Source organism: Vicugna pacos, chromosome 35 (assembly GCF_048564905.1).
Source record: "Vicugna pacos chromosome 35, VicPac4, whole genome shotgun sequence".
Taxonomy (NCBI): Eukaryota; Metazoa; Chordata; class Mammalia; order Artiodactyla; family Camelidae; genus Vicugna; species Vicugna pacos.
The window spans coordinates 5,514,742-5,586,830 of record NC_133021.1 but is presented as its reverse complement, the minus strand read 5'-3'; the positions used below and the strand labels follow the sequence as shown (position 1 = coordinate 5,586,830).

The following is a 72,089-nucleotide window of genomic DNA, read 5'->3' as shown; positions in this document are numbered from 1 at the left end:
CTCTTTCCCTACTTCTTAAGGTGACTAAATCTAACTGAAGAAGAAATACCGTTTATTTTTAAAGAACAGAGCTGATGTTTGGGAGAGGTCAGTTCTTTTCTGTGGAAAACTGCTGAAAATCCAAATTCACATCTCACTTCACCTAGAGTCAGAATGTCTCCTCCATAAAAACCCAGACTGTAAAGAATCCAAGTGAAAGTCGGCTTAGAACCAGGAAAAATGTTGCAAATCTGCCAGAGAAGCCACTGTGAGCACGATTCAAATGAGTCATGAAACCAGAGAACAATAATAGAACTTTCTCTCGGTAGAACTCTGTTTGTCACGGTCGTTTTCTACGTTTCCACCTTGTTTGCAGGTCTGTTATTCAAGGGCAGGAAGGCAGATACGGGGATATTAAATCGCCAAGCCGGGAAACCGAGATGACTTGCATAAAATCCAATCTCCAGCTGGTAGCAGGACCAGGACTGTTTTTCTTGCAGGCGATATCTCTGTGGGTTTTTCCCCCCTTTTCTGCTTAGACCATTGGAGCCAGGAAGCCGACATCTTATACCAAACTGCTATCCCTCTTGGTAACTCTACAAAGTGGTTTTGGCTTTTTTCCCCCAAACTCTTTAACAAAAATGTCTACTCTTTTCTACTTCAAACAGTGTAATTACCAGCAAGTAATTCAAAATATATTTTAAAACCCAGATAAACAGACTGATTTTTATACTGAATTCTTACACTTGTCAGTTGTACAATTACTCTCTCAGTGGGAAGAGCTGCCACGCCTGGATTCCTGGAGTCATATGATACACTTAGACGCTGCGCTGACCTTGCACCACTGGAATGTGTGAATGGTCCATAAATTTAATTTTGAAAGAACTCAACACAGGAAAATAGGTTGCTTATAAAGGCATTTCCCCCTTGTTAAAATATATAAAATAACGTTTCTATCATTCCCGTTGGTATTTGACATCACGGTTTTCATTTTTATTGTGAGAACAAATGAGCAAATAAAATCTATTTCCAAGGACAGAGGGAGCTCAAGGGGCACATCTTCATTGGGTGATTGAGGCAGTTTAAAAAAATTAAGTCTGATGCAAAATGATGACATTTCTTTCATTAAAGAACCATTTCTTTTCTTTTTCCTTTGGGGGGAAGGTAATTAGGTTGCATTTATTTACTGTAATGGAGGCACTGGGGGTTGAACCCAGGACCTCTTGCTTGCTGGGCATGTGCTCTGCCCCTGAGCTACGCCCTCCCCAACAAAAGCCATTTCTTTTAAAGTGAACATGAAGCTCTTTCCTTGGCTCTCTCGTTGCCAACCTCTACCCCACTTCCCTACCCAATTTTCCTTGATAATCTAAAAGGAGTAGGATCACTAAGGACTTCTCCGAAAATATAACCAGCACGACCTCTGTGCTCTCGGGCTGACTTCTGACTCTCCTTGGCGGAAACGCCATTCCTCTCTTTCTTTGTGCCTCAGCAGAGACCTACGGGGTCTGGTTCGTCCAAACCATCAAGGCCTGGTGGCCTTGCATCTTCACCTGGGATACAAATTCTCATGGAGTGTGTTTGTCCACTTCCTTTTCCCTCCTGTAAGCAGTTCTTCTTCCCACGCCTTTTTGAAAAAACTACTCAAAGTGATGGAAGGGGTGTGTGTGTCAGTGTGTGTGTGTCGGTGTGTGTGTCAGTGTGTGTGTGTCAGTGTGTGTCCCTGTGTGTGTGTCTGTGTGTGTCAGTGTGTGTGTCTGTGTGTGTGTCTGTATGTGTGTGTGTGTCTCTGTGTATCTGTGTGTGTGTGTCTGTGTGTGTGTGTCTCTGTGTGTGTCTGTGTGTGTCTGTGTGTCTGTCTGTGTGTCTGTGTGTGTCTGTGTGTGTGTCTCTGTGTGTGTCTGTGTGTGTGTGTCTGTGTGTCTGTGTGTGTGTGTCTGTGTGTGTGTGTGTGTCGGTGTGTGTGTCAGTGTGTGCATGTGTCAGTGTGTGTCCCTGTGTGTGTGTCTGTCAGTGTGTGTGTCTGTGTGTGTGTCTGTATTTGTGTATCTGTGTGTGTGTCTGTGTGTGTGTGTCTCTGTGTGTGTCTGTGTGTCTGTGTGTCTGTGTCTGTGTATCTGTGTGTGTGTGTCTCTGTGTGTGTGTCTCTGTGTGTGTCTGTGTGTCTGTGTCTGTGTGTCTGTGTGTGTCTCTGTGTGTGTGTGTCTGTGTGTGTGTCGGTGTGTGTCAGTGTGTGTGTCTGTGTGTGTGTCGGTGTGTGTGTCTGTGTGTGTGTGTGTGTGTCTGTGTGTGTCTGTGTGTGTGTCTGTATGTGTGTGTGTCTCTGTGTATCTGTGTGTGTGTCTCTGTGTGTGTCTGTGTGTCTGTGTGTCTGTGTGTGTCTCTGTGTGTGTGTCTGTGTGTGTGTCTGTATGTGTGTGTGTGTCTCTGTGTGTGTCTGTGTGTCTGTGTCTGTGTGTCTGTGTGTGTCTCTGTGTGTGTGTCTCTGTCTGTCTCTGTGTGTGTGTCCCTGTGTGTGTGTCAGTGTGTGTGTCTGTGTGTGTGTCTGTATGTGTGTATCTGTGTGTGTGTGTCTGTGTGTCTGTGTGTCTGTGTCTGTGTATCTGTGTGTGTGTGTCTGTGTGTGTGTGTCTCTGTGTGTCTGTGTCTGTGTGTCTGTGTCTGTGTGTCTGTGTGTGTCTCTGTGTGTGTGTCTGTGTGTGTGTCTGTATGTGTGTGTGTGTGTCTCTGTGTATCTGTGTGTGTGTCTGTGTGTGTGTGTCTCTGTGTGTCTCTGTGTGTCTGTGTCTGTGTGTCTGTGTCTGTGTGTCTGTGTGTGTCTCTGTGTGTGTGTCTCTGTGTGTGTCTCTGTGTGTGTGTGTCTGTGTGTGTGTCTGTGTCTGTGTGTCTGTGTGTGTGTGGGTGGGTGTCGGTGTGTCTTCCCCATCCTTGATGTGGCCGTGGATGAAGAGAAGAGGACCTGAGACCGGTGAGCACGGCTGGCATCCAGGTGGACGCGGTGAGAAAGGCCAGGCAGCGGCTGTAAGAAGCACCTGAAGACGCCCGCCCCCGCCAGGCATCTGCTATGTGGAGTACCTGTTGCAGCCCCGCCTCGTAAGAGACTGAGAGATCATCACTGCGATTTTTGAATAGTTCGTCTTAGAGAACGGAAATAATAGGTCTCTGCAAGCAAATTACTTTGAATTTTACTATTTATTGCTTTCAGTTAATGGGTTACCAAACTCTAGTTGCTCCTTGCCTCCAAATGACCGTCAAGGGAACTTGTGTTGGCTGCACTGTCCGTCTACCCTTTATATTCTCATTGTTTGAGTTGCTTGTGTTCAGAACTCATTTTTGTTGTAAAAATCAACATCGCTGCTTCCTCGGCTCTCGCCCGTCCCGTTCTGCCAGGGCCCACCGTGTCCCGCCAGCCTCACGCCGCCTGGGGGAGCGCCACCCCAGCCCCGCCCCAGCCCCGCCCCAGCCCCGCCCCGTCTTCACGCTGTTGCCGGGCGGCGGCGGCTTTGGCCGCTTGCGTGCGGTTTGCTTCGTAACGTAAGTTCCACAATTTGGTGTAAGTGCACTGAGATATATTAACCTATTTTCCTACAGAAGGATGTAATTTGATACCCACAATGCTCTCCAGGGAATAAAGAAAATGTCTTCATTTTGAGGAGAAAGGGACTAAAGCTGAGATAATTCAGGACAGGCTTGACCTAGCCTTCACACTCGCAGTCCAGCTGTTTGTCACGCAATCACATGGGTTTTACGAAATATTTGTGTCACAACGAGAAAACTGCAGTTTGTTTGAGTTGCCTTTCCTCACGGACGATAGGACGGAGGTGAGAGGTAGACTAAGACATAGGAAACGGAGGGACACGTTGACCCTCTAACATCTCTTCGCTGTCATCAGTGAAACACGGAAACTGCAGGATTTTCTTCAGGGAGAGACTGTCATCCAATGTCACGTGGCTGCACTTTGCTCCTCAGTGGGTGTGATGGAGGAGACAACTGATGCTTATTTCCAGCGAGTGTCGGGTTAGTCTCTGGCACATGATCTCATGTTCTTCCTGCCGTAAATTTGTGAGCAGATTGTTAGCCCCGTGTTTAATAGATGTTTGGGCCGATGCCCTGTGAGGTACTTACCGTGCACACAAATAATAATTCAGACCCCGGTTTTGACCCTAACCTTTTTGACTCCAAAGTCAACACAAAGTCAACTTTTGAACAAAGTCAACATGGATTCTCTCATCTCATTAGAGAGAAATCTAGCTGTAAAGAGCAGATTGTAGAAGAGAAATGGCCCGGGAAGAGCAGTCCAAGGCAGCCAAACAAAGCATGTGGATGACAGAGATCTGCCACCCGCTTAGGGCCAGAGACAGTCCCAGTTCCATGCTCCTCTTCTTGGGTTTGTCACCTCTGATTGCCGCCTGCCTGCCCGTGCACATATGGGTAAGGGGAGAAATCTGCAACTAATAAAGGTTTCCTTTGACATTTATATCCTGTAAGTATATATGTTTTATCTCTATGGTTAAGGACTCTCTTAGACTATCTTGGGCTCCTCTCAGTATTTGACCAAGGAAGCAACAATTTCGCCATATCTTTGGTTCTCTATTTATCTCTCGAGTCCAGCTCTTGGATACTTTTTCCTGTATGCTGGGAGAAAGGTAAAAATCAAACATTGATTAGGATAGAAATGCTCTGAAAGCAATACTATTTATAGTATAATCTGAAGCATCATAATGAAGTTAGAAAAAGGAAGCATTTGATAAAATGAACAAAAAAATTGAGAAAAACTCGGTGAGATTTTCAGTGTATGCTGGTAGAAAGGCTACACAGAAGGCGTGGGAGGTCTTGGCATCTGATTTCTGTGAGGCCAGTGTAGCTTTCACTAAACTATCTAATGGAAGCAAGAAAGTCTCCCAACTCCACTAAAAGCCATCTTTTTTAGGAGCGTTGTTCCAGCAACTTGAGAGACTGAAATATTTTCCAACAATTTCTCCTGTGAAATTCCAAGAGCTTCTCGGGTAATCACGAGCGCTGTACCCACCCAGAAATAATAACAGAAAAGGATCCAAAACTCATGCCACTGAAGGAAGAAGAAATGGAACCCCCTTTCCATCAAAGTCCTCTCGCCAACTTACGTCTCTGTGGAAAACATTTATCCGAGGTTAACCGTCTCCGATACTTCCCGAAACATATTTTATACCCTCGGTTGTAATGTCAAGCATTTCAATCTCAAAAATACCATTGATTGATTTCCTAAATATTTACTGTATGTGATCTGCTAGCAGAATTATTTTACCAAATCGTACATCTTAACATTCAGTCATGGGAAGGCTTTTAGAAACAGCCCAGGATTATGTTTGTGGAGCCCTCTGCTTCCCTGGCCTTCGACTATGCCATTCAAATAATCTGTCACAAGTAAGTTTTTGAAGAACATATTGTGCTGAGTATATCCAGACTTCTAAGAAGCTAGGTTCTAAGGTTTTGATTTTAAGTTGAATTTCTTAATATTGAAGTCAGTGTATTCTAAAGCATTCTATAGCTGCATAATGAAGGATGCTTCAAAATTTTAGATAAAGTTAGTAGTCGATATTAATTGCCCATGGTCAGTGTGCCCAGAACCATGCGAAACACTTCATGTGTATGCTTTTATTTAATCCTTGCTACAAACTCTGTGCAGCAGGGATCAGTCATTACTCCTCAAGGAGACTAAGAGGCCAGGAGTTTAAGGAAGTTTAACAAAGTTACCAAAGGTACAGAGTAGAACCAGGATTTGGGCTTGTACTATTCTGACTTCAGGGGCTAGGTCTTTGCACACTGCAACATATCATCCGAAAATTATGCTGTAGTTTCTGAATAAGGACCAGGTCCCAGAAGCATCAAGGGACAGCTACATACAGAATGTCATCACCAACTGAGTGCTCTGTTGAGTGGGGCTTTCCATGTAGCTTATCTGCCATCTCCTGTGGAGTTTCTCCAGAAGCACAGCTTGAGGTGAGTTTTTGGAGGTTTAGGAAGATATTCTGACAACGACGTACAGGGTAGCCCAGAGGAGCAAAGGGGGTGATCTGGAAGTCCGTGCACGCGGCTGTGCTGCTTCAGCAATGAGAGCAGCTTGGGGAGAGCCGTGACTGAGCACTTTTCCTCCTGGTACATGATGTGAGAAGTCCTCTCTTCTGCTAAGAGATGGTCCTAAGTCACAGGCACGTTGAGTGTAGAGTGAGGATGGGTTATCCAGGCAGGAAGGGGTTAGTGGTGACTAGGGGGAAGTAAGTATGAGCTGCAGGCACACAGTTAGAGGTCACGTGGGAATGAGCTGTGAAGCTGAAACTATAGATGAGTTTCGAGGAGGAGGATATAGAAAGGAGTCACCTTGGAGCAGAGACTCAGGGTCTAATTTTCAGGAAGTACTGGTAAATTGGAAGCTGAGGAGAGAATCCAGGAAAAGGCAAGGAAGAATCCGGACAAAGTAATCACCCAGTCATCAGCTGAAATCGGTTTCAAGAAATACGAGATGGGTCTACAAAGTGTTGCACTTTCTATGATTTAAATTATTAGCAAAACATTTGTAAGTTCGACAAAGTAAACATAAAGACACAGAATTCTGTTTCAGGTCTGTTGCCAACACACATGTCAACGCATCCGGCTGTGTTTCGGGGCATCCACGGCTCTTCCACCTGCCTCCTCTTCCGTACACTTGAGTTCCAGCACATTTTTTCTCTGCTGGGAAATCTAAAGCCTTCTGGGTAGAAATCCTGTTCACTCCTTTGACTCCCACGGCAGCTGTGTCTGCCGAAGTCCATTCTGTTTGTCTTTTTCCTGACACATTTTTTATTGAAGTATAGTTGACTTACAGTATTATATTAGTTTCAGGTGTACAACAGAGTAATTCAATATTTTGTAGGTTATGCTCCACACAAAGTTATTATAAAATGTTGACTATATTCCCTGTGCTGCACATTACATCCTTGTAACTTTTTTTATGTGAAATTGTTTTATTTTATTTTTTAAATTGAAGTACGGTCAGTTATAATGTGCCAATTTCTGGTGTAGAGCATAATGTCTCAGTCATGCATATACATACACATTTGTTTTCATATTCTTTTTCATTAAAGTTATTATAAGTTATTGAATATAGTTCCCTGTGCTATACAGAAGAAATTTGTTTTTTATCTATTTTTATATATAGTGGCTAACATTTGCAAATCTCAAACTCCCAAATTTATCCCCTCCCATCCCTTACCCCGGTAACCGCAAGTTTGTTTACTAGGCCTGTGAGTCTGTTTCAGTTTTGTAGATGAGTTCACTAGTGTCCTCTTTTTTCTTTTTCTTTTTGTTTTTTTTTAGATTCCACATATAAGTGATATCATATGGTATTTTTCTTTCTCTTTCTGGCTTACTTCACTTAGAATGACGATCTCCAAGTCCATCCATGTTGCTACAAATGTCATTATTTTATTCTTTTTATGGCTGAGTAGTATTCCATTATATAAATATACCACAGCTTCTTTATCCAGTCATCTACTGATGGACATTTAGGTTGCTTCTATGTCTTGGCTATCGTAAATAATGCTGCTGTGAACATTGGGGTGCATGTAGCTTTTCGAATTAGAATTCCCTCCAGATATATGCCCAGGAGTGGGATTGCTGGATCAGATGATAAGTCTATTTTTAGTTTTTTGAGGAATCTCCATACTGTTTTCCATAAGGTATGCACCAAACTGCATTCCCACCAGCAGTGTAGGAGGGTCCCCTTTTCTCCACAGCCTCTCCAGCATATATCGTTTGTGGACTTTTGAAGGATGGCCATTCTGATTGGTGTGAGGTGACACCTCATTGTAGTTTTGATTTTCATTCTCCTGATAATTAGCAATACTGAGCATTTTCTTATGTGCCTGTTGGCCATTTGCATGTCTTCACTGGAAAATTGCTTGTTTAGGTCTTCTGCCCATTTTTAGATGGGGTTGTTTGCTTTTTTGTTGTTAAGTTGCATGAGACCTAAACAAGCAACTCTCCAATGGGCAGAATAGAAAAGTTTTTTTTTTTAACAGGGAGTGAAGAGAACCACTGGGCAGTGCCGCTCCCTTCTCTGTTGCCTGAATTCCCTGCAGAAGCAGACACCAGGGAAGAAGGAAAATGGCTGAGGATATGAGGTTAAGCAAATCATTAAAAACAAATCCATTTTGTTTTATTCTTCCAGACTGACATGCACAGACCTTGGGGTATTAGGCCCCATGCTGCACAATTGGAAAGTGAGTTTTATAAAACCAATTGCACTATAAAAATTATAAAAATCTGAAGTCTGACATTTGTAGAGCCATTGAAACATGTCCAGGAATTACACTGAGAAGCAACCCTTGAGATCCACTGCCCCAGCGGATTTTATCATTGTGACCACTTGCCCTACCTTGAACTGTACTGTTCTGTGCTATTTATCAGAATATTTAATACCATATAAATCAATTTTAAGTTAAGCTTAAGCAGCAATGAACGTAAGCAATATATCTCTGATAATGGAATTTCAAGCACTGCTATGAACTGGGGAGGAGATATTTGCTGACTTCAGGGGATTTTCTGTTACCATAAAATTACACAGATGGATGGATGGCCATGTAATCCTGCTCTGTTCCATCTATGTAAGTAAAATAAGTGCCTCATGGGCAGGGAAGGTCGCATAATTACTGATAAATAAGAAATTATTTTGGAGAAAATCAAGAGATGACAAATTTGAAAGGATAAACTATCCACGCACACTGGGATTATTGCTGAAGCACCTCATGCCAAGAAAAGCAATTAACCACTGCTTAAATCGTGCGTTAAATCCCTCTCAAACCACCCAAGAAAAGGTAATTCCACAGGAAGTTTCTGATACCACAGAAACAAGGATATAATCTGCTGAGTGGTTCCCAGAAACACGCACCGATATTGACTTCTCTGGTTTCATGTGGTTCTTTTTTTTTTTTTTTTACAACCAGTACCACCAATCTTGGTACAGTATGTCCTCAGCTTATTAATGAGTTAGCTTCTGAAAATTTACTTATAAAATCATGTAATTTGAACTTTTAATCAATTTTTCAATAGAAGCAACATTAAATGGTAGAGAGATCCTCAGACTGACTCACTAAAGAACAGCCCATCACACGCCTGCCGTCAAGTGCAGACAACGGTGCTTTGTGAACACGCCCAGCGTCCAGACAGGTGCTCTCCAGATCTGTCTGCGCTTCCTGGGGCAGCGAGACTGGGGCCTCTTATATTTTGACCTAGGAATGAACAAACCCAAGCTTTGCTGGGGAAAATAAAATTTGTACAGTTACAAAAACTGACGACTCAACATCACGCAGTAGGTTTGTCTTTGTGGGCAGAGAGGTTTCTTCATGGCACAGTTTTCAGCCATAATGAAAATGCACAGCTCTTCTCTCTGCCTTTGCCCCTGACAGCCACCAAAAGCGCAAACCAGGAATACAGCCTCTTTCACGGTCCTACTCGACTTTGCCGGAGTCGTCTCCCCCAGACTCATCCTTCCTCTGCTTAAGTCCCACCAAGACTTTCACCTGAATACCTTTCCCACTGCAGCCATTTGCTCTCTATTCTTACTTTTTATTACATCCTCTCTCTCCTTCTAGTCTTGGCAGAAACCCGGTTATTCCAAGGGAACATGTTCTTCCCTGCAGCCCTGGCCAGTGTAAGTTGCCTACCATCTTCCTCTCCAAACAACGAGACCAAGGATAAGACACAGAGCTGTCAGTTTTCTTGCTTGTATTTGCCCCCACTCAGTCATTTACTAGTAAGCTTGGACAAAATACAGGGAGAAGAAAAGAACAAATGAAACAAGCGCCTGCATTTTTGTCTGGCGCAGCAGGCACTTTCCTTGCCTTCCCCCTACTTTGGGGCCTTTTCTTCCTCATCCCTGGCTCAGGGCCGTCCCTTCAGCCTGACACTGCTGTCCTCCAGCTCCCTGGGACAGCCACCCCAGCCCTCCGTGGACAGCCCACCTACCACCGCATGACGTCCACCTGCTCCCCACACTTCATGCGATCCGGAGCCTCTCCACACTGACAGCTCACACTTGCAGGCTCACCGTGGTTCCCCTCCGACAGCCCATTCACTTCCTTCCTGCCTGCCTTCCTCCCTTCCTTTCATGAAGCACAGCCGGTTACATGTTGTGTCAGTTTCAGTGCACAGCACCGTGGTTCAGTTCACTCACGTTATTATTCCCAACAAGCTACTGTTCAGTTGCTCCAAAACCTTCTCTAACACACAGAACAGGGAAGTACAGCTCCCAGACAACCACGAGCTCCATTTTGCCACAGACCGCGGGGCTCACACTGTCTCTGCTGCCTCCTCACTCTCCCAGCTCCCCAGGTCCCCACTCACTGTCTCCCCATTGATCTGACATCGTGAATTTTTATGCACAAAATCTCAGCAAACTCTAAGAAGGTTAATTCTCTTTTCCACTCACAACTCAAGGCTGCTAAGAAAAATCCAGTAATCATGGAGACCGAGATCCTCCATGTGGGGTTTTCGCTGGGATGCTGGCTTGGAAGCTCCTTCTGGCATTTCTAAATTTCAACTTAAATGAGTCCCTTTTCTGTCCACAAAGCATCTCATTCTCCGCAGTCGGTAGAGTTTGCTACCTCACTGAGAAAACTGAACCAACTGAGCAAGGATCGTATCGGGTTCCTCCGCTACAAATAGGGCCGGCTTCCCTATGCGGTGCTGTGACCAGAAGCCCTCAACTCAACATGTTGAGAAACCCACTAAAATGTTTCAATTTCTTTTAAAATCAGAAGGAAAAAAGAGAACTTGTAGGTTGCAGAAGATGTTTCAGTGTATAATATTAGTACATTCACCTTTATATCAAAGATAATTTTTGAACATCTTTCATGGAGCCCAGGGGGACAAAATCCCAGGGCCTGTGGAGGTCCCAAGGTGACAGTGCCTTCACTGCCCTGGCAGCTGGCTGTGGCTGCAGCCTCTGTCTCGTGCAGATGGTGGGCAGCCTCGCGGCCAAATCTGCATCCTCCAGCGGCGCTCCGGCCCTGCTGGCTTCCCCTCTGACGACCCTCCAGAGCCCTGAGACCTCCACTCTCCCGCGCTGTCAGCAGCTCCCCGCAGCGGCCACGTTGGGCTTGTGTGCCGCAGTTACAGTGGTTCCAGGAAATCGCCACCAACACGGTGATGGTGAACTGGGAGGTGCCGAGCTGGGCATCTGGAGCCTCTGGCCATGACACTCCGTCAACTGACCACTGCAGAATCTTGTTCTATTCTGTTTTCATTTGAAGACACCCCACTTAATATACATTGTTGATTTACTAATGTTGAGATGATGGCCAAGCGCACTGTAACTCAGGGCTCGCGTGCTTCGTCTAAGGCACATCTTTTCTCTGGGAGGCGCGTCGCAGCCTCGCGCTCGGGAGCACAGCTGGCGCCCTCGGCACTTCAGGCGGGGCCGCTTTAAGCAGCAAAATCACCCGCAAGACGCACGAACGCAGTGGCACTGCAGAGACCCAGGAAAGGATGCTTGTTTCCAGTGTGAAAGCTGAGACAGGAAGGCCACGTCACCTTGCTGGAACCAGCAGGGCGCACAAACCTCGGGAGAGCCGAGTTTTCCCTGCTCTGCGCTTGGACACGAATGGCCAGGACGGCGCAGTGACGATTGGCTTTGGGGTTAGGTGCAGACTTTTGCAAGTTGATGAGTTAATGAACATGGAATCTGAATACTGAGAATCGATGATGTAGGTGTTACGGACTGAATTGTGTTCCCCTAAAATCTGTGTGCTGAAGCACTAAACCCCAGCATCTTCGACATGAGTGTATTTGGAGCAAGGGCCAAGGTAAAGAGGTCAGTGAGTCACAATGAGGCTGATAAGATGGACTCTAACCCCGTCTTCCTGTGTCCCTCTAAGAAAAGGAGATCAGGACATGTGGAGAGACAGGGGAGTGCGGGGGCCCAGAGAAGAGGCCAGGCATGGACACCGGGAGAAACCAGCCCAGCCCACACCTCCCCTTGGACTTTCGGCCTCTAGACCTGTGGGAACATAAGTGTCGCGTCAGCCATCCGCCCTGTGGTGCTTTGCTCTGACAAACTAATGCAATAGTCTCAAATCTCTGCTCGTTTTCACGTTTCCAGGGCCAATGAACAACCTTATGGGCTTATTGTAGTTGACTTCTCGGGGGTATCTGATACACCAGATCAGCTGCAAACACTTTCCTTTGGCACCTTCCAGCTTCCCTCTGTAGCTCAACTCCTTTCTGTTTTGCTTTAGGAGCCTCTCTGTTCACCGGGCTCATAAACAGCGTGTCACCCAAGGGCTAAGTTCATCCCTCTGCTCCTTCGTTCTGTGCACTAAAAGTTCTCAGCAGGGCCCACGAGGTCTACAAGATCGGCCGCCTCTCCAACTTGACCTTGGAGCACTTGCCCCCCGTTAATTACGACTGAGATACACAGGAGACTCTGACCTTCAGACTGACTGTCCTCCCCCGGGGACTTGTGCACCTGCACCCCCTGCCCTGGGCAGCCAGCCCAGGGGGTGCACGGCGGACTCCCCCCCGGGGGTCCTCAGCACCCGTGTCTTTAACCAGACCCTCTGTCACGTTCCAGACTGAGAAGTATTGACATTTGTTCTATTCATCTATGAACTTGCCGTCGAGTGCTTACCTAGAATGGAGAGATTTGAAACAACGAGGCTGTGATTTTCAAATGGAGATGCTCTGTCCCATGTGTTTCCTTTAGCATCCATACAACTCCACAGGCCCAGTATGGTCCATGATTGTCATAAACGTATCTTATCAAACAACATCACAAGAGTCATTTAAAAATACTAAATAGAAGAAAACATGAATGGAATTTACGTGGACACATCACATGTGTGTCTACATCACGCAGGTATCTACGTTACATATTATCCATGTCACACGAGTACCCACGCCACGTATGTACCCATGTCACGTGCGTGTCTGTGTCGTGTGTGCCGCGTGTATGCCTGTGTCCTGTGTGTCTTTGTCACACATGTGCCTGTGTCGCATTTGTGTCGCATGTCTGTGTTGCGTGTGTGCACCTATGTCACGTGTGCGTCACGTATGCATCTATCTCGCATATATGTCCATGTCACGTGTGTATCTATGTTACGTATGTCACACAGGCTTGCCGCCCGGGCCTGCTGTCCCCTCCTAGTGCTTGTCTACCCGCCGACCCCTCTGCCGGCCGCTTGGCTGCGAAGCCCCACTTGCCCCTGGCGTGTGTGGAGCTGGGCCTGGTCTCTTCTCCTCCTGTGACCGTCTGCCACCCCAGCTCTGAGTAAGGAGACTTACTGTCCCAACAAGGGTCAGAACTTGTTTTCTTTAACAAATGATAACGTTAGACTGAAAACACTGAAATTACCTCTTTTAAAAAATCATTCATTTTTAGCGTTCAGTGACTTGATACTGTGTGCTTTTCAACATTGCACATACAGTTATATTGAAATTTGGTTCTTTGAAAATCTGCGTCAGAGAAATTTAGACTAAAAGGGACGAACTCATGTCCCTCGACTCCGAGGTGCCCCTTCCCCTCTTTATGTCTCTGCATCTGTGCTCCCATGGTTCAGAATTTCTGCATGAAAAGTCCATTATCCTGTGTATCCTTTGGGCCATGTTTACTGCAAAATACCAAGTTAAAAACGCATATCTTTTGAATGAATGTGGCCCAGCTGACGGCTCTGCATGAACACAGAGCTGTGTCTGGGAAGCAAGAGGGGCCTCTGACCCACGACAAACGTGGGAGAAGAGCCCCTGAGCCCCTTCTTGCAGACAGGTCCCCGCTTCCCTAAATCTTTTCAGAGAAAGGCTTCATGGACAGACATAATTAGGCCCCTGATGGTTGTTTCTGTTTTTTAAAAATGTAACTAACTTTAAACTGTTTATATTTTAATATTCATTCATGTTTGGTTTATTTTTTCCCAAAGCAAGTGGTATTTTCTAAGTAAAGGTTTTAAAATATTTGCTAAAAAGATTGCCTGGCAGCAGACGACATAATCACATAAAAGCTGTGTTGGTGGGTTCTTACAGCCTCTGAGGGGCCAGTGTGGTACCTACCCAGAAAGTAGCTATTTTCCTAAAAAGAAGAAGCCGTTTTGTCCACCTACACATAATAATACGGGGCTTCCTGGATCTAGAAATCACTGTCCCTTGCTGCACGTACATGAATTATGTACAAATAGTTAAATTTTAAAACAATGTAAATGTGTCTCCTTCAATCACCTTCACCCTTTCATCTTAAAACTGTGCACACACGCAAGACAGCATTTCCCTCTCACCCAGAGCGCCTACACCAGAGTGTGGAGTCTGCAGTTGAATACCCAGCTCTGCAACCTGACAGTGTGCAGTCACTAAAGATTCGATCAAAGTACTGAGTCCTGGTGGATGAAAACCTTTGCAGAAAATCTCAATAAAAGAGTGTATAATTTATGTCATTAGTTGTAATAGCTCTCCCAAATGTTATTAGCTATTGAATGTTTTAAAAAGCTTTAAAATGCTCTAGGTTTACTGAATCAAGGAATACTTTTGCAGTTTTTACACCTGTGTAGCCATTATTTTTCACAAGCACTTATTGAATCTACTTAATGTTTAACTCATTGGGAAAGATTCAGTAGAGGCTCTCTCCCCCTCGCCCTCTGCCTCCTCTCTCTCTTCGAGGATTTTTCCAAAACATTTATTTTGGACCAACTTGTAGGACGCCAAAGCCCTCATGTTCATTTTTTCAATGGTGTAACAATTTGTGTTATACATCCTGAATGGTTTCTTCCTAGTGGGACTGTTGCAAATTAACCTGAAAAATACCCAAATCATAGTTTCAGTCTTTTAAAAAATACAGAGTGCACGGTGTGCTCTGCGCCAGGCATTCTCATCTGCTAGTCTCCTTGACAGTGAGCCATCCGCCTCCCCCTAGAGTTTGTGCACATTTCCTTAATAAACACGTTTCATCAGGAAACAGCTACTCTCTTGAGACATCTCATCATGTCTTCAAAACTGGGAAAGAATGAAACGTGCGAGACAGTCTGGAACTGCTCACTCGGTGCACACTAGCAGCACACACATACAGGTGTTTGCACACATGAGCTCAGCTGTAATTCTCGCCACGAAGTGCACAGAACATAGGGCAGCCTGAGCCGTGACAGTGTGTGGGTGACAAAGACACTTCCCCTCCTTGAACACATCCTGGTTCTGGGTGCACCGACGCCCGGTGAGCAGCCGTCAACAGCGGGCACATCGTGCTTGGGGTGCTCCTTTCAGTCACTCCGGGCCTTGCTGAAGCTGCCGCTTACTGAAGAAAAGGAAAGCAAAGCTCTGAAAAACGAACACATTTTCCAACTTGTGAAAAATTGATTAGCACCATTCTTCCCCACATCCAACGGGCCTTCAACTCAGAAAATATACAGCTAACTTTGCAAACTTAAGGAAGAGTGTGACTGATGAGAGCTGTTTTGCTCTCGCCCTCACAGAACTTGGATCTTGAGCTTCTTTGGTGGGAATTTTGCTTTTTATCACTTGGTGTGACTTTGCTCTTGCATTTCAATTTCTCTTGCAACTCTTACTTGTGCCTTTGTTTGCCGTTTGCTTTAATCCCTATCTAACCCATGAAAAAGCCCTAGAGAAACCCTCCTGTCCTGCGTGTCCTAGAACTCAACTGACTCAACAAGATATTCGTCCTAAGGACTGGTTTTCAAGGTTGAAGAGGCCGTCTTTCCTTTGCTTACTACACGATTTGTAATGCTTGGGTTTAATTAAGTGACAGGATAAATTGACCACGGCGATCGGGAAGTGTTTTGATCCAGATTATTGGAATGGAAATTCTACTTTGCTTTCCCAGTCAGTCAGAAGCCAGAACCTTTCCCCATTAGATCTGACAACGGGAATTTACTCCCGGTCCCCTGATAGAGCTTGTAAGGAGCAACAGGCCAGGGTGTATGCGACCGGAGGCTGTGGCATTCTGATTCATTATGCTGCAGTCATGAATCTGCCCCGTCACAGACAAGTTCCATCCATCCATTCCGCTGTCATTCCGACCATGAATGTAATGCTATTATGGTGAGGCCACGTCCCCTGCTCACGCCAGATGTTGTTAGGAATTCAATCCATCCTACATAGGAACACTGGCCCCTTCAAACAACAGGATGGTGAGTGAATTACATATCAACTTGTGAGTTTTCCTGGCATTTAATTATCCAGCTCAAAGACACATACTCCCTAATTGTTCCTGAGGCCACCGCCCTGCACTTGAGAAAAGGGGATTTTGTGAAGGAACGGTATGTTATTGGCAGCTGTGGAAACATTTCAAGTTATTGGAATGTCTCTTTTTTGGTTGTTTTTATGTAGTTAGGTTTTTGTTTTTGCTTATTTCTAGTTCCTATATGTCAGCAGAAATGAGCCATCGTTTAGCTGGGTTATCACTGTTAGGTAAAACTTTAGGGAGGAAATTCACTCATAAAATACATCTATTTTCATTTTCGCATTGTTTTACAATCCTCGCTCACACGTTAACACATTGTAACATGGCTGCAAGGACAGAAGAGAACTTGTTCTAGTGTGAGCGGTCACAGCTCGGCCTTGGTGCTGCCGGCCGCGGGCACCCGCCGCGCCCCCTCCAGGCTGCGCGGGCTCCGGACGGGAGGGCCGCGCGGTGAGCGCCGCGCTTTTGCGTGGGTGCTTCTCACTCTCGAAAAGGAGGTGGACCCTGGGAAGCTTCTAGAAGCTGGCCTTTTCTTGCTGGCCTTTGGGAAAGAACACGCTTCCGGCCGAGGAGCGGCCTCCTCCGGCTGCTCCCGCGTCCTCGGCGGTCCTTCGGGGCTCCTCGGCCCCCTGCCTGCCCGGCCCGCCCGCGGCGCGGCTGGTCCCGGCTGCTCCTGTCCGTGCCTCTTGCCGCCCGACGTCCTCTGTCCCACCTCAGGGTTTCGCAGGCTTTTCCTTTCTTTTCTTTTTTTCTTACTTGAGATTTATTGACATATGACATTGTATGAGTTTCAGGTGTACAACGTAACAATTTGATATTCGCATGTAGTGTATATATACACTGTGAAACGATCGCCGCCATCACACGGAGTTACAATTTTTTCTTGTGATGAGAACTTTAAAGATTTATTCTCTCAGCATCTTTCAAATATACAACACACTCTTGCTAACTGTAGTCTCCATGCTCGACACTGTCCCCCACACCTGTTTATCTTAAAACTAGACTTCTGTGCTTTCTGACCTTCTTCACCCATTTTGTCCACCTCCTGCAACCACCAACCTGATCTCTGCGTCGGAGTTTTGTTCGTTTTTGTTTTTTAGATTTCACATGTAAGTGAGACCACACAACATCTGCCTTCTCCATCTGACTTACTCCTCTAACCAAATGTCCTCCAGGTCCGTCCACGTGGCTGAAGAAGGCAGGATTCCCTTCTTTTTACTGGCTACTGGTGTTCCATGGTGTATCCTTTTATACACAATTACTGTTATTGTTGCTACCATGATGCTTTATACACACCACACCTGTACCATTCATCCATGGATGCATATTCAGGCCATTTTCACGTCCTGGCTGTTGTAACTAACACTGCGATGAGCAGAGTGCAGGTATCTTTCTGAGATGCTGATTTCATTTCCTTCAGATAAATACCTACAAGTAGAAATGCTCGCTCACATGGTAGTTCTTTTTTTTTTTTTTGAGGAATTTCCGTACAATTTTTCATAGTGGTTTTATCAATTTTCATTCCCCCAACAATGCACAGGGTTCCCTTTTCTCCATATCCTTGCCAACACTTGTTACCTCTTGTCTTTTAATGATGACCCTTCTAACCGGTGTGAGATGACACCTCGTTGTGGTTTCAACCTGCGTTTCCTTGATGATCAGTGATGCCAAATACATTTTCATGTACCTGGTGGCTTTCTGGATTTCTTCTTTGGAAAACGTCTATTCATCTCCTCTGTCTCTTTTAAATCAGATAGTTTGTTTGTTTTCCATTAAGTTGTATGAGTTCTTTCTACACCTTGGGTGTTAACCCCTTATCAGATATATGATTTCCAGATATTTTCACCATTCTATAGGTTGCCTTTTCATTTCCAAGATGATTTCAAGACATTTATTAGAAAGAAACTTGTAGTTCTTTTTAGAAAGGATTACATAACCCCATTATTATTAACTAATTTACAGGAACTTACTAGAGTCACCCAGGTAACAAACATTCCAGCTTACATTAAATGACACCATTTAATATAATGTGGTTTTATGTAATGTCAGTTCAACGTGGGTTGTCAAAATTGCCCCCTGTCAATCTAAAATTCTGTCAAAATTACATTGTTATTACAAAATAGAAATATTTGTGTAGTTTGGAGATGAGAATGTCATGGTCTTGCAAATGAAGGTTCATTTCATACTGTAATTCTCAGTCATTTTTAGTAACGTTTCCATTTTTATGTCTATCAAACCTCTGAGACCATTATTGATAAACTTCCCACTCTATTTCATATATTTGTAACTAGGGTTACTAAAACATAGGAAATAAATTAACATATCCATCCATTCTGGAAGAGCCGTTGTGCGTTCTCCCAGCTCAGTAGCTGGCACATTCTTGGAGGTTCCCTACACCCATAACTAGGAGTCCCTTGATCCTTGGGGCTGAACAACCAGGCATATTCTCGACTCACTGGAAATGCTAGAGAGGAATGACGGTGTGTGCTCAGGTTCATAATATCCAGCAGCTTCTTGCATTCTAATCAGATACTAAGGAGGGTTTTGCAACATACATGATGCCGGCAGATGACTCCTGCCCAAGACTAAATGACCTCATCAATTATGAGTGAGTAAAACCCTCTGTGATCCAAATCAGCATTAGTAGTGAAACCGTCCATGAGCTCAGTCTGGCATGAAACCCAATAATTGGCTAGAATCCAGGTCACTTCTGGTTTCAGCTTCCAAATGGAAAGATGCTCGACATAATTTGTCATCAGGAAACTGCAGTTAAATCCACACTGAACACACATTACGTGCCCACTAAAATGGCAAAGAATCAAAGCAAAACAAAGAAGGCAGACCTGACCGTGCCACCTCTGGTGTGGCTACGAGCAGCAAGGACTCGCCTGTGCGGCTGATGGGAGTGCACAGTGGTGCAGCCAGTGAGGGAGGCGGGCTGGCTGCCTCTGACAGGTTAAGCACAACCTTGCCACACATTTCAGCAATCACCTTCCTGAAGACTTACCCAACTGGTTTGAAAACTCATGTCCACACAACAACCTGCGCACAAATATTTACAGCCGTTTTAGTCATAATCACCAACAACTGAAGGCAAGCAAGATGTCCCTCAGCAGGTGATGCATAAACAAACTGGTGCATCCACACCATGAGTGAGATGTAGAATGTGACAAAGTAAGTTAGATGCCTCACCAGTACCAGAAACAGCCTCACTGATGGCAGCACGGGAAGGAGGAACCTTGGAAATGAGTGCCTCCTGTTAGATTAAGAGCAAACAATATTGGATAAAAACACTCTAGTCTAGTTACTGAGGTTTTCTCTCACATGGTTACAGATGAACAGCTCTGAAACTATTATCCTTGAATTCTGAAATTTAACAACTGAGTAAATGGATGGTTGGTGGTGAGTTTTCTCCCTCTCGTACAGAAAGTTACAGATAAGCAACGGAAAGACACTAGAGTGATCTCTGCATCGCGGAGTGGAGTGGAGACAGCATGAACTCACATTTAGCTTAATGTGGATACAGATGGTTGTGCACAGACACGTCTAAGGTGCGGGTGTACGTGCGGGTTGGCACCTACACAGCTAGTGTCACCTGAGAAGCCTAGAGTCAATGGCACCCCTGTAGTAGTGGGTGCACCCAGCAGCCACATTGGTTTCTAATGTTATTCTTCAAAAGAAGAGTCAGGTCTCTTTGGAGAAATGCCTTATTCGGGTACCGGGACAGGTAGCACAGGGAGTGAGCCTGGAACATCTTGAAGTGCCCTAAAGAGAAAAGTGCTCAAAAGAAGGGAAAAAAACCCCACAATCATGGGGATGTGTCAGACAGATACAAGATCTAACTGAAAGATCTCCCAGTGGCCAAAGCTGGAACAATTTGAGTAAGACAATAAATAAAATAGTATTGTATTATAATCCAAAATTTAAATACTTATCCCAAGAGTCCTTACTGATATAAGTAAATGATTAAATACATTTTAAAATGAAAGAGAATAGACGTGTATTTTGTGCAGAAGAATTCCAAGTAATTTATGTAGATACTCTTCCCATGGGAGTGAAGCCTGACTCCCTGCTCCGTTAGTGTGGGTGGAGGAAATGGTTTTCTTCCAAAGAGGACATTACAGAAAAGGGGGAAGTAACAGTAGAGGGAGCTGACAAGCAAAACTCAGCCAGGTGATCAAAGTTAACTTTAAGCTGAATTTAAATGTACCGTTCTAACAGAACATGCAAACCACAGAGGAAACTGGTGTGTGATACGAAGGAGCTATCTTTATTGTCTTTGCAAAAATTCTGTAAACTGTCCCAAAATAAAACTGACCTAAAAATCTTAAATGACCAAAAATGATCCAAATACATCTAATCTAACAATTCATTAGTAAACTTTTACTATGCAAAAATGTGATAAAATCCCAAAATACATGTTACTCTTAAATCTAAGACTATTGAGTCATAATAGAACAGAAAGAGTAAAGTTCATCTCAAGTTTACGGAGCTGACATCTTGTTCTGTTCAAGTTGTCGACAGACACCCCATGCCTACCAGCTGTCTCAGCATATCTGGGGTACCTTTAAAACTAGAGCTCATTCCCAATTGATTAAAGACTGTGCTAATCACATTCTCATTTAACTTTCTGGATTGTAAATAGAAAGAAAAGACAATTCAAAGGTAAGAAATCTCCACAAGTGTCAAATTTTATGAAATAAATGACTGGTGATAACAAGGTTTTATAGATTTTAAGCATAAACTCAGGGACTGCACACTTTGATCAGAATTAACACGACTTTTTGTAAAACAACCTTGGTAGTCATTCATTAATCAGAGTTTATGTTTATTACTTTGGCACAACCAACTTGCATTTCTGACTTGAATGAAAGCTCTTGAATATTTATGTCCTTCTAATAACCAATAATTTTCCTGAACCAGAATTCAGGAAAATTCTGCTGGAATGAAACCCATTTAAAAGACCTCTTAATAAGTAAAATGTTCAAAGTAGCTACTGACTAAGCAATCTCCTCTGCTCTTGGAATGAACATTTGAATTGTAATTAAGGATGAAATAGGCATTGCGTTAGACTGAAAGTGTCTAATGCTGTCTGTGTTTGAAAATGTGATTCCAGGGTTGGTCAGGAGAGTCAGAAAGCCTGACTTTTTGTGATTCCTCTTCCTTTGGTCTCTCTCCTTCCTTCTTTTCTGCCTGCCACGTCCCTAGTTCCCAGCAGTGATGGTCATGCTGGGTTGACAGTCCCGTGTACCACTAATGGGGCTTTCATAATTGTATTGATTTCAGGGACAGTCACTTCAAGCTACGGAACTGATGCTACTCTCACTGCTGACTTGTGTTAAAAGATTAACTTAGCAGCCACTTTATGACTCAGTGTCAGTAACAGTTTCAACTGATCACAGTCTTGCTAGAACTTCTGATCCAGACAAGCACTGAGGTAAACTGAGGTGTGCGAACTCCCCCCAGGCCGCTGAGTCACCTTGCTGCTGAACAGAGGCTCTGTTTAGGGTTAGGTACGGGCTCTACCTCCTGAGATCATTCTTTTCAAGTAATGGTTCCTGTCTGGAGTCTGGTACACTCACCCTGTTCAGGAACCTTCATCCACCCCCGGCCCCACCCCACTGAACTCTGGCTGCTCCCGTAAGCCATGCCGCCGTTTGTACGTCAATCAGCCACCATGAAAGCTGTCCTCTCCTGGCCGTGCCATCATCCTCGCTTTCTCGTCCTCAGAGGCTCTGTTATTGGGAGAAAGAGAGGAGAGAGGAAAGGATTTGAGCACCACGGATTTGTGCGTTGATCTTGTGATGTTGGTGTTATTATTAAGCTCAGTTTTGCAGGTGAGAAAACTTTGCTTTGGAAAGGTTAGTGACTGACCCAGAGCGACACCCTGCTGTGCACTGTTCTCATATCACGATAAACACAGACCGGTGTCACAGCATGTGCTCCTGCATGATGGTGTCATCGAGATTATAATCTGCCACCCTTTCAACACGTATCTTTGAGTACTGCCAGCGTCCCAGGTATGAGATCAGACAATGGGAACAAAACAAGCAGAGACCCCTGCCTCCTTGGCTGCACGTCTGCTAACCCAAGAGGCAAAGTCACAGCAAAACTAATGCAGAAGGAACCCTAAACCCTCCGTTGTATTTATTTTATTTAGAAAATTCATGATAAGGAAACCAGTCAAGGGCGACTCTCAGGTTTCTGGCCTCGACAGCTGGGCACACAGTGTAGTGACACCACATTCAAAAAAGAAGGAAGGAAAACACTGGTTTTATTTTATTTTTTATTTTTATTTTATTAATTTTTTTTTTCATTTTCTCGATTTGGCTTCTGAGCTTACCGCTAATGGAGTTTGTGAGACTGGGTGAAACGCTTCTTTGTGCTCCAGCATAAGATCCTTGCTGACAGAAACGAAGTTCGCATGTGGCCTCTACTTTTCTCTCTACTCATTTCTAAGAAGATTTACATTTGCCTTATTTAAATACTGGTGTTTAACAATGCTATTATTTCTTACCATGGTCCTGGATATTTTAGAATTGAAAAAAACACATCAAGTGGTTTTATTTCCAACTCCCATGCCCTCAGTTTTCCATACAGCTGCTCTCATCCTGACCCTGAGCTGGTGTCTGCAGCTGCATCACCACAAATATTTCAGGTCTCAAACCAAATACCACTTCCTAGATAACCTGCCAGAAAGCAGAAGGAAAAAGAAGTTGAGGAGAGGAAACTAGTCCTGTGAGATTATTGATTCCAGATGTTCCAATTACTCTTTTTTGGGGACTTTATTGACTTAAGTTACGCAAATCCCCTCTGTAAATCTTTACTCAGTCAGGTTGGCAAAGATTGTATTCTGTTTCTCCCTAAACACCTTTACAAGCCTTGAGTAGAGCTCACACCTCATAGAGGAGGAAGCATAAATGTCCCAGCTACATTAAATCTTACAGAATTTTAAAAAGACACAGGTAACTGACCTAATTCTTGTCCACTGAGACTGGAGGGGTGGCAACACAGCCCAGCATTCAAAGGCACACCATGGCGTTCACTCTTTCACAGAGCAGTGAACTGTCCTGCAAACTCAATTCGACTGACATGTCCTAACATTGTCTCTAGCCTCAAAATGCGTACACTTCTTCCCAAATCAGCATCCTCACTATTCTCCTTGACCGAATTTCATAGAAACCTCGGGAGATGCAGAGCCCACGTGTTTTAAATAATGACCAGCACATTTATTTTAAATCAAAAGGTCAGCTGGGCTGCCTCAGTGCCGCACTCTCTCTCCTGTAACTAACTAGGGGCGATAATGCTGTCTTAATTCTCCCATCTTGCTTTTTCCCTCTGAAAAATCTTGATGAAATGGACCGGATGTTCAAATCTTTTCATACTGTAATGCCATTACTCTAAATTTCTGAGACAAGGTTTTTTTGTGTGATTTCTTAATGTAGTTAATACAGAAGTGTCGTCACCATCTGCGGAGTGCATGACATGCGTACCTCAAGGGGAATGACAGACCTGGCGTGTGAGTTCATGAAGATCTAGAAGAGCGACCAAAAACCATGTTTGAGCAATTCAAAGTTCTTAAGTCAGGACAGTCTCCAGTCCATCTCTTTAAGGTCAAAAGAGAGCTTGCTGTGAGCCTCGTTGGGGATAATGTGCCAACTGAGAAATATGAGTGCTCGGTCCCTTTGTGGGGAAACATCAGCCCTGTGAAGTGTGGGAGCCCAGGTGAGGCTCACAGTCCTGCGACGCTGGACAGCCAGTGGGAACTCAGAGAGCTACAATAATCTGGAATCGATCTCTTCCTGGGGGAAAGACCAGCTTATTTGATTTAAAGGGCAATGTTCTCATTTGTCTCAGGAATTCAAAGCCTTAACGTACATCACTGAGTTTGGGGGAAGGCAATGACCAGCAGTGAAGAGAACAGCATCATTCCTTATCTTCTGGAGGATGCAGAGCCTGGAAACGACAACCCTCCCAGCGACCAGGACTGAGGACACCAGCCACGGCGGAGGGGTCAGCTCACAGGGAACCCCAGCAGATCTTTGTTTATTTCTAGCGACGTGTAGTCAGTTCACAATTCTGTGTCAGTTCCTGGTGCACAGCATAATAGTTCGCCCACACATACACATACACATATTCGTATTCATATTCTTTTTCATTCAGGTACCACAAGGTATTGAATAGACTTCCCGGTGCTGTACAGAAGAAAGTTGCTGTAGGGATTTACTTTTAACAATATATTTCAGAATAAATTTCAGAACTAAGTTTACCTTGGTCCATTGACAATAATCCTGAGTCACCCATTAATTGATTTAAAAAAGACTTACAATTATGCTTAGATTATTTAGATTTATCTGTAGTAGCCAACATAACAAGAATTCTGGGTAGAATTGAATCAGTGTGTTGTCTTCATGTATTTTTGAAGTTTTCTGTTTCCACTGTAGTCATGCAAACATGTAACAAAGGGAAAGTTGATCTTTAAACAGTGTTCTTATAGTTTTTTTCAAGACTTGTTAGGTATACACGAGACGTCAGACAATTTGGGCTTTAAAATATCTTTAAACACAGCAAAGGAAACCATGAGCAAAACAAAATAACAACCTACAGAATGGGAGAAAATATTTGCAAATGAAGTGACTTAGACAGGCTTAATTTCCAAAATATATAAACAACTCATACAACCTAATAACAAAAATACGAACAACCCAATCCAAAGATGGGCAGAAGACCTAAACAAGCATTCCCCAATGAAGACATATGAAGGCTAATAGACATAAAAAAATGCTCAACATCACTAATTATCAGAGAAATGCAAATGAAAACTACAATGAGGTATCACCTCACACCAGTCAGAATGGCCGTCATTCAAAAATCCACAAATGATAAACGCTGGTGAGGGTGTGGAGAAAAGGGAACCCTCCTACACTAATGGTGGGAATGCAGTTTGGTGCAGCCATTGTGGAAAACAGTACGGAGATTCCTCAGAAAACTAAAAACAGACTTACCATATGATCCAGTGATCCCACTTCTGGGTTTATATCCAGAGGGAACTCTAATGCGAAAAGCTACACACAGACCAATGTTCATAGCAGCCCTATTTACAATAGCCAAGACGTGGAAATAACCTAAATGTCCACCAACAGATGACTGGATAAAGAAGCTGTGATATGTTTATACAAGGGAATACTACTCAGCCATAAAAAAGAATAAAATAATGCCATTTGCAGCAACATGAGTGGATGTAGAGATTGTCATTCTAAGTGAAGTAAGCCAGAAAGAAAAAGAAAAATACCGTATGATATCACTCATATACGGAATCTAAAAAAAAGAGACTATGAACTCATCTATAAAACCGAAACAGACTCGCAGACTTAGTAAACAATCTTATGGTTACTGGGGTAAGTGGTGGGAGAGGATAAATTTGGGAGTTTGAGATTTACAAATGTTAGCCATTATATATAAAAATCGATTTTTTAAAAGTTTATTTTGTACAGCACAGGGAACTATGTTCAGTATCTTGTAATAATCTTTAATGGGAAAAATTATGAAAAGGAGCATATGTATGTATATGCATGACTGGGACATTGTGCTGCACACCAGAGATTGACACAATGTAATTGACTGTCCTTCAGTTAAAAAAATAAAAATAAAAAACCAAAATATCTTTAAAATCATACTACTTACTTGCACAACAATTGGGAAACTTATAAGTACTTCAGAAAACTGAGCTGTTTCAAACGTATAGTACGTATACTAGGCATTTACTAAATGGCTGTTGATTGTGTAATTGGATAACCAAACCAATCTCCATTTTTTTAAGTGAAATGTTATTTCATCACCAGTCAGTGGAAGGAAAATGTATCTCCCATAAGTCTTAGATTTTAACATTTTATAGTTGGCAGATTATTTTATTATGTAACCAGGGCGTTAGACTCTGTGTGATGCAATTCCCATTCCATCAACCCAGCGGACGTTAACTACCTTCACCCAGATGCCGGCTTCGTGTGTCTTCTAAACAAGACGAAACAGCGCTGTCTGGAGTGCCCAGGTGTGATGTCGGCACTGCCAAGTCGCTTGCCACTTCACCAAGGCCCTGGCCCAGTGTCAGCTAAGCATTGCCAGCTCTTGAATGGTGACTAAATATGCCTGGGGTGCAATGTTCAGTCCAAGGTCTCCTGTCCAGCATCACTGGAAGGAAGTTCTGAGGCAAAGGGAAGAAAGGAGGTGCGATGAGATGTGTAAGGCAGATGAAGTGACGCACGTGGAGGCGGTAGCACAGGGCCTTGCACACACTAGACACTCAGTAGGTTTTGTTTGTTATCCTTTTTCTCAAGTAACAGGGAAATTCTTTTACAAGATATTTGTAGTTTGTGGAGATTGGACTCATTTGATTACTTATTTCACATTTTAAGCCTTTATTAATGAGTAATGCTTATGCCTACATGGTGTCAAAAGACGTAACAGAACATTTTTCAAAAAGTCATTCCTGTATAACTGGGGTGTCACCGTACGGCTGAGGAGCTTTTTATACCGCCAAATTTTCACATGCATGTAAACAGTCTAATGTAGCATGGGAACTCTACAGCCTCTGACAACGTTGCCATCTAACATTAAGATTTATAAAAGGTTTACTATACCAGAAGTATTTCCATGGCGAATAGCATTTATACCGAAGAAATTAACTTACTACTTTGAACCTAAGGGCCACCTCACGGTCACTCCACCGCACGAGTGAGGTTCGCCTGCTCTGTTTGGCTGTGGTGGAGACCGCCTTCATTTCTCACGACCTTGGGTCCATCCTGTATTAATAAGAACTTAAGAAAAGAAAAAAAAAATTCACAGGTAGAGGTGAACGATGTCGGGGTCAAAGATATTCAGCTGTCTGTGTCTCTGCTTAAAATTTTAGTCAAATTAATCAAGGTTTAATTTAGGAGACCAACCATAGGATGTCAAGTATCCAAGACGATATTTTATCTAAGTCCCAGTTTCCTCACAAAGGCCCTAGTTAAAAACAAAGTGTGTTCGCTTGACGGTTGGATTTTTTTCTGCCGGATCACCTAATCAAACATGTCACTTGAGGATCTAAAATATTTATTTCGTGTGTGTTATTTTCAGTAGTCTAGAGCCACACAGCTCCACTTCTGTCGCATTCTGAACACACATCGCACTGCCTGACGATACTTAGTTGAGTGACGGAATTGTCTGATGTAGCTGGAAACTTGGCTTTTCTCTCATCATTCGTACGTGACCTAGTGTTTCGGCAGTTCTCGTCTGTGCAAGTCAGACTTGGTGGACAACCTTACACGCAAGGGGGAGCATTTCGGGTGCGTAGGTGACCCTGTCTCCTGGGAGCACGGGGGGAGGTGGGGCAGCTGCGAGGGAAATGCCAGCTTCCGTTTTTCTCTCCGGGGATGTGCTGGGCGCTCTGCCGCTTCTTATGTCACACATGAGACTGCCGGCCGCCCCGCTACAGTGCTCGAGCACCCGGAAGAGCGTTTCACGTCAAGAGGAGGAGAAGGCGCTTTAGGGCCATGAAGTTTGGATGCGACGTCTGCTGTGCCAACTGTATGAGGGAGGCAAACATCCCACCCTCACAGAGCTGGGAACACAGCTGAGACACGGTGGGGACAAGTGACTCAAGTAAGATAAGAGAGACACAATCAGTGCCGCTGGCCAGCAACAGCTCACTAGGTTGTGACTGCATTTTTCTCTTCTGTCTGAAAAGATCTAATGTGACTATGAGAAGCCACTTAGTCTGCCCCTCCTGTGGCTCTGCCTCATCCTCCCCTTCCTCTTTCTGCTCTTTGCTTCCTCTTTTCTCCCTGCTCATTCTGATTTGGGAAACGTCTGGTTATAGACCTGCAAGCCCTTCGCCCACCAATCTTTTGTCTGTATATCTTACCCTATGTGACCAACAGGGGACAGAAACTCATGAGGAAATAAACGGATTAAAATTCTTCCAGTGAGCCGCGGGGCAGCTGAAATGTGGCCGGCAGGACATTGCTCCGGTGCCCGGCAGGTGTCATCGAGGCTCTGCTCGCTCTGCATTGCCTGGGGCCAAACCTGGGCAGCTCTGGCTGAGGATGAAATGCGCATCAAGCGTGTGAGATGCCAGAATGTGGTTTGTTCATTAAAAGAATAGGTTGGGGAAAAATCACAGCAAATGGACACACTCGGTGCAGGACAGGCTCCAGATCCGTGTTGCCACAGGTGGACACGCTGTTTAACAGGACAAAGCAGACATACTCGGAAGGATAGATGCTCCTGTCTTTTAGGGCAAATACAGTGACTTTGAGACAGGAGGGAAGGCAGCATTCAAAGAATGACATAGCCGTTCACACGGCGACGAGGAAGATTCAACACCCGGTGGGCTGGGACGGAAGAAGCCAAATGAGAACCCAGGCAGAGCGGCTGCCTCAGCCACGGGGAGGCTGCGCCCTGGGGGGGGGGACGGGCTCTGGATCATTCCATGTCAATTACTTTTCAATTTTTATTATAACGTTTTGGCTAATGAATTACTTAGAAGTGTGATTTTTCTTTACGGTGGTATTTTTGGCTAATTTTTCAACGTTAATTAATTCTGATGAACTTTCAGGGACTGTATTCTAAATGAAATTAATATTTACACAATGATAGCATCTTATGTTCTAATATGTAATCACTTTCTAAATATGTTTCGAAGATACAACGTTATTTTTATTATATGCACAATTTTATGCCCAGTACATGACTCTTGTTTACTTTCATGTTTACGTTTTCTGTATCCCAAGTAATCATTAAAGGTCTTTGTGAACACTCTGTTCAGGCAGGTAACGTTGCAGTTTTTCCAGGACTAATATGCATTTGTCTATTTGCCCTTTTTAAATCTATCCATTTTTGATTTGTCTAATCTGTATTACATCTTATGTTTAACCCTTTCACTAAAACTTCTTTTTAATTGACTGTCCGACAACTTCCTTTTGACCAGGCAAGTTTATCCAGTTGGTTACGCTGTGCTGTGTTCTGTGGGAAAGGAGTTAATACACTAAAGCACAAGATGAAGATAGCTGTTAAAACTGAGAGGGAAAAACTGTAGAATTTTATTCCAATCTGGCTTTCACCTCGCCATATTACAAAAATAGATGCTGCCAAGTTTAGAGTGACCCAAACCGTGCTATCTGCAGTCACTTGGCAGTTCCCACCTTCCTTGGCTTTTCGCTAGCGTTAGACACTGCTGGCAGCTTCCCCCACTTCTGAGTGTCTCTTCACTTGGCTTCCAGGACCCTGCACATCCGTGGTTTCCTTCCAACCACTTCAGTGCCCTTTCTCAGCCTCCTCTGTTGGGTCACCCTCTACCTTCTAACCGTCTATGGAGAAGTGTCCCAGGCCTTAGCCACACTCCTTTTAATTTGGTTTTATTAGTTTTAAATGCTATCTCTAGGCCAATATTTTCCAAATGTCTATCTCCAGTCCACATGTCTCTATGAAACCCAGACTCCTATATGCAGTTGCATCATCATTTGAATGTAAAAATGCTCTTCTCAAATTTAACTTGTCCCAGACTGGTCTCTTGATAGACCCACCCCAGATCCCTTCACCTCCAGACTTGTCCTTCTCAGTTGGACAGGTGGAATTCATCCTTCTAATTTCTAAGCCAAGATCCATAAACTCATCCCTGAATCTTCTTTCCCACACAACCAGAAAACCCTGCTGGCTCTATCTCCAAAATATGTCCTCAGTCTACACCCTTGTTACCACTTTCCCTTTTTCCCTGACCTAAAGCCACTATTGGTGATACTTCAATTGCCTCTTAATTGATCTGCCTGACCCACCTTGGCCTCTCAGCAATCTCGCTCAGTGATGTAGTCATAGGATTCTGCTAAGACACTAAAGAAATCATGACACTCCCCAGTTTACATCAAATAGTCACCGAAGTCCTTGCAGCGATCTACAGCAAGATTTTCTGGATCGAACCACAGTCACCTCTGAGCACATCTTCGGCTGCTCCCCTCCCGGCTCACGTGACTCCAGGCATGCTGACTTCCCTGAGATTCTGAGCATTTCAGACATTCACCCACCTCAGGGTTTGCCGTTTCCTCTACCTGCAACTCTCCTTCGGCCACGGCCAACTCCTTCACTCCTGAGAGTCTGCTCTCACAGCATCGCTTCACCTACGGCCATCTCACCTGACCGTGGCGCGATGACCCCGTGTAACACTGCAACTGCCGCCGCTTTGCACATCCCAACCCTCCATTCCACCCTACCCACTCTTTTCCCGTAGATTTGTCACCCTCTGCCCTGTCTTCAGCTCGCCTATTTCCCATCTTCTCTAGATTGTGAGTATATAAAGATTATCGATCCCTCACTTCACTGAAGTGTGCAAACCACCGAGACTAGAACGTGTGCTTAATTCTCATTCACTGGGTTCACAAATGAGAGGCACAGCAATTCACTCGCCACACGTGTGAATTTAAAACACATCTTTCATAAGACAGACTTTGCACCTTGGAAGAACTCTGTGGCAGGTCATTTGAATTTATATGATAGCTTTTTACAGTAAAGCCAATTTAGACATGAATTTAAGAAATAAACAATTGCCCACACAAATAAAAGACTGTTAGATTTACCCATTATATAGATTATGGAGATTTTGGTCTCTCTCATGTGTGTGTGTGTATGTATGTGTATATATATATATATATACACACACACAAAAACAAAACAATGCCTTTAGCCAGAGCACTGGAAATTTTAAAGCAATTATTACCTTGATTAGTATACCCATATATAAATACTAATGAATGCATTTCAATTTAGCTAAAAACAGTATGTTCTTCAACCTCTAAAGAATACTTGTTTCTCTTAATTAACTGCTAAAATTTTGATAAAATTTACAAAATTAAAACCAAAGTACCTTCTTATTTATAAAAAATGTAAACACCGGTAATACAAAGAAACCTTATGGCATAATTATTCCTGCTCTATAGCAGATACATTTCCAGTTCTTTGCCAAATTTGATTCCAAGGCACTTCACTTCAGGAACCTAGTTCTTGTCCAAATGTAAAGTGAAAGGCAGGCTTGGAATAATTTGTTCTTTATATCTTGCTTCAAAGTTGTCAACAAAGACAGAGATACATTAGCTGCCTCATCAGACGTGCTTATGGTTTTCCATCTGATTAGCCTTGGCAAAAAAAGTGGGGTTTTATACACACGACAGTATAACCGTCCGGAAACTGCTCGTCAAGAGCTGTCGGCTCGGTTACAGTATTTTATGTAATTAAATAGCTTCTCTCTTGCTACCAGTTCATGGTAAGATTTTCTAAGCCTAATAGAAACATTTTAATTACAGTTTGAACTCTAGTCACTTGTTCTTTGAGGCTTATCTCCAGATCAACTTCTTTGCAATATTAATGATTAATAAAATCAGTGTGTAGTTTCTCAGTGTGCTTAAGTAGCTGCTAAAAATGTGTAGAATAGACAACTGCCCTTAATATTCTGTGTAACAGCAGGCACATTAGTTTGTAAATTGTTGGATTAAACTATGCAATGTCGCTGCTTCAGCTATTTATATACAAAACTGTTTTCCTGCACATATGCTGCTATTTTGCTTTTCCCCCCCGCTCACTGTGAAATAAAAGAAAAACTCAAACCTTGATCTGAGTGCAGAAGGGAGCCCTGGGCACCGCTGGTGAGAGTGCACCTGGGGCGGCCGCGCCGGCACCACGCCCAGCTGCGCCGTCCTCCTGACTTCAGTGAGTTTCTGTGTTTCCTTGCAGCGCGCTGGGTTTCCTCGGAACAGCCCGCGCCAATTTTTACCTGGTAAGTCTCATATCGCCATGTCTCGGGGCTTGATTATTGGGAGGTAACTGTGATCCTTTGGTGGCATCAGGTTACCTTGATTATTCATGTTCCTTGAAGTTTGTGCTGCCATCCGCACACTCAAAGCATCAGTCCCTCCTCGAGTCCCCCAGCTGCCCACTCAAGTGCATCCATCCACTTTTTTTCTCCAGTGGAATGCTGGAACCTCTCCTCTGGGAACCTGGACTTGAACAAAGCCTCACTCATCTGTGCCTGATTGTTGAAGTCAGTATTTTCTAGGGGCTCCTGGCCTGTGGCCAAGAAGTCATGGGGTTCCACAGGTTCCACCGAGGTCTGTCTGCCTAATACCTGATGCCTGGGTGGGCAAGACTCCTCCCGGGCCCCTGGCACCGGATCCCACAGCTCCCTCAAAGGCACTCTGACCCCGGAAGGACGTTGAGCTTCTGTTGTTGGCAGCGTGACATTTTATGCTGCGTCATGTTGCCATCACATCCCTGTCTAAATTCTTGATCTCATGTGCTCTCCTTTAAACCAAAAATCATATTAGTATTAAAATCAAGTCACTGATTATAACTTTATACCTTATTTATAACTAACTTTAACACTATCTGAATGAACGAAATTCAAAGAAGCAACTGAAGCAATGACTGAATGAATGAATGCAAAGAAGGAATAATTATTGTCAAAAAACTACCCTATATTTGGAGTAGAGATTTTTGAAGTGTCAGCTTTTCAGTGAAACTACTCTACTGCTAGTGCATTAGATTACATTAGAAGAAGTGAATTATGAAAATATTCTGGCTTTTCAGAAAACAAATGGAATGCACTGACTTGTCAGGCAACGAAAGATAGAATATGATGCTCAATTTGCCTTGGCAGTGTTTGCATGATTCAGGACAACCAAAATATTAAAGGGCTTAAGCAACTACTGTATTCAAAATTGACTGAAAAGATGACAATTTTCAGGCTTGAAATAATGAAAGCAGGTGTGAATGAAATTTCTGAGAGCATGAAGGTTGTGAGTAAGGTGAACACTTGTTTAACCAAATCACAGAATCCTTGAAAGAAAAATACATTGGGAATTTAGTGCAAAATTCCAGAGTAATTCCAAACAGAAGTCCCTCTGTGTTCATTATTTTCAAACTCTGGTTCCACTGCCCAGTGGATCTAAGCTTTTCTCTTCTTTACACCCTGGCCTTAGAGTGCTGCACGCCCCCTTGGACTCATTATGATGGTTCCTCCGTCACGAATCACACTGATCAGTAACACACTCTTACTGGCTGTACATAATTTGGAGACAACTGTGATTTAGTGTCAGGAGTTTGGGAGTGAAAAACATAAATTGGGAAGCAATTATCTTTTCTTAAGCTTAATCAAAAATCCATCCTCATGTCCAACACACAAGCCTTGCGTGTTCCATTTCAATCCATTTCTCCTTGGAAATTGGTTTAAGGAAGAAAAGTGTAATCTGGTTAGTTTTCAGCATGAGTCCCCATTTCCAGTTTCAATCTGGTTCTCAAAAAAAAGTTGTTTGTATAGCACAGGGGCCTATATTCAATATCTCATAGTAATCTACGATGAAAAAGAATAGAAAACAAATGTATTTATATGTATGACTGAAACATGATGCTGGACACCAGAAACTGACACATTGTAACTAACCTTCAATTAAAATAAATAAATAAATGAAAATATAATTGTTTCTCAGTTTCTTCTTTATCTTCCTGAAAACTGGCTATTCGACTTCCTCATAACAGATGTTACTTTTGTACTAGGGAAGAACAAATCTGACTCCATATGAGATCTATTCCTTTGATTCTAACCCTGTGCTCTGTTTCTTGGGCTCAGTCTTGCTGGTTCTGCACCTTCTGTAAAAGAATGTTGTCTAGAGCCTGAAATAGACAGGGGAGTCTATTCTCAAGGCTCTGACCTTTAAGGGGATAACACTTTCCCTTTCATATGGAGATGAAAAGTTGCAGAACAGAGAATAGCATTTGTCTTGTTGGAGGGTTACAGGAACATCATGACCTGCCCCATGTGGGCAGCTGCAAGAACAAAAGATTCTGACACCAAGAAATTTGCAACAACCAACCACACCCCCTCCCCTTTTATGAGGCTGAGTTCTGACTTGGGGAAGATGGTTCTTCAGGACATTAGTCTCCCATCTTCTCAGTCTGCCAGCTTTCTGAATAAAGTCATTCTTCCTTGCCCCAACACCTCGTCTCCCAGTTTATTGGCCTGTCTTGCAGCAAGCAGTAGGCAGTTGGACTTGGTAACACCTTCAGCCAGCAAACCACAATATGAGTGTCTAGCATATTTATTCATTCATTCAAAAACATTTATTAAATACGTTTTCTGTTCTTCTTCCCTTGTGGGATGCTATAAACTCAGAGGACAGGCAATGCCCCTGTACTCATGGAGCTGTAGACTGGTGAAGATGACAGGAGTTATGCAGTGCTCATAATAAAATGTGATGAGGACTAAGGTGGGGAAGGAAGAGGATGATATGGACACATGTAAAAGAACAATCTTTGGGGGAAAATCTGAGGAGAGTGACTCTTACAGGAAGAGTGTCAACATTCAGATTAGTGTATTAACTAAGGATTATGTAGAGTGAAAAAGAGTTTGCCAAACAGAAGGCTGAGAATCAGGCCAAGGGCAGATATGCTACACCATGAACCTTAAAAAAACTACAAACAACGGGAAGATATTGTCTTTCTTTCTTGAGGATAATGGTTCCATATTTGCAATATGGAAAAACCGTGTTGACTACCGTGTGGGAAACAGGTTGTAAGTGAGAGAGAATGAAGGCAGGCAGCGCCGTCTGAAGGCTCACTGTGGTAGGCTGAACAAGATCTGCCTAAAACAGAGAAGCACCAATAGAGGCAGAGACTTAGAACATAGTTTTTATGGGACAGAATTGCAAATACTTGGTTACTGGTTCTACTGAGGTCATACTCTCAGCCATCTGGGTCAATTTCTAATGTCTGTTTGCTGGTGGATGCTTTCCTTAGGGAAAATCTGGAAATGCACTGGGTCAAAATAAGCCTCTCAACTTTGCACACTCATTAGAAAAACCAGGGAAGCTGCTTTAGAAAATCTCATCAGGCTGGAGTGTGCCCGTTGCTTCTTGCTTCAGTAAAGCAGGAGATGGAAGAGTGTCCTCATGCAGAAACAGTAGACTCTGGGTGTGCTGCAGTGTGGCCACGTGCAAGCAACCTCCAGAAAAGGAAGCTACGTGAAGACACAGGTGGGACCCTCATCCTTTGCCATCCGAAGCACACATGTAACATTTTGTCAAGTAAGAAACAGAAAATGCACTAGCAATGGCACTGCTGTATTCCCAGAGACCACCTGTGAGGCCAAGTGAAACCTCCAAGTGTTCATTTTTCTTAGTTATTCCATGAACAGAAACTGAAAGATGCCTAGGGCAAGAAACTCTCCTCCCTCCTCCTACCCACTACTTTGCACTCCTTGTCCCCTGAGTCCACATGTCAGGAGTGATTTTTTCAAAATAAATATTATATTATACTGACCAACTTCCAAGAAATTAAACATAGACACAACATCATAAAATCACAGTATAAGGAAAGGATGTCTTCTTCGGAAGCAACAATGGAGTTGGAAGGATTCTTTTTGCTTTTCTCTTTCCTCCGGCCACTACCAACAATAAATTTCAGGGAAAAAAGGAGGAAAGGAATAAAGAAAAGTCAAAGAGGAGATGAAGAAAGAACTAAGGCAGCGGCTTTGTGTTGTGAGAAGAGCACACTGTTATATTGCAGACAATGAAACACACATTCTTCCAAGAGCAAGCACCCTGGGCCCTGGGTGGGTCTACCTTCAGCTCTGTACCAGTTGGTTAAGGACAGTGCATACGATCAGGCTGAGAAGATCAGGTTGACCGGCCAGGCTGGACATCTGCTGGGTGTATCCCAACAGATCCTGGTTGCTACGGCCTTGTCTGGCTAGAAGCTGTCTGTATAGAAATGGTAAAGATCCCCTTCTTCTCTGCGCCTGTGACGGGGTCAAAGAAATGCTGGGAGAGTTGCAGAGACAGCACACGCACGTTTCTTTTCAGAAGCCTGTAAATCACGCCACCTTTTGACTACACCCCTCACCCCACTCCAATAAACTAAAAATCATGAACCTTTATGTTTACAGCAACAAGAGGCTTTCTTACAGAACTGTACTAAGAAACCCTAATTTTTGTTAACACAGTTACCGGCAATACTATTACTGACTCCAGCTATCTTTATTTTAATGCTGGCTTCCTAAAGATATTGTGTGTTAACTCTAACTTTCTGGTTTTGCAGAAGCTTCTTGTTCTTAATTAGAAAAGTGGGTTCCTTATCAGAGGCACTATCATTTGTTTTTCATACCAAAACTGTTACCATGAGAGATTTTTTCATTAATATTTATGTAACATTAAAAACACACTTTATTATCATATTTGGAAATCCCCAGTTGTTTGGCATCTGAAGAAAGAATGTCCAATTACTGTTTAAAAATTTCACCCTATGTTCTAGTTTCACATAGACATGACCCTAAATACTTCGGGATTTAGAGTTAAAAGTGTCTTGAAGTGTATCCCACTTCCTGATTCTCAAGTGGTATTTGATAACTTCACTTAAAGAGGAAATACAGACACCGGGTGTTTAGCTTCCTTGTACGTCGGTCCTTTACTAGAATATCTGCACTTCAGTTTTGGAAAGTAAAGCTCAAAGGACAGAAGTTTTCCTAAGTATTTCTTCTGTTCATAGCTGACACCCAGCAGCTTGCAGAGGAAAATCATCGCGGCATCCGTGCTCTAAATTTGGGCTTGGATCCCAGTGAGGACTTTTTTCCTGCAAGCCGTTGGAGCTTCTTGTTATAAGGGTTTAGAGCTGGGATGGGGGCTGGCAGACCTGGGACTTTGGAGTTGTTATCCTAAAAACAGCATCAGTTACAGAGAACCAGAGAAAACGGGCCCCCGCAGCGCCATTCTGTACCACGGGGCTGCCGCTGTGGCTGTGTCCTGGACGTCGGAAGCAGGCGGGTGTGCGCAGCAGTAAATTCAGTGTGCTCCTCTCCTCGCTGCTGCTCGCAGCCAAAGCGCAGTCAAAGCAAACCGACACCTTCCATTTATCGACTAGTTAACAGATGCCTCGTGAGGCCCCTCCTGCTGTTGAGTCCCGTTGTAACTGACCCGTGCACCGCCAGCTTCCCCACATTCTGTGCTCTGCCGCCCTCCCTGCACAGCAAGTCCCTCGAAGGCCCTGGACACTGCACCCTGTTCTCTATTTTCACCACGTCTGTAAGTTTGCTCGGGTTTGGTAACTCCTTAAACTCACTTGATAATTAAACTGAACAATTATGTGATTTAACAGGAGTGAAAACATTATCAGAAGAAGTGGGTCCTCTAATCACGTGAAAGGACCTACTAGACGGTAGCCTCCCCTTAGGGTGGAGATGTTGTGCTTAAGTGGTTTCCTTCCTAAATAGGAAAAACCTCGAGTATTTAGAAATGATCAGGCTCTGATAAATGGCTCATTATTTGAAATACCAGAAATTTAAACTCTCTGAACCTCAACACAGCTACTCATTTCCTCTATTCCAGGAATAAGAATTATTTTTACTGAAGTGTTGGAACAATTAAACTGTCTGAGGAGGATGGAGTTTAACTGCAATGTTAACAGCACACAACTGCACTGTGTCAAGCCAACATAGTGATAGAAATTATAAGATTTATTGGGTCTATCAATCATTTTTTCCCTTAATTTCTTAATTTTAGCATCATCAAATGAATATCTCTCGCTACGAAAAAATTTTGGCTGGCAAGGACTAAATCATCCCCTACAGAACGGCAGTCATGCACCACAACCTCATTTCAGGGGGGAAGACAGGCCCTGAGAACCTGACCACAGAAACCAGCAAGGAAGGCAGCATCAGTTGTGCCACCACAGGGTCCAAAGTAGCAAAGAACATGACAGCGTCGATCATTCAACCTTTCTCTCTCGAGTCGAGCCACAGCGCTACTTGAACACATGGACAATGTGTGTTAAGTTAGAGGCTCTGTTCCAAATCACGGACTCCCTTGAAGAGTTGTAAAATAGGCCGTAAGAAGTTGCTGTGTTTATGACCACAGAGCAAGGGTCAGAAGTGGAATTCTGGGAACTGCTGGAAATTTACTTCATAATAAAACTGGCCTCCAGGGAGACGAGAAAATGGAAAATGGCTCTAATTTCATCTTTCTCACTTGAAATCATGGGCCCGTATTTACAGTCCTGTCTCAGTCAACTGACAGCACATCTTTTCCTGTGACTGCAGAACGTTTCCTGGCTTAAGTGGAGAGAATTGTGAGGGAGCACGTGGGTTAGGGTGAGAGCTGAGCACTGAGGAAAACACTTCCATTGATGCAAACTCATGACAAGACTTGGTGATATGGCCAGAAAGCAAGTCCCAGCAACTGAATTATTTAACCCTAGGGTCCCCTGAGGCCTAACACAGGAATTTGCAAAGTGTGAGACTTTAGGATCTGGTGACAAATGGCATCATCAAGAAATTCTGGAATTCAGTGAGCTCTGTCAACATGGCATCAACAAGAGGGTTACGCAAAATAGATTTATTAAATGCAGGACCACACAGGTCAGGAACTGTGATGGGATGAAAAGCCACTGAGCCACTTAAGACTGTCTACTGTTGCTTATGGGAAGCTGAGGGTTACTTCCTGCGAGAAAGCCACAGAGAGTCAAGACTTGAGAAAGCAAGAGATATTTGTTAAAAATAATGAGTTCATAACATGTTTTTATCCCTAGCAATATGTTATTTCTTTTTAAAGAATGGCTTTGACAAAGCATCAGAAAAGATAGGCACCCAGAGCGTCATTCTTGAACATGTGGCTCTGTCTACTATAGCTGTGCCTTTTGTGTTAAATATAGAACAGATATGGCTAATAAAATTGTAGGATTTTTCTTTGGTAAATAGGATACATTGAACTGTGCTATTTTACTATTATTAAGATTGTTGAATGTTAAAATAAATCATGTAGAGGGTAACAGCTTCCTTAAGGAGGATCCATTAGTAACTCTAATCACAGTGGGTTTATTCTTCTCTTACAAAGTTTAGTCCTTCACTAGCTCAAGTCAAATACCACGCATTGAACAGAAGTGTCCTGATGAACAAATATGGTTTAATACTGGATTTCTATGAACTGTATGAAATTCCAAAACACCTGAAGGGATTGAAAGGTTCCAGTCACAAAAAATATTAATGGATGGATTTAACGTAAATATTTTAAAATATGTATTTTAAAAAATACTTAGTACTTGTAAGATTCTATCCAAAGGACTTGTTGCTTCACACCCTTTGCTGTGGACATTATTCTGTATTTGCACAATAGCCAAAACATTTCCTAAAAGTAGACTAGCTTCTGATTTTTCCTATGTTTAGCATATTTGTACAAACAGTCACATTGTGGCTTAATCACAGGTATTTCCAGATACGTCCCCAGACGCACATCCATCAACATGCAGCTTTGAGTCTTAAGTACAAAAGTTTCTTTAGCAATATGGTTTCTGTTTTAGCTGGAAGAATATGGCAAGATGAAATGCTGCAATTCATTTTTATTCATTATTCATCATATATAATCTTGTCACCACCTAAGGGAGAAAATACTTACATTTGTGAAAATTACAAGGCAACAGGCCTGTCAGCCAGCACATGTAAGAGAGATCACAGGTGGTGTGGACATAATAGAGAAGGACTAGCTGGGCAGGCTCAGTAACACCGAGTTTTATGCAGATAGGGATTGAGAGCAAGCCCAGTGGAGGACATGCTGACTGACTTTTTCTCGTTTATAGAACGACGAGTACTGCTGAGTCTAGTGTGCGCTGCTTTGTTCTACTTCCATTCCAATCTTGTTGTGATCCAATTGTTTCAAACTGTTGAGTATTATCCATGTATGAAAATGTGTTGATACTCACAGTAAGAAGCACGCTGGTACTTCCCCAAGGAGGCAAAAGGCTGGTACTCTGAAAGCTTTTCAGACTCTGATGAAAGAGACTGAAGACAACACAAACAGGTGGAAAGATACACCAAGATATACCGTGTTCTTGGATTGGAAGAATCAATATCAAAATGACCATACTGCCCAAGGCAAGCTAGAGATTCAGTACAATCCCTATCAAAATACCAATGGCATTTTTCACAAAATTAGAACAAATAATTTTAAAATGTATATGGAAACACAAAGACCCTGACTAACAGAAACAATCTTTAGAAAGAAGAATGAAGCTGGAGAACTCATGCTCCTTGGTTTCAGACAATACTACAAAGCTACAGTAATCAAAGCAGTACAGTACTGGCCCCAAAACAGACACATAGATCAATGGAACAGGATAGAAAATCCAGAATTAAACCCATGTACTTTTGGTCAATTGACCTACAGCAAAGAAGGCAAGAATATACAGTGGAGAAAAGACAGCCTCTTTGATAAGTGGTGCTGGGAAAACTGGACAGCTCCATGTAAAAGAATGAAATTAGAACATTCTCTAACACCATACACAAAAATAAACTCAAAATGGATTGAAGACATACATGTCAGACTGGACACTATAAAACTCTTAGAGGAAAAATCGGCAGAACACTCTTTGACATAAATTGTAGTAATATTTCACTACATCTGCCTCTTTAAGGAAATGAAAGCAAAAATAAACAAATTGGACCTAATTAAACTTACACGCTTTTGCACAGCAAAGCAAACCATAAACAAAACAAAAATGCAGTCTACAGACTGGGAGAAAATATTTGCAAACAATGCAACTGACAAAGGCTTAACTTCAAGAACACACAAAGAGCTCACACTCAAAGTGGGGAGTGCTGACATGTGGTGGGTACAGCCTGCTCATCCTGCAGTGCGCAGCACAGCTCCCCACAACAAAGAAGTGACTATCTGGCCCCAAACAGCCACAGCACAGAGGCTGTGAAACCCTGATCTAGCGTACGTTGCCCTGCAAAGCCTAAAATGGTAATACTGCGTCCTCTCATTTAGGGTTCTGACTGTGATTTAAATTTCATAGACATTACTTGGGAGAATTGAATTCAAAACTGGTTTAGGGAGAGAGGGAGGAAGGTCACAAAGCAGTTCTACTGAGAAAAAAGTCATGGCAGAGATATTGTGAATCTGCAACCAGAAGCTTCCTGACTTGGCAGCTTCCATTAGTGACAGTGATTTCCTGTTCACAGAGGCAGCGTAAGTACTGGATCTGAGAGTCATTTTTGTACACCACGCATGGGGCCTGATCCTGGAAGCCTTTCCGACAACTTTGTACTTGGCCTGGTAATGAGCCCTTGTCTGCCCAAATATTTAGAGCCACGTGATAATCATCAAATAAAGACAGTACCTATAATGTCTCCAAGATAGAAATACATGCATTTCATTTCCCCCCACGTCAACCATGAGTTGGCCAATGTGTAATCATCCAATTGCACAGTATGTGAAAATACTAGTGCGAATGGAGAACATTCTGAAGCAGGAACTACGGAGACAAAAGTAATTCTTTTGAGTTATGGCTTTTTATATGAAAAACTATAGCAAAAATGGACACATCAAAAATAAGATGTAATTGATTCAAAGGCTGTTTCTGATGGCACCCCACCTCCCCTGAGATGAGGGTAAGTTTCATGATCAACTAGAACCTTCCTTTCAAAATGCCGATTTTTAAAAAAAATAATGAACATATGTACAATGTGTATCACAAATACTTGTAGCTTTTCTCAGCGGCTCAAGCACTAACACTTTTTATGTAAAAAGTGTTGTATTAGCTGTAACTACACTTCGCAACAACAGTGCCCACCACTGGTGAGTGGGCCAGGCCTGAAACGCCTCACTGGAGCGCCCTTTCTTAGGAGGGTGGCGTGCTTCTGGACATTTCCTCAAGCAAATCTGAACAAGACAAATAACAATCTTTTCAGAGTGAAAAAATATTTGTGTAATTACACATTATCTTGCTTCCTGAAAAAAGGAAACTGAGGCTCAGAGACATTGAGATAAGCCTTCAGCCACACAACCAGCAGATGAAGTTGTAATTCAAACCTGTCCTCTGACTCAGCCCAGGGCTCCCTCCAGCATCCCTGCCCTCCAACACCCTTCAATGGCTGCTGCTCAGAGCAGAGCGGCACCGTGTCACCTTGGACCTGAGGAGGCCCTTCCCCAGCCAAGGGGTCGGGCTGCCCCCTCTCCAGTTTATGGGAAATTATGCAATCTGCCGCCTTATCTTCATCATTGTGTTACTGCTTAGAATCTGCTTATTTATTTAACACACAGTTACACTGGTGGTGCTGATGGTGACCTCGGCTAGTTACTCAACTTCCAAAAGCCTCAGATGTTTATCTCTAAACTGATGGTAATAATGGTATGAACCTCCTGACCCTGCTGAGGGTCATTATATATATAAATACAAATACATGAATTTTGTGTCTGTGTATATAATTACAAACATGATACATCTATGAAAATATATAGAACGTCTTACAAATAACTATACGTGTATATGTAAACTATGTATATATGTTATATGTATATACACACACATAATGTGCTTGTATAACATCATGCGCTTATATAACACACAGTCAGGCCCGCGGTAAAGACGGCATAGATGTTACCTTTTGTTAGCAAGCAGCACCGAGCTTTGTGGCAACAACTTGCCCTTGGCTGTCTGACATGCCAGTGGGCTAAGGTCTGCACCCGGCATACGCGGGATGTACAAGCTGCAAGGGTGAGCCGCTCACAAGCCTGCGAGTCTGCGTCGGCACTCACTGGCCCACGGCGTCAGCAGCGCCCCAGGCTGTCCCGGGGGGCCGGCGGGGTCTGACTCTGGACTTATCAGTGAGAAGCCATTACTGAAAATAAAACAGGGTGTTGGTACATTAACAGTAAAGTGAGAGATGCAACTGTATTATCAATGCAAGAAATTCTGCATAAACTGTAACAAGATATGTATTTTTAAAACTTATCGTATTCTTAACAGCCAAAAATGAAAAAAGTTGAAAAAGTCATGATTATATTTTTAACATTAGTCAAGCCTTTAAAAATACACACTTTAGGAACTTCTGCTTCAATAAATAATATTGGAAGCATGAATGAGATTTGGAAAACAATAGTTACAAAATTTCACAATAATGGTACTTTTCTCCTGTATTAAACCATTACATTGAGACAGAAAAGCATGTTGAATTTTCTAAGTGCCTAAAACTAGAAAATCAAGCAGGACGAAAGAAGAAAATCATATTCTCTGCTGTCTGGGTTCTAGTATTTCTCCAATTGCGAGTGTCTTTTTGGAGTCAAGTCATCAGGTTTAGCAAGTCAATCTGAGGACACTGAGGACAAATACTGAGGACACCCAGTACAATTTGGATTTTAGACAAACTGAAACCTTTTTAGTATAAATATGTTCCAAATATTGTATGGGCATACTTACATAAAAAAAATTGCTCATTGCTTATTTGAAATTCATACTTAACAAGGCGTCCTGTACTTGATTCCAGCAGCCCTATTTGGTGCATGTGGTTTGGTTTAAAGTAATTCCAGGAGCTGCACATGAACCTTCCCATTTGGGCAGCTCTCTTCTCAGGAGAAAGAACAAAACTCCCTCTACATTGTAGCTCTATTTCCTAAACCCTGGCTCGCAGTTGCGATCAGGGCGTGTCTCCATCCTAGATACCTGGACAGGGAGCCTCACTCTCGGAGGAGAGGGTAAGTTGAGAATAAGACTTACATCCCTTCTGCTCACATTTTGTTGCCTAGAACTCAGATGCATGACCCCACTTACCTGGGAACCACAGTCTATCATGTGGCCCCCAGGAAGAGGAAGCAGCTGGACTCACTGCGTGGCAGTCTCCACCACAGCGCCGAAAACGGCACAGAAAGTGAGAACCGTATCAACAGAAGGTCTGTGCACCACTTACACACATTCAAGAAAAGCAAAAGCACATGAGTGTGAATTCTAACAAAGACTACCCTGTAATCCAGCAGTCCTACTCCTGGGCATATATCTGGATGGAACTCTAATTTAAAAAGACACCTGCACCCCAATGTTCATAGCAGAACTATTTACAACAGCCAAGACATGGAGACAGCCTAAATGTCCATCAACAGATGACTGGATAAAGAAGTTGTGGTGTATTTATACAATGGAATACTATTCAGCCATAAAATAGAATAAAATAATGCCATTTGCAGCAACATGGATGGACCTGGAGATCGTCATTCTAGGGGAAGTAAGCCAGAAAGAGAAAGGAAAACACCATATGATATCACTTATATGTAGAATCTTAAAAAAAAGACAAATGAAGTTATTTACAAAACAGAAACAGACTCACAGACATAGAAAACAAACTTATGGTCACGGGGGGGGGGATGGAGGTGGGAAGCAATAAATTGGGAGTTTGTGATTTGCAGATATTAACTACTATATATAAAATAGATAAACAAGTTTCTACTGTATAGTACAGGGAACTATATGCAACATCTTGTATAATGAAAAAGACTATGAAAGCGAATATATGTATATGTATGACTGAACTATTATGCTGTACATCAGAAATTGACACATTGTAAACTGACTATACACCAATTAAAAAAAGCAACTGTTATAAAAGTTTAAAAGTACATTTAGGAGTGAATTACTATTTCCAAAACCAAATTAACTCAGACACAGATATGTGACCTCCATATAGTTAATTATCAACCTTGCATGTAAGTGTACACAGTGCACCTGCTCTTACTCTATTCACTGATGCCCTGGAGGACTGCTGGTGGAAAATTATGCCAGTTTCCTGATAACCCTCTCATAAATTTGTTTGTGCTACCAGTTGTATTGGAAAGTAATAAAACTGCATATCTTTAGTTTTCCAAATCATATTGAAATTGTTCAGATAACTGCAGTTTTAGTATAAAACTCCTATGCAAGTATGTGAAAAGTGCAAAATAAATATATGGATAAAATATGGATTGAAATAATTGGAGATAGGCAACTAAAAACCAGAAATGATAAAATAGAGAGTAGCAGTATAACGATTCAACAATTTAAAGAACATAAATTAAAGAGTACTTTCTGTAAGAGATGTTTTAGACATGTGTGGAAAGAAAAAAAAAGGGTAGGACTGGAAAGCCAATAAAGAGGATACAACAGCCAGAGGAGAAGACTAATCTTTGGAGAAAAAAAGGGGGGGGTGGAGGTGACACAGAGTTAAAGGAAGACACAATCCAAAACCAGTCTCGAGGTTCTCAAACGCGTAAGCAGAGAGAGAAATGGGAAAGACGACTGCAAAGAGTCTATAGAATCAAGCTGCTGTGTTTTCATTACTTTTAAGTCTGAGGAGGAAATTTAATTTGGATTCAAATGAAGAGCTGGCATACAAAGCCAGATAAGCCTTAAGCAGCAACGGGTGCGAGAAAGGGTGTTTTTACAGATACAAGTGATTAGTTTCCTGTTGCTTATATGATGGAACTTGAACCTTACAAGCACCCTTGCAGTTGGTGGCATTATCTAATAACCTACTATTATTGATTTTCAGAGAAAACATGTTATCGGCAGGAAGACTTTCTGAAAGTCACCAACAAGCATGAAGAGCCCAGAGGCAAAAGATTTGTAAAATCTTTCAAAGACAGCCAGAGGCAAGAGTCAGAGCAGTGGGAGCAGATCACCAAAACATTCATCTGCCTAATAAATGCTCCACAGAACAAAATCTATTCAAAGCACAGCCCGGAAAGCAGCATCACCTTGTGCTGCGGCAGAAGGCAGCTGCGACCTTGCCGGAGCAAGCCACTGCTGCCCCGCTCAGAATGTTCACAAACAAGCAGTCTGCCTGCAGGAAGAGCGAAAAGCACTTTAATAATCAAATCTAGTGACAGCATAAATATTTCACTGTGTCACTCTCGAGGTGCAAGCTGGTTTGTCTCCTAGAATAATTCAGGAAACAAAACATGATTCTGTATAACAGAAAATATATTGGCCTAATACCATTTTAAAAAAAAGACTGTAACTGCTCTCATTGAAAGATACAGATTAGTCAAGTCCTCATTTGAAACTTAATGGTGCCTCCAAATAATGGCTTACTGGTGGGCACCCTGACCCACCTCTAGCTTCGAGGGTGTGAAGTCCCCTTTGGGTGTGCACGTCTCCATGTCTATCCATCTGGGATGACGTTTTATTTTGCACCTGGTGATTCAAAATGCAATCTCTGGAGAGACAAAGTGAAACAAAGCAAATACAAAAAATGTTGAGGGTATTTCTAAGCAATCTTGTTATCTCTACCCAGCTTAATATTAATAGCAAGACAGCATACCCTGCACAGAGAGGTGAGCAGAAAACTGCTCCTTGTTGTCACTTCTTCTCTCTCACGCACACACGCACACACACACACGCACACACTCAAAACTCAACTGTCCTGTCCTGTTATATTTAATTCAGAGCTTGCTCTAGGCTCTGGGAACAGGATGGTTTCTCTTTGGCTCCCAGTCCCTCCTTTTTGACATTTCACTTCCGTATCTTTCACTTGTGGGTCTTGCCCCTTTGGCTGCCAGGCGGCCTCCACCGGACCAGCATTACCTTGTTAATGCTGCTTCTTTTGGAATCTTCCTGCCTTAATCAGACTTCATTGTTCCATTCCTCACTGTAAGTCGAATTATGTTATGCTAAAAAGAAATCTGAACAGCATTTAATAAGCCAATGTTTCATAATCTTGATCAACGCTAACTCCCTGGAAGCAGCTGCATTCGACCTGGAGATTTCTGGAGTAACAAAACCTTAATCTAAAGGGTGGGATGTATGTGACCCGAGGCAATTTTACTTTCCAATGCAAGAGTGGATCGATCTGGTCCAATTTCTCATATAGGACTAAATCTGAGTAGAGGTGTGCTGGTCACCGCCTGACAGCTTTCGAGTTCTGCGGGCACAATCTGGAAATACAGAAATGTGACGCAGGAAATAAATTGTGAGACAACTATTTCACGCCATCATTCTCAGCGTTTTTGGAAACATAGTTATTATTAGACAAGAACTTATATGTGATTTGCCAGATTTCCCCATGTTCCAACTGTTATCCCAGGTACCTTACCCATTATTTCATTTACTTTTCACTACAGCTCTGTAAGACATGTGCACCCTCCTCATTCAGCAGGTAAGAAAACCCCAAATCTGGTGAGATTAGGTATGTGAAAATCTAGTCAACCCCTCAGGTAAAATGATCCTCTGGGGGGAGAAACATCCTATTTTCTAAAATTCTAACTCTCTTCTGAAAGATGAGCAAGCGTGGGGATTGTTTATATGAGCATCAGGGGCTATTTTGTGTCATAAGCAAGAAGAATATTCAATATTGAACAGAAAAAGAAAAGGATTAAGTGATTTTAAACCAGCAGGGCAAACTTCATTCCTTCTGCTGCCAACACAACTTCCCTGATGAACCTTCCCACCCATGTAACCACCTACGTTCACCCTGCTCAGGTGACAGAGATCCTATATGGAAAATATTACTGTATTTAGGAACCTTTTCACTTCTTCTGTAACTGCTTTTAAAACCCCAGTTATATAACCCTGGGCTTAAAATTCTTACCTTCTTTCAGGTGGAATTTTCCTTCCTTATGATGATTTTCAAAAAAAGTAGAATCTAGAGATTTTGAAATCACGTTTTTGCAAGCAGTCCTCGTTCAAGATGCTTATCTCTGTTTTTAAAAGTAAACACGCTGTGAGGGACATGCAGTGCCAACACTGTGAACAGCAGGCGTCCTGCAATTACAAATCTATTTCCTTCATTACTGCTGATGCCTCAAACCTTAAGGACACCAGGGAAGGCAGATAAAACAAAACAGAACAAAAGCAGTCCATTTCCTTCAGTCTTTCCTGCTGAATAATTACTTCCTGTGTTTATCTGATATCTGCTTCCTTAGGCCTATTTCTATATGTTTTGCCCTTATAAATGGCCAATGGAAACACCGAATGGAAAAAGATTTACACCAATTGTTGGAAAATCCTTTCATTTGTCTCATTTTAAAATGAAATTAAAACTAAAAAGACAATAATACCCTTTTACCTTTGGTTTATGATGTCATCTGGGATGGAGAATTCAAATGAAATATGTTTTCAAGTCCACCTAATCACTGAACTAATTTTTTTTTCTTTTGTCTTTGTAAGTAGGGGCACTTGTGTTTATCTGATTGTTTTTCCTTGTTTGCATGCATATGTATTCACGTTCTTACTATTTATTTGGTAAAAGCCTTTATTTTCCTTCCTTTTTTGAATGAATTGATAAAACACCTCCTGACAATGTCTTTTAGAGTTATGAAAAATACCATTTTTAACACATTGGTATGCTCTCTGAGCTCTCTTTAATTCATTCAGAATGATTAATATAAACAGAACAATTACCTCTATAAAGTGTCTTGTTTTAAAAGTGTCCATTCCTCAGAGAAATGGCCCATTGGCTTCCTCCCTGAGTTGCTACTTCGGGAGACAGAGGCGTCTGCATTTATAGTGCCATCTCTTCAGCAAGGGGTTCCTGGCGGTCCCTGACTGGGCTCAGGCCAAAATGCAGGCCTCCCAGGTGTTCTGCAACCACTGCTTCTCAAAGTCATGCATAATAAACGTGTTACGATGACTAATTAAAGAAGCTGAACCTGTGTTTTTAGGGCAGAACCTCTCCCAGTCTGTGACATCGTCACGCGCCTGCCAATTTCCAAGTGCTGTCAGGTGAGAAGCAACCAGAGTCCATTTTCCGCACTCGTCCTTACCCACAGACGGCTTTGTGATGCCTGTCTCTAGCTACTGTTCCTCCTAAGCTAACCTGGGAAACGTGTCACAACATGGTAGCTCTCCAAGGACAAAACGGGATGCTTTGCAGAACCTCAGGAACCTCAGGCAGTGGCTGAATGACCCAGGCAGGAAGAGGAGAGGCAGGGAGGGGAGGGCCCTGGGCATCTTCCCACGTGGCTGAGCGCTTCCTCAGCGCTTGCGGGATGAGGGGTCCGGGGGCAATAAAGGTGTGCTTCTGAAGCTGGCAGCATTGGGGCAGCATGGTAGGGAAGGCTACTGGTCGTTTCTGTACTGTATATGCTGTGTGCTACGTATGTATATGCTGTACACTATGTATGTGTGTACTATGTACTACCTATGTGTGTACTGTGCACTCTGTGTGGGCATACTGTGTACTACATATGTATTACTGTGCTGTATGTGTATACGCTGTGTGCTACACATGTATGCACTGTGTGCTATACATGTGCATACTGTACACTGTGTGTGTCTGCTGTGTACTATGTATGCACATATCGTGTGCTACATGTGTGTGTGCCATATACGACACATGTATGTACTGTGTGCTGCATGTGTATATGCTGTGTGCTACCTATGTATCTATTGTGTACTATATATGTGTATACTGTGTACTATATTGTATACTCAAGGAAAAAAATTTTCTGGCAGTTACATAATGTTTGTGCAAATCAGAATTTTCAAGCTAACTAGTGGTCAACAAAATTGAGGGTTGCTATCAGTAAAGAATTTTATTCTTTAGCCATGATATTAAGGGAGAAGACAAACTATGAGTAACGTTGCGTCCCATTAATTGCATAGCAATGTGATCAGTAGGAATCACGGTTTCTAACTTGCGCATGCGCCACCTCCTCAGTGTGTCATCACCATTAAAACAGTCCCTAAAGTGTAATCAGGGATGGAGGCATAATCAATAAGGAGAAATTCTGGAAATCCTGGAATTCTTCTTGTTGGGAAGGAAACACTAATTTCATTACGAATGAAGTCAGTCTTCTCAGGTTCAATCACACATAACAGCTTTCCTTTCCACTAAGGAATGGGAATTATGATCAATTTCAAAGCTTAATTTTATTGGTAAACTTGTGGAATATTTCCTAGTAAAGATCTTTTTCCTTGATCTTTCTTGAGGGAGAATTAGCTTCTCTGCAGATGTTGAGTTAATTTAAACTCAAAGTATTATTTTTCTTATAATTTTATTAAGATGCTTGTTCTTTTTTTTTTTTTAACGAAGGTCCTGGGGATTGAACCCTGGATCTAGTGCATGCTAAGCATGAGTTCTACCACTGAGCTACACCCCCCACCTCCCAAAATGCTCTTACAATATGTTTTTAACTGAATATCTTGAAATCAAAGTCAAACAGTAATATTTATTATATTAGTATTTGAAAAATATTAATATTTGGACAATTGATATTTTATGTTGTTAAGTAAACAGCAAATTCCTACTTTTTTGGCATAGGCAATTTTCTACTTTTCAAAAGGCTATGGAAAGTGGTTCATTTGATCATTTTAATTCAATCTCTTTATTTTAAAAATTGCCATCACTTATTAAGTTCCCATTGACATTACAGCCAAGTGCTTTGCATGGTTTATTTCACAAACTTTGAAATTCTCTTTGAGAGTGGGTACCCATTTTATCCTTATTTAACAAATGAAGAAATTTATCATCTGGACTATGTTTACTAAACATAGTTTACTGGTAAACAATGGAGGTATGAGTAAGACTTGGGTGGTTTGACTCCTGGGTCTGCCCGCTTAAACACTGAGATCTGTGTGTCTTGTACACAGAATGCCCTGCCCTGGCATCAGCGCCGTAAGCAAGTGTCAGGTCTTCAGAAATCTACACCTCATTCATGAAATGATTTTGTCTTGGGGTCAACACAGAACCAGAATACACAAATTCACCTACATGATATATCACACAATTTCTCTGTAGTGGATCCGCTACACGACAAATAGTGTTAACTGTGAGCTATAGAGCCAGACCCTCCGTCCCTCCCCCTCCCTCTTTCTTCTTTCTTTTTTCAATTTTCCTTCCTTTCTTCCTTTTTCTTTCTTTCTTTCTCACTTTCTTTCTCTTTCTTTCTTTTTCTTTCTTCCATTTCTTCATTTATTTTTTTCTCTCTTTCAACATATATTCATTGAGCACCATCTAGCAACAGTGCATAATCCTGGGATAGAATTGAAGTTGAAAACATTACTTTAAAAAATTACATTTAACCTGAAGGAAGGCATTGTCTGTTACTGGAGTACAGAACCATGGAAAATAAGGGGGAAAGTACTTTCGTGCTATGAGAGATTACTGCAGAACATACACGAGAGGTGCCCAAGGTGGGCGCATCATCTCAGCCCCACGAGGGAGTGGCGTGTGAGCCATCAGGAGGAAGCACCACATCAGACCTGAAAGATGAAGCGGTGTCCCTCTACAGACGACAGACGAAGAGCATTCTGCCCAGAGGTAGGGAACCGGACGTCACTCCAGGACAGCTGGCTTGGTGGGGCGGACAGAAAGGGGGAGAGAGTCCGAGAGAGGCCGAGGTGTCAAGTTACAAATGGGCCTGTTTTTATCAGAAGTGTAGGCTTTGTCCTTTTGGCAAAGGGAAATAGTAAAAAGATTTTAGATAAAGCACTAGGATTAGATTTTCTTTTTAGAACACACACTACGGCCGAAATGAGTCAGGACTGGAGGGAGAAGGAACAGGTAAGAGATTCTCATGATGGTGAAGTTAGAGGGGACAGGGGCTGTAAGGCTGCACCAAATAGGGCAGAGAAAAACACTGAACTTTTCATGGGCTGGAGTGTACAGTAATGGGCAGGAAGTCCACCACTGTGTCACAACAGCCACTGGGCCCTGTACCTGGTCCTTCTGACTTAGTGAGGCAAGTACACTGGAGGCTGACTTGGTTCCTGGAAAAGAGGACTCTGTGCGCTCAAGTTGCATGTTTCTAATAAACATTTACTACGTGTGTACTCTGACTTGCACCAAAGGTGCAAAAGATAATTAGACGTGGTTCAGGTCTCAGGTCGTAAGAAATATGCTCAGTCAGGCTTTGGTTTAATCTGTGTGAGCCTCAGTGCAGGGGACATAAGGCAGCAACTGCTGTGCCTGCAGACATGGCACCGTGGGAAACGGGGAGAGCGGGGAGGCTAGGGGAGGACAGGGCCCGTGGAACAGCAGCCTCGGTGCCACACAGGACGTAGCGGCAGCAGGGTCAGAGGGCAGCAGCCACAGGAGGGCGCAGCCAGGGGCAACACGAGGGAGAAGGGCCCTGCGCCTGAGTGTCCCTGCAGCGGGGTCCGGAGGTCCCTCTGCAGGAATCACGAGAGACGAGCAGGTGCCGCACATCAGTGCCGACGAGCCAGCTGGACCACTCTCTGACTTTCCTGCGGCTTTGAGTGGAATATTCTGGAAGGAATGTAGTCACTTTTTTTTTTTTAACTTTGAAACAAACACACAAATGAAAACCTCCACACAAATATCCAACCTAAATAAACTTTGAGACTAATACCGGAGAAAAAATAAAAATAAAATAAAAGCTTTTGTAAATACTGTGCAGCCTGGCTCTAAAGTTTCCGTATTTTTTTATGTAAAACTATGTGAAAAATGATTCTCGGAGGGAGGGAAGAGCATAACAAAGCCACAAGCCACAAAAGATGAATTTTTAGAAACAAATGTAAGCTCGATATAAATAAAAAAGACTATTATGGACAAGATTTCTGATTCTTAAATATATAATGATGAGTAACATGTATTACTTTATAAATATTCTCTCTTTTAGTTCTATAAATACTCTCATTTGCTCAATAAACTCATTAAATAATATGATGGCTATTTAGGGACACATGGAATCGTCAAGACATCAGGATTTTTTGCAATTTTAGTGTAAGCAGACATCTGTGGGACTGTAGTGTGTGCCACAGAAACACATTTACAAATGAGCTGGACCCCTGCCAGTCTGGGGCTAAGTGGGTTATTAATGGGGGGTGCATTACCAGACAATTGCTCTTTCTGGTGGGACATGCAATGAATAGCTCCCTTATTTTATTCATTCATAGATATCAGTGTAATTTCTCCATTCATGCTGGTTTTCTAAACCTATGAACAAGAAACGAGAGCACAGCTCCTTGATGGAGCTGTTCCAGGGGGTGGTTATCACATAATAGTATTTCAGGGGGATACGGGAGCAAAGTGTAACGTGCTTTCAAGAAGAAGTCAGAAAAAACAGGTTTGACAAACGTATGGTTACCAGTGGGTAAAGGAGGTGGGAAGGGATAAACTGGGAATTTGAAAACTGTACCTCCTGGGGAGTGATGGAAATGTCAGCTATCCTGATTGTGGTGGTGGTCTCTTGGGTGTACACATCTATCACAATGCATCCAATTGTACATTGGAAATATGTGTAGTTTACTGTACAGGAATCATACCACAATAAAGGTGTTAAAAATAAAGATAAAATTAATTAATTAAGGTTAAAAAGGCTTTTATTGACCAAGTCTGGGATGACTTGAATATCAAAATAAATAATGATAGCTGCAGATTACAACCTAGTTAATAAACAGTCGTCCAGCATGGACTGGATGATGCATACCTAGGGAAAAGAGAAAGCTCTTCCTCAGAGTTTAGTGCCAGCTAATAAATGTGAAATGAGTAGAGAAACTGGAAGATCACAATCTGGCGAACATAATAGTGATAGTTGATTCTAGGAAGATGAGCACATGTTCTTAAAGTATCTGCCCACGACCGGCTCCTCGAATGAAAAGGAGTGCAGTGGGGACGCCAGTGAGGCCCCACTTCCGGGTGGCTGAAATGGCCACCGCCTGCTAACGGGATGAAGGCCAGTGAGGCGCCTCCTGCACGCGCTGAAAAGAGCACCAGGTCCCTCCTGGGACGCTCCTGCCTGAATGCCCTCACGAGGAAACACGAGAAAGAGCCCTCCTGGGGGACCCTGCAGGGTGTCTCGTCTATGATCTCCGAAGATGTCATGGATGTAAAAATCAAAAAAACTGAGGAACTCTTCCACGTGGAAAAGAGATTGGCAAAACATGACCACTAAGTATAAAAAAGGATTCTGAGTGGGAGTGTTTTGTAGTTAAGGATGCGGTTGAGACACTAGATGAAACATAGAAAAGGTTTAGACTGGATGATACCAAAGGGTTCGTGTTTGTCTCCCGACTTTCTGGTGCTACGCCGTGGCTACGCAGGAAGTGTTAAATGTGCTGGAGATGAGCACTCAAGTATCTGTGCCTAGTGTGACACCATGTCTGCCACCCGACCTTGGATGGTCGGGGGGAGAGGTTAGCAACTTTCCTGTGAGTTTGAAATTCTTTGAGAATACTGAGAAAAGAGTGCCGCCGCGTGTCTGCGCGCACATTCCGCGCGGTGCGGGAGCGGGGGCCGGCGGAGCGAGGCGCGAACTCACCGTCGACTGGCCTGTTTATCTCCCTGGCGCGCGGTCAGTCTACGGCGCGGTGTCCACTCCTGGCGCGCAGCACGGCCTCTCAGTCGCCCGTTCACGCACCTGTCCCCGTGCGTGTTGCTGTTACCGCGGGCAGCCGGTTTGCCCTCCGAGCGCGGCGCGCGGCACAGAGGCTCAGCCCGGCGCTCCGCCCCGCTGCGCGCTCGCGCGGGCTCCGGCCGCCGGGCTCCCGGCCTGGGCGACGCGGCGGCGCCGGGGGCGGACGCACGCGGCAGGCGCGGGCCGCGAGCCGGGCCGTTTGTCCCCGAAGCGGGCCGCGGCCCTCCCGCGACCGCCCGGCGCCGGCCCCGCCACCGCCGCTTTCGCGCGGACGGCTCCCCAGAGGGCCTCGCCGCGACCCCGCTCCGCACGCGGCGTCTTCTCAGCGCCGCCGGCGGGAGAGTCAACCGGAAGCTGCGCCGCCGCGCGGCTCCCTGGCTCCGCGCGCCCCGTCGGGCCCGCGGCCCCGCCGCCCGCGGCCACGCGGCCCGGCCGCCAGCCCCCGACCCGCCGCCCCTCCCGCGGCCTCTGCTGGCGGCCGCGCCCGGGTCCTCGGCCTGCGGCGTGTCCCCCGTGACCGGCCCCCGCACTTCGAGTCCGGTGTAAATACGTTTACTCCCAAATTACGCCGCTTAAAATCGCGCCCTGTCTCCTTTTCACGCTGTTTGTTTAACAACAGCTCTTCTTACCAGTAACACGGCATAGTCCACGTGTTACTTCCTCTTCCTTTGGTGTGAAGTAAGCTACGCGGGGTCAGGCATTTTTTGTTTGTTTGTTTGGTCCTGTTCACTGCTGTAGCTCCAGCACCTAAGCAGCTCTGGACACATGGTAGGTGTGATGGTTACTTTCATAGGTTAACGTGGTGAGGCAGTAGTGCCCAGTTATTTAATCAACAAATCTAACAGCTTTGAAGTAACAGAAACATTAGCAAAAAAAACTCACAACTTACCAAAATTGACAAGAGGTAAAATCAAAAATATGGACAGCTCTATAGCTAGTAAAAATACTGATTTGGGGGAATCAAAACCCTTATGGTTAAAAGAAAACTCCAGACCTAGGTGTTTTCATAGGTAAATTCTATCATATTTTTAGTGAAGAATTAAAGCCAAAAATCACATGATCTTTTTTTTTTTTTGGTAGTAAATACAATAATGGGAGTGCACGCTCCAACTTTTTTAATGGAGCAAGTATAAGGCAAAGACTTTACAAAAAAAAAAAGGAAATTCAAAACCAGATATCCACTGTGAACACCCCTGTAAGATCCCCTAACAAAATATTCATAAATTAAATCTAGCAGCATAGAAAAAGTAACATATTAGGACCACACAAGGTTATCCTAGGAATTCAAAGTCAGTTCAACATTACACTCACATTCAATGTAATTCACCCAAGTAACAAAGGAAAGAGAACATTTATATGACTTTCAACAGATGTAGAAAATTCACTTGACAAATTTTAACAATTATTCATGACAAAAGTCCCTCAGCAAACAAGGGATATGAGTAAATATCCTCAATTTGATAGATGGCACTTACGAAAAAATCCACATACATCACACTTAAAGGTTGTACACTGGCTGCCTTCTCCCTTCGTCTGGGGGGGGGGGGGAGGCAAAGATGTCTGCTACACCACTTCCACTCAGTGTTACACCCAAGGTACTGGCCACCTCAGTAATGCTACAGAAGCAAAAAAAAAAAAAAAAAGACCAAAAGGAACAACTAAAACTATTCTATTTGAAGATGAAATGATTGTTTATTGGAAACACCTAAGAAATATACAAAAAAAAACCCAATAAATAAAATTAGGAAATTTAATGTACAAGATTGTATTGTATATTTAAATAGTAGCAGCTAATATTGGTCCCATACTAAATAAATAAATAAACTTTAATTATATCAGAAAACAAATCATCATTTGGGAGGAAAATTTAGGCACTGTGTAGAAGTATGCAGGTGATTTTAAACATAGATACAGACATAGATAGTGTTCTCAGGTTTGTATTACACTTTAGATATCCTGGGTTTTGAGGAAATATTTAAATTACATTTGGAAAATTAATACAAGGCATATGTTATAAATGCAAGACGCAGAGAAGGCCGTTGGCACACAGGTGTAATGAAATAGGCCAGCACCAGACAGTTACGAAATGCCTGACTTCTGTACTGAGAGATCGGTACTTTTATTTCTCTGAGTTTTCACCATCGCCCTCGCCTGTGCAAACCCAATACGATGTGCTTCCCTTGCCCTCGCTCACCGTTTCCACGGTGGCTCCATCCCACGTGTAACGTTTGCTTTCTATACGTATCTCCACGCCAGACAGTGCGGTCACTGAAGCCTTGCACCACATCTTTCCATCCTTCCGTGCCTGCCGCCTCAATGGTGTGTGGCACATGGGTGCTGGAGTGAACTGACTGCGTTTCCCAGTAGCCCACTGCTGGTGTGGGTATCAGCTGCATCGTGTGATACAGCTATTCCCAGCCCCGCTACTGACGAGAAAATAGGTGTTAAGCGAACAGCTACGCCTGCTCGTGATGCCTCAGTTTTGCACTGGGTGTGGTGTCAGTTTTACGGCAACTGGGTTAGGACACCCCCCTGTTGTTTCAGATCATGAGACTTGCTCTGCCTACCTCACAGGATTGCTATGTCACACGGGCTTCTGCGTGTGGATGCATTTTTCACATTATCTACAGCCGTATAGTTGTCAGTGAAGACCAGCGACAATACCTGCACCGCTCACACACCGCTCCCTGAAAACTGCCAGGTCCCAGGAGGGCCCGGCCAGCGGCTCGGCCCCCAGGGTCTGCTTTGACAATGGCCCCAGGGGATATTAGGGGAGAATGCATTGCAGTCGCTTTTCATGCCATCAAACTCACAGCCTGAGAGTGTTCGTAGCTATGTTGCCCCTATCTGTCACCTCTCAAATAAACACCATATTCTATTTGCAAATACATGAGTACTTTAAATCATGACCAAACTTATTTTCGGAGTAGTGTAATTTACTGTTTGAATGTGCTGTTTGGGTGAGGAATTTCTCTTCCTCCTCCATTTAAAAGTAAAAAAGGAGCACACATGATTTCAAAGGCTTTAGGTATATGAATGATCCACTGACTTTAGTTCATCAACACAATAAGCCACAGAACTGTATTGTCTGGGCCATTGACGTGGCCCATGGTACCACCCCCCATGGAGCTATTGTGACCCACCTTGTCGATGGTAGCTTCCCCATTTTAAAAGCAATGCCCTCTCTGTGGTGGCCGATCCAGCAAGTGTCTCAAAGAACAATAGGAAACCATGGATGGATTCTGACTTTTCTATTCCATTGTGATCATCAGAAACTTCTGAAAGTCAACTCATCCTATTAGAATGCCATTGCCTATGATAGATAGGCATTTGAAGCAGCTCTGTTTAAACTATTATTCAGCTTTTCCTTTAAATGCACATAACAAAACGAAATAGAGAACAGCTGTTACGTAACATACAAATATTTAATTTGGATATTCATTTCTCAAGGTTAAAAGATCGACCACAACAGCAAGAAAAATAAGCCAGTGTTTCTCCATTTATGTTCTCAAGTACAAGATCACCAACAGCGCTAGTTGACATACTGATCATCTTTCACCTCGTTTGGAAAATTTACATCAATGGTTCACCAGAGCAGCAGCAGCAGCAGCAGCTGGAAGCCTGTTAAAGTGCAAATTCTTGGGCCCCACCCTGAAACCCACCAAGTCCGAGGCCCTGACTGTGGGGCCGTGCAGGGACCCAGGTGGCTTTGCTGAAAGGCCACTCCAACCACACATGGCTGTGGGCTCCATTCCCCTCTGCTAAAATAGCTGTGCCTTTAGTGGGAAGATACTGTTGCAAACATTCTACAATAATTCTGTGGTGTTTACCAGCCAATCATAAAATGCGTTGAATAATTTATTATTTAAACTAAGAAAATCTTCTCTAGGTTTCTTCTTCCCAGAGGCAAATGGGATCTCTCTCATCCCTCAGTGATTATCCAGTATCCAACATCATTCCAATGTCAGTATCATTCAACCTGGGTAAATGTATATATAGTTTGTTAGTTGGCTGCACTTAGATCTCTAAAGGAAACGTCATGCTCTTAGAACACTGTGTGAATTTATATCACAGGGAATTTTGCCTCAGTGTATCTCTAGCCCCCATTTGTATCCACTTGTGTCTTACAAGCCACCAGTTTTCCAGCCTTTCCAATTATGAGAGCTTTGTATTTTTTCTATTAAACTTTATTTTTTTCTCTGTCACTATATGTTGTGGAACCTTTCCTTTCCACTAACTCAAGCTGATATTAAGGCGTATTCCCTCTGCATCCTAGGAAGAGATCAGCTAGTTCAAATTAGTGTTCATGGCTTGTATGTTTAATGCATTATCCCAAAGCAACAGTATCTACATCTTGTGATTTGCCATTACCTCAAATCAGTGCAGTTATGAGAATCAAAACTACCGTTAAAGACCTGGGAGTGAGATGTATCCCGGACACTAACCCTCCTGTCATAAAACAGAAATGGCTTTACTCATTCAGTCAGTCAGTCTCTATTGCAGATATTGTCCTAGTCTTTGGAATTCAGAAGTCATATAAAGGGAAGAAAAGGACACTCTCCTTGTTATCAGACAATGGAAGCAATAGATATGCCTCTAAATCTAAAATAATATTCCAACGTATGCAAAGATTTACGCCAGCCACATAAACAGAATCAGACCGTTAACTTTAAAAAGATCCTTTAGAGGGGACTAGAAAAACAGTTCCTGAGCCAGCCCATCTTGCAAAATACCGTCACAGTAGTTGCCAAAGTTGCAGCGAGACTCAGCTCTCATGCACGGTGGCTCCACTGATGGAAACAGCATCGTAAACCTGTTTCTTAACCACTGCTGAGCTGGCTCTCTTCTTCATGTCCATCCCAGAAAACACGTTTTTCTGATAATGAGCAGAAATTACTAACCAAAGGATGAAACTTGGAAGGAAGGAAGTATATCTGCTGTCCTTTGGTATCATTAAAAAAAAAAAAGATTTGGCATCAACTACTTGTAATACATCTTAAATCAAATTGTGTAAATTTAATGACGGAATTTTTTTTAGTGATTATCAAAAATACCAGAGAGACACCAACATATAAGAAAGAAATTTCAAAAACAAATATTGTCATATTTTGCTATCAATACCATTCACACTTTATAATTTAACTATCTTAATATAATATTGACTTCCTATTTCAATGGCATTTTGTGATTTTTTAACACTATAGAGAAACAAGTTGCTTCCATCAATAACATTGTAATGGGAGCATTTCAGAGAAAAGCAACTAATGATTCATGGTCAGACTTTAAAAAGGACATAAAAGTTCAATGAGACTGTAATTAAGTGAAAAGAAGGCGGCGGTGAATTGTGAGTGCGGGTGAAGCAGCTCATGTGTGAGGTCAGAGGTGTAAAGGGCCCCTTTGTCCTTGTGTTCTGGTGATTGACCACAAGTAACACGGAGCCGAGCTGGTTGTTCCAGGCTCTGTGGAATGGGTCAGCCTCTCTGCAGCTTGTCTTTCCTTTAGGAAATGCTGCTGAGGCCCCTTAACTGCAGGACTGCTGAATTCCTAAGCACAGTGATGAGAAAGTTAATTGAGCACCTGTGGAATGGGGGAAATGTTTGCAAATGATGCGATGGACAAAAGTTTAATTTCCAGAATATATAAACAGCTCATAAAACTTAATAACAAGGAAACAAACAACCCAATCCAAAAATGAGCAGGAGACCTAAACAAGCAATTCTCCAATGAAGACATGCAAATGGCCAAGAGGCACATGAAAAAATGCTCAATATCGCTCGCTAATTATCAGAGAAACACAAATAAAACTACAATGGGGTGTCACCTCAGGAGACATATTTTTGTCCTGAATCCCTATTATCCCCTCTTATTATAGTGTTTAGAGACCTTTGATAATCTGGGCAGATGTTTAGTGATTCCATTTTATAGCAGTAAAGATGGACTCTGATGATTTAAGTTTTATGTCTTCTAGGTGAAAAAATAGATGCTCGAAAGCAGTTTATATTCAAAAAATGCTGTTTGATTAAAAACTCTTATCGGACTACCTGTGTATACTAACATGGGAGATAACTTGAAGGCATTCAGTGGAAGCGAAGGACAGTGAACACTTACTGGACATTCAGGTGGTAGACTCCATGTCTGGGCCTCCTTTATGGCAGGTTTCAGTGATAAGATTACTTCTGGCCAATGGATTGTAAGTGGAAGTGATGTGTGTCACCTCTGAGCAGAGACAGGTGTGGCCTCTTAGGTGTTTCTTATGCCCTAGTGCAGTGGCCTTGGAGGCTGTGTGTTCCAAAGAGCCTGACCAAAATGTGGAAGAACCTCAGCTGAACCACGTCAAATGGACATGACTGAGAAACCAGCATGTGGGGCTGAGCCACTGAGAGTTCAGGGTGCATGTCCTGTGAAAACTGGTACAAGTTATCCTTACAAACATCAAAATGAGCGAGTCATGCCTTAGGGGATTACCTAGTATATACACCTGTTTTGTATGGGATAGAGCCTGGAAATGGTCTGAAGCGTAACTTTAAGCCGCGAGCAGTGCTGCAAGCTGGGGGTTAGGCGTGGGCGTCGCTGGAGGTCAGATGAGGTAAGGATGGCAGACTCTCATTCTTAGCCTCATGCAAGTCAGTGCATTTTATCTTGTTTTACAACAAACACAAATTATTTTGGTACATTTCGTCTATTTTTGAGCTTCTTACCACCATTATTATAATCATAAAAATGCGTATTTCTTGTGACTAAATTGCACACTTCAGATTCGAGGACTTAGCAACTTTCTGTATAAAAGGTCTAAGCAGAATTAAATAATTTGATTACAGAAAACTAGGTGATGTCCACACATAGAGTAAACCTTTATTTTAACCTTCATTGTGGTCTGGTTCCTGTACAGTAAACCACACATATTTCAGATACACACTTTGATGAACTTTGATAAATGTACACACCCATGGAACCACCTCCACAATCAATATACCTAACATTTCCATCACTCCCCAAGAGATGCAAATTTCAAATTCCCAATTTATCCCTTCCTACCCTCTTTACCCCTGGTAAGTATAAGTTTGTTTTCTATGTCTGTGAGTTTGTTTCAGTTTTGTAGATAAGTTCATGTGTCCTTTTTTTTTTTTTTTTAGATTCCACATATAAGCACTATCATATGGTATTTATCTTTCTCTTTCTGGCTTACTTCACTTAGAATGACAATCTCCATGCCCAGCAACATGCTGCATATGGCATCATTTTATTCTTTTTATGGCTGAGTCGTATTCCATTGTATAAACACACCACAGCTTCTTCATCTAGTCATCTGTCAATGGACATATGGGTTGTTTCCATATCTTGGCTATTGTAAACAGTGCTGTTATGAACATTGGGGTGCATGTATCTTTCTGAATTATATTTTTCTCCAGATATATGCCCAGGAGTGGGATTGCTTGATCATATGGTAAGTCTGTTTTTGGTTTTTAAGGAACCTCCATGTTGTCCTCCATACTGGCTGCACCAAACTACATTCCCTCCAGCAGTGTAGAAGGGTTCCCTTTTCTCCACACCCTCTCCAGCCTTTGCTGGTTGTGGACATTTTAATGATGGCCACTTTGGTATGAGGTGATATCTCATTGTAGTTTTAATTTGCATTTCTCTGGTAATTAGTTATACTAAGCATCTTTTCATGTGCCTATTGGCCATCTGTGTGTCTTCTTTGGAGAAATGTCTAGCTAGGTCTTCTGCCCATTATTGACTGGGTTGTCTGGTTTTTTGTTGTTCAGTTGTATGAGCTCTTGTACATTCTTGAAATCAATCCCTTGTCAGTCTCATTATTTGCAAACACTTTTTTCCCATTCCATAGGTTGTCTTTTCATTTTGTTTATAGCTTCCTGTGCAAAAGCTTTTAAGTTTAATTAAGTACCATTTGTTTGGTTTTGGTTTTATTTCTATTGCTAAAATTAATGTCTGAGGATGTTTGCAAATGTTTTCTTCTGGGAGGCTTATAGTGTCTTGTCTTATGTTTACATTTAAGCCATTTTGAGTTTATTTTTGTGTGTGGTGTGAGGTAGTGTTCTAACTTCATTGATTTACGTGAAGCTGTCCAGTTTTCCCAACACCATTTGCTGAATAGGCTGTCATTTTTCCATTGTACATTCTTGCCTCTGCTGAGATTAACTGACTGTAAGTTTGTGGGTGTATTTCTGGGCCATCCCTTCTGACCAGTTGATCCATATGTCTGTTTCTGTGCCAACACCATGCTGTTTTGATCAGTGTAGCTCTGTAGCATTGCCTCAAGTGTGGGAGGGGTATGCCTCCAGCTTTCTTCTTTTTCTTTAGTGTAGTTTTGGCAATTCTGGGCCTTTTGTGATTCCACATAAATTTTAGGATTATTTGTTCTAGTTCTGTGGAAAATGTCCTAGGTAATTTGATAGGGATCACATTAAATCTGTAGGTTGCTTTGGGTAGTCTGGCCGTTTAAACAATATTAATTCTTCCAGTCCAAGAACATGGGGTATCTTTCCATTACTTTAAATTAAAATCATGTTTAATTTTCTTAATTAATGTTTTTCAGTTTTCTGCATTAAGTTTTTACCTCCTTGCTCTAGTTTATTCCTAAGTGGGGTTTTTTGATGCAATTTTAAAAGGGATTTTTTTTTACTTTCCTCATCTGATATTTCACTGTTAGTGTAAAGAAATACAACACATTTATGTGTGCTAATCTTGTATCCTGCTGACCTGCTGAATTCATTAATTAGCTCTGGTGGTTTCTGTGTGGAGTCTCTGGGGTTTTCTGTGTGTGGTGTTACGGCATCTCACGCACAGTCACTTTTAATGTTACATTCATAGCATGCTAATTCTATGTACTGCACTATTTTAATTTTCAATCTATAATATACATTTTAAATTTTTACAAATCCCTCATAATTTTCATTTGCAATCCTTGAATGTTATTCTAGCAAACATTTCAATTATTTTAAGTGAACTATTTGACATTAACTATAAACCAGTCCATGATGTATGAAAAATTGAGATCCTCTTCAAGGCATCGTCTAATTCTAATTTTCATTTCTAACTGTGTGAGTGATGGAAACAGTTTAAAGTGAGAAAATTAGTTTTCCAACTAACTCAAAGGTTTTTTTTTTCCATTTTCCACCACGGAAACCACAGAAAAAGACTCTAATTTGGGCTACTCCCTTAATGAAGATAGATAATCTTAGTCATGAAGGAAGACAAAAATTATACAGTAGTGTGGACAACAGAAAACACCACAAAGCAATACAAAGCAAGACGTCTTAATGCTTATCACCTACTGACAGAATCTACGCGCTGTGGTTTTTTGTTTGTTTGGTTTTGTTTTTGTGTTTTGTGGGGAGCTTTTTTGGTTGTTGTTGGGTTGTTTTGGGTTTTTGCTGTGCTTATCCGTACCTGTTTCTTAAACAAACGAAGCTGAGGTGTGTCCCTTGAGGGGTTGAGATCTGAAACCAGCAGTCACAGTGGAAGGCAAGTTAAATTCGCTTCTCGGGGAGCTCCGCCTGCCTCACTTCTCTCCTGTTATTACAGAAATGTTCTCACAGTAGGATATGCTTGATGTCTGTGGTTGTAGAAAGAAAGCAAATCTAGAAACACAACACCTTCAAGGAGAATAAGCTCACCTTTAACGGGGATTTGGCTTTATGTTAACCACGCATCACGGTTCCTCACTGTGCTCAGGCGAGTCCAGGCAAGGCCGACAGCGGCGTGCGGCCCCGGAGCTCGGGCCGTGCGCTTTGCCAGGGGCTCCCGGGGGTTCCCTCCCTCTGTGTCCCGAATTACAGTCCACGCGGCAAAGGGGGACCTGCGGGTTCCCGTCAATCAAACACCGTGGCTCGTCCCTTTGCTCTCCTGTCCCGGCGAGATGGTGAACCACGCCACCTGCTCTGCGCACCGAACTCCTGGCCCGAGAGGCAGACCGGCTGCCGCCGAGCAGCCAGTGTAGCGGCGCCCTGCGAAGGCGCTGACTCTAGACGGCTCTGCTTTCACACGGTCATCCATCTGAGGTACGCAGCTAGGTTACATGTACTCAGGCCCAATAAGCCAAAGAGAAGCAACTCAGAGCAAACTCAAACGAGGGAAACAGAAAGCAGATCTCAATCCTTGAAACATACTTCTTTCTTTTTCCTCTCAGGACACATGTTGTCCATGAAATCTTCAACATAAAAATAAAGCAACATAGCCTCGTACCTAATTGTATCAGTGCTTTCTCATTTTCCCTTTTGCTTTTAAGACGCAAACTGATTTGACAAGATGGAAAGTTTTCTATAGTATGTGCCTAGAAAGCCAAAAAAGTATCTGTGTCTCATTAGCCTCTGAAAACTGAGATGCCTGTTTCACAGGTCCACGTCTGTAACTTTTTGAAGAGGAACGAGTCAGCCTTGACCTAACATCTGTCTAAGACATTAGCTACTTTATACACTATGTGTTATTCAAAAGAGCATATTGGATTATATTTCTTTAAAAAAAAAAAAAAAGACACAGCCCTCTCCTGGAAATGCATTCGTGGTGTTGGTGGTTAGAGGCCTGAGCAGCACGTGCCCAGATGTGCTGCTGCTGCTCAGGGAAGAGGCAGAGGAACACAGAGGAGCCCCGGAGCAGGCAGGAGTGAGCGCTGGTTGGCAGATGTTATCTGGCCCGTAGGTCCATCATCTCATGGCACCTACACATGAGCCAAGTCAGGCTCCCACTAAACCTTGAATCTTCTGCATTGTCATATGTTTCTAAATTATTCCCACTGCAGCTGGGGTCTGCATGCAGAGGGCTGGGAGGGCTGGGACCTGGTATTCTGGCTTTGCCTGGTAAGGTCAGACCTGATCGGCAACCAGGGAATTGAAATCCCTGATGGAAGGGCAGACAAGAGCCAGTTCTCAGCTTTTTTTTTTCTTTCTTTCTTTTTTTTTTTTTTCGCCCTGGGCATCCTAAACGCAGCAGGACAAGGACTACGATTCATACCTGACTGTCTAGACAATGCCTACTTCACGAGTGTTCAGGTAGACTTGCCTCCAGGTCTGCGCTGCTGTTCCAAGGCCCGTATGTTTCTTCTATTCTATCTATTAATGCATATTTACAGAGCGTAAGGCTTCTAGTACCTTCTCTCACGATAGTTTTCCCCGTAACACTTGTGTCTTTCACAGTAATACTAGGAGTAATTAATATCTGGTACTTGTAAAACTTCTGTAGTTTTCAAATGGAACAAAATGCGCTCCTTCATTTATGGAACATGTAATTAATCATATCTGAATGGAGTTTGACTAGAAAATGCTAAAATCATTATATTACAAGATAAAAAATAAACCTTCTGAATACATTTGCAAAATTATTGCTATATTAATATATTATTGTGAAATCAATAAAATACAAATACAAGACATGAAATATATGATCTAGATTTCTATATGTATATTTATAGAAATATATAATCTTTATTGCTTTGTTTTTTGTTGTTTGGTTTTTCTTCGGGGAAGGCATAAGTAATTGGTTTATGTATTTATTTATCTTTTAATGGAGGTACTGGGGATTGAACCCAGGACCTTGTGCATGTTAAGCACTCACTCTCCCACTGAGCTATAATCAACATAAAACAAAAGGGTTAAGAGACATGGTTTCAAATTCTATCTTTTTCAGTTAAACTTGTATGACATTGCTAATGTTTTAAGGATAACCTCTCCTGTCTTATACATTCTGAAGGTAACAGTGTTTGCTTCACAAGACTGTAGTGAAGATTAAATGACATAATGAACCCAGAAACAACTGCACACAGTAACTCCCCAGAAAATGCATTGAAATTCCTAATTTTCAAAAAAGACAGAATACAAAAAATTACCAAAAAAATACAAAAAACTTGAGAAGATATATATTAAGAAAAAAATAAAGTAAAAAATAAAGTGAATTAAAGAAAGGACAATTGAGTCATAAATTCACCATTCTGAATCAATGCTCTATCCATCCACATATCAAATGATTCTACTAAATTTACTACATCCTTGAATCCAACTTCCCCTTCTTAAAAATCTGAAGTTCATTCCAAAATCACTTTTAAATCATTATTTTTTTCCTGAGTAAGCAACTCTATGACTTTTCTCCCTAAAAGGCTGACATTTCGTTTGTTTACACAGGAAGGTTGTCAAGCATTACAGTGTTTATAAAAGGCTGAGTTTCCTTTTGGTTGATATATTGACAGCATAATGCATGCCATGGTTTTGCAGATTTTTTCTACCCACAGATTTTCCTTTTCCAAATCTAATATGGATTTGGATCTTGTTTATCTCTCAGTGTTTTTCTATGGAAAAAAGGGACTGCACTTTGTAAGGAGGATGTTATGAAAAACAGCACTGTCAGGGAGAGATTGAAAACCTCTCTCTTTTTATTTCCCATTTAATATGACCTTTCTGCAATATTGTGGGGAGAACAGAGGATAAAGGCAAAAGAGAATGTTTTGAGAAGTCTGTGCCAGTTTTTAGTCTTCAGCTTGAACCATATCTTATTTTGGAAGACTTACATAAAAGTCCAGGGTAGAATTTTCATTTGAGTCCAATTTTCAAGGGAGAAAAGACCGCCATCTTGGATCTTCACTGGGAAACAAGCCTCTTCCCTCTAAAGGCCAGAGGGAGACGGAGGACAAGCAGATGTGCAGGGCTGTGTCTCCTACAACTCGCTTCTCCCAACAGCACCAGCCCCACTAAGGCTCTGGGTATGGATCTGCTTGGGCATCCATTCCTGTGGCTCTTCCCTTAGGATCCAGATAAGCTTCCCCTTCTAACTTCTTAAACAGAAGAGATTTTGGAAAATAGAATACCCACCCACACCGCTTAATGCTACCATCCTGCTTGTCCCTAAGAGGCCCCCAACCTACAAAACATAAAAAGTACAAGCTCTCATTTTCCAAACGGTACACTGTCTTCAGTATCTCAAGGATACTTTATTTTCATATGGATTAGGCAGTGACTTTCGTTAATTGTCTTTATATAAAGAAAAAGAAACAAATATAGTAATGGAACATTTTGTAAAGCATTGTGCAATGTAATGAACAAGCATAAATTTGATTACAACATCATGATTAAACTCAGATGGAAAGAAATGTTGACCTTGGATTTGAAGGATAAGTAAGAGCTTTCCATTTGAAGAAGTAGGGAGACCAAGGTAGATGGAGGAAAGAGCATGAGTCAGTCATGATTGGTCAGTGGTAGGGCAAGATTTCCACATACACTCAGATCATGGGGGCAAGGATAGGCTAGCACCTTTGCCATTGGCTTGGACCAATGCAAGGCACAAAGGCGTGACGTAAATACTCATGTTAAGGATTAATAAATGGACGTTGTTAAAGAATGCAGTGTATGGCAGAAGACACAGAAAGACCAAAACTGAAGTACTGAACAGGTAGTGAAGTACATCATAGTAGGAGTTTGCGTCTTCCCGGCTAGGTGTTCTCACAGATCTTGCTTGTGGCTCTCTGGGCCTCCTTGAGACTTTTTCAGGACATTTGTGAGTTCAAAACTATTTTTACGTCTCTACTGCCTTGGGAGACTGACCTAGGAAAACCCTGCTACGATTTATGTCAGAGAATGTTTTGCCTATGTTCTCTTCTAGGAGATTTATGGTTTAAGTCTTTAAGTCATTTGGAGTGTATCTTTGTGTATAGCATGAGGGAGTGTTCCTACCTCATAGATTTACATGTGACTGTCCAGCTTTCCCAACATTACTCACCAAAGGGACTATCTTTTCTCCATTGCATCCTTTGTCAAAGATTAGTTGACCATAGGTCTGTGGTTTTATTTCTGGGCTCTCTGTTCTGCTTTATTGATCCATATGTCTGTTTTTGTGCCAGTACTATGTTGTTTTGATTACTGTAGCTTTGTAGTATTGTCAGAAGTCTGGCAGGGTTCTGCCTCCAGCTTTGTTCTTTTATCTAAGTATTGCTTTGGCAATTCTGGGTCTTTTGTGATTCCATATAAATTTTAGAATTGTTTGTTCTAGTTCTGTGAAAAATGGGACCTAATTAAACTTATAAGCTTTTGCACCACAAAGGAAACTATAAACCAAATGAAAAGACAACCTACGGAATGGGAGAAAATATTTGCAAATGATGCAGCTGACAAAGGATTAATTTCAAGAATATACAAACAGCTCATACAACTCAACAACAAAAAACCAAATAACCTAACCAAAAAATGAATGGAAGACCTAAATAGGCATGTCTCCAAAAATGACATACAAATGGCCAATAGGCACATGCAAAGATGCTTAGTATCACTAATACCAGAGAAATGCAAATCAAAACTAATTGTAGATGTCACCTCACACTGGTCAAAACAGCCATCATTAAAAAGTCCACAATCAATAAATGCTGGAGAGGCTGTGGAGAAAAAGGAACCCTCCTACACTGCTAGTGGGAATGTAGATTGGTGCAGTCATTATGGAAAACAGTATGGAGAGTCCTTAAAAAGCTAAAAATAGACTTAGCATATGATCCAACAAGCCTACTCTTGGACATACATTCAGAGGAAGTGCTAATTCAAAAAGACACCTGCACCCCAATGTTCATAGCAGCACTGTTTACAATAGCCAAGACATGGAAACAACCTAAATGTCCATTGATAAATAACTGGATAAAGAAGTTGTGGTGTATTTATACAATGGAATACTACTCAGCCCTAAAAATAGAATAAAATAATGCTATTTGCAGCAACATGGATGGGCCCCAAGATTGTCAATCTAAGTGAAGTAAGCCAGAAAGAGAAAGAAAAATACCGTATGAGATCACTTACATGTGGAAATTTTAATAAATGATACAAATGAATTTACTTATAAAACAGAAAGACACTCACAGACAAAGAAAACAAACTTATGGTTACCAAAGGGGAAGAAGGGAAGGGATAAATCGGGTGTTTGGAATTAGCAGATACATATAAGATAGATAAACAAGGTCCTACTGTAGAGCACAGGGAACTATACAGTCAATATCTTGTAACAGACTGTAATGAAAAATAATATGAAAAATATGTGCATAAAACTGAATCACTATACTGTACAACAGAAACTAACACAACAACAATAACAAAAACTATTCTAATAATAATGCTAAAACATTTTATTCATTATTTTTCTCTCATTCTTTCACAAGTGCACAGTGGAGTTTTCCATAGTCTACACGACATACAATAACATCATTATTTTTATGGAAAAATGGTGTGTATTCATACATTCTTGTCCTAAAACCGTCTTAGGTTTTAATGTCTCATATAGTAAATGGAGACAGGCCCATATAACTGACATAAACCAAATTCTTTTGAGCTCCTCCACATTTAATAGAAGAGTAGAAGTTTCCTAAGACCAAAAGGTTTGAGAATCATTGTTGTAGCTAAACCATTAACCTTTTGAAGTTGGGTGAGGGTGGAATGACAGCAGTGCTATTTTGCTATGCAGTTCAGTGGAGGTAGGACAACTTAGTCTGATAGGTCTAAAAAATCCATCATCTGTGTATGCTTATGTTTCAGTGATGTAGTCACATTTTAATTGTTTTTCGTGTTCATTCTGTGTGGCCACCTTAGACACAGCTGGGAAATCCACCCATGACCATAAATGCAAGTCATGTGAAGAGTAAGTCATCATCCGTTAGGTTTGGTCAACTCTGCCCTTTCAAAACTAAAGTTTCCTTCTAGGAAGGTGACTCTGGGGGAGGAAGGCGATTGTCTGTCCTCACAAGTTCTACCTCAAACTGTGGTATTTTTTGGTAACAGAGGGTGCTGTTCCTATATTCAGCCTGGAACCTCCTGCCCACTCTTGCTGTCTGGTCTGAACAAATGTGAAGTGTATGTTAGCAGTCATTCCAAAGTTCTTTATGCCCTCTGGTGACCATTTGAAATTTGGTTCTTTTTCTTTAATAGATTCTTTACCTCAAAAATTGATTATCTGTTTAACTTCGAATAAGCAAAATCTAATTTTGAGCCCTGTGATATTTTGGCCAGACTGATAACAACAGGGTGCTTGCTGTGTAATATTCACTTTCTGAACTCATTTTCACCTCACTTGGATACTTTTAATTTTCCATTTTCTCTTAATATACAAGTCAAAGGTGCCATCCAAGTCAGTGTCAAAAAGAGAGCGTAGAGGACATCCTGTTGCGTGGATTTTTTAATGGCAGAGTGTGTATCACCAAATACCTACTTTCATTTATAATAATCCTTCAAAAAGAAAACATGGTAAGGAACATGGTAATGACCGTCCTGCCGTGACTGTCGCTGCTTGTGGAGGCACTGGCTGAGGGTGTGCTGCTCTGTCTCTCCGGGCTCAGTAGAGAGAGCACTGATCATCTAATACTCAAATTGACATCTTATAATCAACTTTTATAATGAGAGCTTCCAGTAGTTGGCCATCTTTACCAAAGAATTTACAAATAGTTTACCTAAAAACATACTCCTTACAATTTCCCTCAAAACAAACATAACAGTTGGGTCTTTTCCTCAGATCAGTGTCACTGTCCATGTGCATGGAATGCCTAAATACAAAGAGAAGACAGACCTGGGATTCAAGACTTTCCTGATAAGACTATCGACAAAGCCATGAAGCTTCTTCACACTATCGATTTTTAATTAATCAACTGTTGACTGCATACCCTTTGAGTTTAGTAAAATTGCAAGCAGGTTTCTATCCCATTGGCAGATAAAACTTAAGCTCCAGATTAAGAGAACTGTTTCTCATTCTTTTCCCCACTTTCTCTTATTACTCTTGAAGTAAAAAGATGAAGTATTGAGGTAAACTGAATTTATAATATCTAAGAGTCCTCACACATTTTATGTTATAAATTTCAATGGAATTATCATATATGACAGATATCATAAATGGCATTTGCTATTGTTAATGGGATTTTAAAAAAGTTTCTCTTTCTGGTAGTTCATAGTTAGCATATAGAAATGCAACCAATTTTTGTATGTTGATTTTTGTATCTTGAAACTTTACTGAATGTGTTAGTTCTAACAGGTGTTTTGGTTGTATCTTTAGGTCTTTCTGTATAAGATCACATCATCTGCAGACTGGGACAATTTTACTTCATCTTTACTGATATGACTATATTTTATTTCTTTTTCTTACCTAATGGTTCTAGAACTTCCGGTTTTACACTGAACAAGAGTGAAGAGGATGGTCGTGTTCCTGATCTTAGGGGGAAAGCTTTCAACCTTTCACCACTGAGGAGGATGTTACAAACCGCCCCCTTATGCTGAGGCACGTTCCTTGTATACCCAACCTGTTGGGAGTGTTTCATCACGAAGAATGTTGAATTTTTTCACATGCTTATTTTGCATCTATTGAGATGATCACATGATTTGTACCTTTTACTCTATTAATGTGGTTTTCACTGTTACTGACTTGCTATGTTGAACCATCCTTGCATCACAGGAGTAAATTCCACTTGTTAACAACGCATGATCTTTTCACATAGTTTTGAATTTGGTTAGCAGTATTTTGCTGAGAATTTCTGCGTCTGTGTTCATTAGGGATGCTGGCCTGGAGGCTCTTTCCATTAAGTGCCCTTTTCTGACTTTGCTCTCCGGACTGCTGGCCTTATGAGATGGATTTGGGAGTGTTCTCTCCAATCTCTTGGAAGAATCTGACTTGAATATTTGGTGGTATTCGTCAGTGAAATCACCTGGTCCTTGGCTTTTCTCCATCGGAAGGTGCTGTTTCAGTCTCCTAAGTCACTACTGGTCTGCTCGGGTTTCCTGTTTCTTTGTGACTCGGTCTCGGTGGGCTGTGTGCTTCTAGCAATGTCTGTTTCTTCTAGG

The 72,089-nt window shown here is 42.4% G+C and overlaps 1 long non-coding RNA gene across 1 annotated transcript; it reads left to right on the top strand.

Annotated features, from left to right (window-relative positions):
- The first annotated feature begins 16,013 nt into the window (after positions 1-16,013).
- On the top strand, positions 16,014-46,955 carry LOC140691449 (uncharacterized). Its single transcript, XR_012067073.1, has 2 exons — positions 16,014-16,115; positions 45,525-46,955. It is a non-coding gene; the product is annotated as an uncharacterized lncRNA (long non-coding RNA).
- The last annotated feature ends 25,134 nt before the right edge of the window (positions 46,956-72,089 follow it).